The sequence below is a fragment of the Vicia villosa genome, unplaced genomic scaffold (genome assembly GCF_029867415.1).
Source record: "Vicia villosa cultivar HV-30 ecotype Madison, WI unplaced genomic scaffold, Vvil1.0 ctg.002544F_1_1, whole genome shotgun sequence".
Lineage (NCBI taxonomy): Eukaryota > Viridiplantae > Streptophyta > Magnoliopsida > Fabales > Fabaceae > Vicia > Vicia villosa.
The window spans coordinates 240,378-312,466 of NW_026705963.1; the positions used below are offsets into that span (position 1 = coordinate 240,378).

The 72,089-nt window shown below is 34.1% G+C and overlaps 6 protein-coding genes and 1 pseudogene across 13 annotated transcripts; 3 read left to right on the top strand and 4 right to left on the bottom strand.

Annotated features, from left to right (window-relative positions):
- Nucleotides 1–5,396: 5,396 nt before the first annotated feature.
- Nucleotides 5,397–5,917, bottom strand: LOC131639137 (uncharacterized). The gene is made up of 3 exons (XM_058909641.1): nucleotides 5,901–5,917; nucleotides 5,728–5,818; nucleotides 5,397–5,645 (listed from the first exon to the last, which is right to left on the bottom strand). The coding sequence occupies exons 1-3, from the start codon at nucleotides 5,915–5,917 to the stop codon at nucleotides 5,397–5,399; spliced, it is 357 nt and encodes a 118-aa protein (XP_058765624.1).
- Nucleotides 5,918–13,530: 7,613 nt separating this feature from the next.
- On the bottom strand, nucleotides 13,531–16,223 carry LOC131639138 (protein FAR1-RELATED SEQUENCE 5-like). The gene is made up of 2 exons (XM_058909642.1): nucleotides 16,176–16,223; nucleotides 13,531–16,089 (listed from the first exon to the last, which is right to left on the bottom strand). The coding sequence occupies exons 1-2, from the start codon at nucleotides 16,221–16,223 to the stop codon at nucleotides 13,531–13,533; spliced, it is 2,607 nt and encodes an 868-aa protein (XP_058765625.1).
- A 1,028-nt stretch (nucleotides 16,224–17,251) lies between these two features.
- Nucleotides 17,252–26,389, top strand: LOC131639143 (LEAF RUST 10 DISEASE-RESISTANCE LOCUS RECEPTOR-LIKE PROTEIN KINASE-like 2.1; annotated as a pseudogene).
- Nucleotides 26,390–31,866: 5,477 nt separating this feature from the next.
- LOC131639131 (uncharacterized) lies at nucleotides 31,867–35,819 on the top strand. 6 transcript variants are annotated; one of them, XR_009294888.1, is made up of 9 exons: nucleotides 31,867–32,145; nucleotides 32,229–32,337; nucleotides 32,488–32,608; nucleotides 32,730–32,784; nucleotides 32,993–33,120; nucleotides 33,233–33,409; nucleotides 33,595–33,800; nucleotides 34,669–34,977; nucleotides 35,561–35,819. XR_009294888.1 is itself a non-coding variant. In XM_058909632.1 (7 exons), the coding sequence occupies exons 3-6, from the start codon at nucleotides 32,534–32,536 to the stop codon at nucleotides 33,760–33,762; spliced, it is 513 nt and encodes a 170-aa protein (XP_058765615.1). In that variant the 5' UTR covers nucleotides 31,871–32,145; nucleotides 32,229–32,337; nucleotides 32,488–32,533; the 3' UTR covers nucleotides 33,763–33,800; nucleotides 35,561–35,819. The 6 variants fall into 6 exon arrangements, 1 of the variants encoding a protein (XP_058765615.1); XR_009294887.1 differs by having other exon boundaries at nucleotides 31,868–32,145; nucleotides 32,692–32,784; XR_009294886.1 differs by lacking the exon at nucleotides 32,993–33,120 and having other exon boundaries at nucleotides 31,869–32,145.
- A 10,968-nt stretch (nucleotides 35,820–46,787) lies between these two features.
- On the bottom strand, nucleotides 46,788–48,223 carry LOC131639139 (protein MAINTENANCE OF MERISTEMS-like). The gene is made up of 3 exons (XM_058909643.1): nucleotides 48,072–48,223; nucleotides 47,348–47,987; nucleotides 46,788–46,795 (listed from the first exon to the last, which is right to left on the bottom strand). Exons 1-3 carry the CDS (start codon nucleotides 48,195–48,197, stop codon nucleotides 46,788–46,790), a joined length of 774 nt encoding a protein of 257 aa, XP_058765626.1. The 5' UTR covers nucleotides 48,198–48,223.
- Nucleotides 48,224–49,945: 1,722 nt separating this feature from the next.
- On the top strand, nucleotides 49,946–54,806 carry LOC131639140 (LEAF RUST 10 DISEASE-RESISTANCE LOCUS RECEPTOR-LIKE PROTEIN KINASE-like 2.4). Its single transcript, XM_058909644.1, has 4 exons — nucleotides 49,946–50,751; nucleotides 52,350–52,353; nucleotides 53,067–53,123; nucleotides 53,622–54,806. The coding sequence occupies exons 1-4, from the start codon at nucleotides 49,993–49,995 to the stop codon at nucleotides 54,734–54,736; spliced, it is 1,935 nt and encodes a 644-aa protein (XP_058765627.1). The 5' UTR covers nucleotides 49,946–49,992; the 3' UTR covers nucleotides 54,737–54,806.
- Nucleotides 54,807–61,687: 6,881 nt separating this feature from the next.
- Nucleotides 61,688–64,181, bottom strand: LOC131639133 (LEAF RUST 10 DISEASE-RESISTANCE LOCUS RECEPTOR-LIKE PROTEIN KINASE-like 2.4). 3 transcript variants are annotated; one of them, XM_058909638.1, is made up of 3 exons: nucleotides 63,343–64,180; nucleotides 63,178–63,228; nucleotides 61,688–62,918 (listed from the first exon to the last, which is right to left on the bottom strand). In XM_058909638.1, exons 1-3 carry the CDS (start codon nucleotides 64,121–64,123, stop codon nucleotides 61,813–61,815), a joined length of 1,938 nt encoding a protein of 645 aa, XP_058765621.1. In that variant the 5' UTR covers nucleotides 64,124–64,180; the 3' UTR covers nucleotides 61,688–61,812. The 3 variants fall into 3 exon arrangements, with proteins under 3 accessions (XP_058765621.1, XP_058765619.1, XP_058765620.1); XM_058909637.1 differs by having other exon boundaries at nucleotides 61,689–62,933; XM_058909636.1 differs by having other exon boundaries at nucleotides 61,688–62,933; nucleotides 63,178–64,181.
- Nucleotides 64,182–72,089: the final 7,908 nt, after the last annotated feature.

Sequence of the window (72,089 nt, forward strand, 5' to 3'; positions counted from 1 at the left end):
AGGTGACGAGGAATACCCGGATGATTACTGTTGGGAACGAGTGGTGAAAGACGGTCAAAGTGCGCAGAAGAATGTCCTGGTAATGTCGTAGACTGGTTATAACTATTGTTTGAATTATGATTTGAAATAGTTTTAAGTGAGTTAGCTTGGATTTTGTTTTTCATGCAGCATTTCCCTCGCTGTGTTACCAAACACTACCTGTTTTGGAACCAGAGATCTATAGAACTTATAGATGAAGACACTCGCAAGAACTATTATGTTGAAATTGGCTGCAAAACGAAGAGGAAGAAACTGTTGAAAAAGGAAAAATTCATGGGGCAAGGATGGTATCAGTTTGCGAAAAACAGGAATCTTGGAACCGGAGACATTTTGTTCTTCACAATAACATCGCCACCGAGACGTCTCTACGTTACGTTGAGAAATCCTTAGTCTTGTTTGGTTGTGGTGGCCTGTTTTTTAAGGAGCTTTAATCTCAAACATTATTAGTTTTTTGTATTATATATGGTACAATTACAATGTTGGTTTTTTGGTAGTTATTTTTAGTTGATACAAGACTTGTTTTGAAGTATATATGTTTACATCAACTGCAGTTTGTTTGTTTGGTAGTCAATGACATTGACTCTATGGTTGAATCGCAATTCCGAATGTTTTAAGAATGCTTTCTTTATCTTTGATGATTGTTTGTCATCGATAATTCTCAATGCGTTTGTTGAATTTTAGAATTGTGAAAATAAAATTGTGACATAAACTGTTTTCAACAAATATTTAACTGAAATAGCTTGGCTCGGTAACAACAAACTATGGTTTCTAAATAAACAAATTGACGAGGAAGCTACTCTGGTTTATTTGATTTGTCAATTAACAGAAGATCCGCCATAAGAACAGGTTGTTTTTAAAAAATTAAATATATTTTTCTATATGTGGCCACGATTATTTTTTCTCTCTAATCTGAAACAAATATGCAAAATAATTCTCAAATTTTAAATAAAATGTGTTTTCTTTTAGTTTTTGTTATTGTCTCGTTTTACCTCAATTTTACATGTTATGTGTAGAAATGCTACTTATTAAAAAAAGAAACTCAATTAAATATTTATATTTATTTGATTTTAATTGTTATTATTTATTATAATTTTTGGATAATAATATTAGCCTAATAAATATTTAAATCAACACCTTATTTATATTTATAAAATTATTAATAAAAATAATAATAAAGATATATATTTACTATTTATTTATTATTTTTTATGAAACATAAAATAATCATTTCATAAATTAATTTTTAAAAACAATTTTATTCTTTGACTTGATCTCTTTTATTTTAAATTTAATATTTATATTATATATAAAAATATAGTAAATAATTTTATTCTTACTTGATCTCTTTTACATTTAAACATTTGTTGAATAATTATTAATGTATTTATTTTTTTATATAATAATAAATGTTTTCACATTCACTTTTAAAAATTTATCAATATTTTTAATCTTGTTTACAACATACTAGCAAACACAATATTCCTTAAATACACTCTTTTGATTTTAGGGTTTAATGGATATGCATTGACAGTGTAAATTAGTTTTACACTGTCATCCAATAGAAAACAAACAATCTACCATATCATTAAAACTTTTTCAAAATAAAAGTGTGGTATAATTAGATGCATGGGGTGTGATTGGTTGACAGGAGCATCACCCTTTTTCTCTTATTTTATTACACATTTCCAAATCAAATTGTAACTTTAAATTTTAATGGATTTTAAAATATATGCCACCATAAAACATTTTAAACAATAAAAAATAGTGTCAACACGTGTAGAGACTAACTCATTTATACGCTTTTAGACTTTTAGTAGCCAAAATAAACGGAAGATTGAAAGAGGAATAGCAACGTCTCTTTAGTTTCCTAGTGAGAGGAGCTGCTTCTTCAACAGTAACCCCACACCACACCCCATCAACACAGCCTCCATCACCGGCGGTCTCACGGCTGAAAATGGCTAATGGAGATAAAAGACAAAGACTTTCTGGGTAAGCGTACCATGTTTAATACTCCCTTTGTGTTAATTTCATATTGTACCATGTTCCCTCATGAAACCGCTTCTGAACCGTAAAGAATCGCTGTGTTACCCATTTATGGTAGACTTACAGAGAGGCCGAACACATTTCTACCGGCATGCATGGTGTATATCTTATGTGTCTTGAAAGTTTATGTTTTATGTAGATCTGAAACCCACAATGGACGACATTTCGAAGAGCATGAACTTCGAAAGATGTACGACAACTATGTTGATCACGAGGAAGAGCGGGAGCTAAGAACAAATAAGATCAGAAAAACCATATCTTATGAAGAATTTTGTGGGATTGTGCTGCAATCTGGTGAGGCGGGAAGTAATGAAGAACTTGAAGCAGATAAGGAAATCCCTTTTCCTACTCATTTATCAATGTCACCCGAGGCGGCAAGGTATACTATTAAGCATTATATAAATGTGGTGGTTCTGTTGTTCCAATATATACATTGAGTATTGACTGATTATGACTATGTTGCTACTTATGCAAAAGTTTTGCTGAGTACAACATGTAGTGGTCGTGTTTTCGATTCAAATTTATTGTTCATGATATCTGCATGTGTCATGATAAGTAAGTACTGTCTTTTTCTTGATCATGATATATAAAGAAAGCTGTAAGATTTTATTTAATGGAAGAGGTAGAGATAAACACAATTGTTATTAACTGGAATATGCATGGTGTATAAATAATGTTTGTTACATGTGTTATTTTATGCAGATCTCGAAATCTGAAGAAGCTACACTTTGACGAAGACGTCAGGGAAAGGTTGTACAACGGTTATCTGCATTATGAGGCCGACCGATTTATGCGAACAAAAGAGACCAGGAAAACGTTGTCATATGAAGAATATTGTTTGGAGATGCTGGGAATGTGTTATGTGGAAAGTACAGATGAAGTTGAAGACAAGGAACCGGGTAAGGAGGAAGTGCTGGGATCAGGTGGAGAAGGAAGTAAAGATGAAGTTGAAGACAAGGAACCGGGTAAGGAGGAAGTGCTGGGATCGGGTGGTGAAGGAAGTAAAGATGAAGTTGAAGACAAGGAACCGGGTAAGGAGGAAGTGCTGGGATCGGGTGGTGAAGGAAGTAAAGATGATGTTGAAGACAAGGAACCGGGTAAGGAGGAAGTGCTGGGATCGGGTGGTGAAGAAAGTAAAGATGATGTTGAAGACAAGGAACCGGGTAAGGAGGAAGTGCTGGGATCGGGTGGTGAAGGAAGTAAAGATGATGTTGAAACAAGCAAAACTGCTAAGGATGATACTCAACGTGCTGTTGCAGATACGACATGGTAAGCTGTTTTATTAGTCACTATTCTTACGGTGTACTGATAGTATTTTGAGGTCACGACTCACGATTATTATCACATCATGTTAACCAAAGTGGTTGTTTTATTATAAAGTGTGTTAACTTTAAGTTGACTATGTTGCGTGTAATGTGAATATAGTGATGAAGAAAGGGAGGAAAACACTGAGTTTGAAAGTAAAGAGATCACCTGGGAGCTAGTGGTGAAGCCGGGGAAGACTAAGACTATCAGGAATAATGTGCTTGTAAGTTGCATATTGACAAATTATAATGATATTGATTAGTTCTGTTATTTGATGGTAAATGATTTCATTAAATTGAATATGTGCAGCAAATTCCAAGACATGTGATAAGGACCTGTTTGTCCGCCCCCCAGGATACGATTGAACTTTTTGACACCGACACGGGAGAAACCTACCAGTGTGAAATGGGGGGACGGGACGATGAGGTGGAAAAGTATCTTTGCCGTGATTGGTACCGCTTTGCAAAAGACCGTGATCTGAGAGTAGGTGATGTTTTGTCTTTCTGCATCAGATACCCTCCAGCCACAAGGATATTGGTCTGTGTGGAGAGATGATAATTCTGGGTCGATAATGTATCCGTGCAGCAGGTGGTTGTTTTGGTTCATACTTGGTGGGTCGCAAGTGACGTTGTTGGTTCAGTTTGGTTAATAGTCTAATCAGTTTCAGTTAGATTTTGTTGGAGTATTATAAATGTTGTTGAAGACTTCATGTGTGAACTATATGTGTAATGGTCTAATGGTGTATTTTGAACTTTAGAGCTGCTGCTCTTTTATGATTGTATGAATATTACTGCATGTCTACTATTATGTAGTGGTTAAACTTTGTAGTGTTGATTTTGCATGGGATGGAGCTCTAACCATTTTCATTTTAGTGGACGTATGTGGCAAGGGTTAACACATGCAAACTGGAATTTTGGGCTTAGTAAAATAAGTATTCTACAAAAGTAACATAAAGGTTGGAAATATAAAGCATAGTATAGTTAAAATTCTTTATATAAAATTGATTTAATTTGTAAAAATAATATAATTCGTACAAACTTTTATTCTAACTTTTATCAATTTTAATTACAAATTATTATAGGAGTTATACATAGTAATTATATGTAATAATTATTATTTTAATTTTGTCATTATTATAATTGTATAACGTTTAATATTTATTTGTTTTTTTAGTATAAATTTTAGTTCTTAATATTTTTTTAATTTTGAAAATTTACTCTTAACATAGGGAGTTTATAAGAAACCCTAATTTTGGCTTTTACTAATTTAACCCTATATTAAAAATAAATATAATAATCATAATAATAATATAATATTCATCCACAACTATTAATAATAATTATATAAATAATATATAAAGATGTAATATTTAGGTAATCATAATAATAAAAGAAAATATTAATGATAATATAATGTCCGAATATATAAAAATAAATATAAATAAATTTATACAAATAATTTATAAAGAATAAAAAAAATTAAAAATATAACTTAAATGTAAAAATTTATAAATATTAAAATATAAGTTAAATATCTCTATCTTTTACGATTCAGATTTAAAGTTAAATAATAATAATAATAAAAATTTTAAATCCAACTTATAACTTAAATATTAAACTTAAAATAGCTAAAGTATTTATATTTTTATAGTTATACATTTATGTGTTAAAATTCTTTTTATAAAAAATAGTTTAAACAAAACAAAGTAAAAACAATTCAATATGCTATTCAACAAAGTAAAAATCAATGCTCCAATACACAAAATAAAATATTGCTCATTCATCACTAATATTTAAGAACATAAAACACATTTGGGATCACGACAACGTCAAAACCAACACCCAGCACTGGCCGCCGCCGCGACACAACGCGGATTTGCGTTACATATAACACGACTATTGTGACTGCTACATAACACTACAGTTCACATTATTACATACTTAGATACGGCGACCCATAAAAATTAAGTTTTCCAGCCTTTTGATTTTACACCGCGAAACATGTCACCTTCAACGATTCAACAATTTCACGTACAACCTATTAGGAACCAGTGAAACGGTAAAACCTACCCGATCACCTCTCCTGAATACTTTCTTCCTTGCAAATTGGTACCACCCCTCCCCTATATACAGATACTCTACACCGTCAAGAGTTTCACTCTGGATGATGCAATCATGTGTAAGTCCTGTATCATAATCACACAATTCTATCATTGAAGAGAAAAAGCTACAGGACCTACAGACTCTCCTTGGAATATGCTGCAGAATATATGATTACAACACCTGAGTTAGTGTTAATGAAACATGGAAGCAGCATATTGAATAACATGTATATACTTACAAGAACATTTCGGCTTGCAGTGTAGCCTGATGTAATGGTTTCCTCCCAGTAGTATCCATCAGCTCCACCATCATCTGATGATTCATTTGAACTGCAATATGTAACATATTACAACAGATGCATTTCAAAAACATTTGTATAACAAACAACCAAACTATTTTATAACTTATTACCTGCTTCCGTGATTCATTTCTCCTTCTTCAGCAAACCTTCGCAGATATAAAATGAAACACTCAGCTGGCTTGACATTTATACACACACGGTTAGGGAACAGTTTCAAACAGGTGCAGTTGAGTTGTTCATTCAAAAGAATAATATAACTACTGCAACACTCAATATAGTGAAACAGTCAATGCAGTGAGGTCGACATGTAGTATTGGAATAAAATTGTTCATTCACGGGTGTCTTTTTCACTTTTATACAGGGATGGAGCTAGGTGCACTGAAACTCTCTCCCTAATTTGCACCCACTATGTTTTCTAAAAAATATATGAGTGCTATATATATATATATATATATATATATATATATATATATATATATATATATATATATATATATATATATATATATATATATATATATATATATGGAAAATACTAAAACTTACGAAGAAAAACTTGCAAGAAAGTGAAGAAAATGAGGTGTCTTCATGTAATTGGATGATCCATTTTAAAAACCATCCACCCATGTTTCTTACTGACATATAACCATCCAACCCATGTTTTGTTATCAATATTTTACTGCCACATCTATTAGAGCATCCACACCAATTATACTCATATGAGTTCTTTAAATGGGTCCTACATAATTTTTTATATTATTTCACTTTTTCCAATTTTTTAAACAACTCAACTATATTTTTCAAATATCCATATGCTTCTTCAAAAACTTTAAAATGAGTCCTACTAAATTATATAATATATTGACATTTGGATTAATTTGGACACTTTTAATAAAAATTTAAAAGAAAAAGAAGAAAATAATTGAAAAGGAAGTGTAGAAGCGTTCTTTACTGTAACAACTTTGTTAAACTAAAGAACCTTGATTCCATTCAATTATCCAATAACTCCTGACACGGTAGCATAAAAAACTGTGTAGAAACCTTGTAATTTTACCGATAATCATGCTCTTAGTAATAGTTTGCCACATGTATTCTTGCGTTTTGTTTAGAAGTTTATCGTAAGAAATAGCAATGCTCACTAATTATTTAACCATTGATAAGAAATATTTAATTAAAATTGAATAACGCATTAACTAATCAAAAAAGTATTTTTGTTATAAATATGAATTCACATGGTATATGAATAATTATTTAAGGTTTCATTATAAATGATAGTAAGTTTTTTATTATAAAAATCATATATGTCCTACTAAATTAGAGACAAGTTGGTTTTATGCTTAAATTTAAAATAATTCTTAATTAAATTTTCAAAAATAAGATTATGTTGTATATTTTTATTTTAACATTACAACATTATCATCAAAGATGGCAAACAAACAACTATTCATATCATTATTATTTATATTTATATATAAAAAGAGATGGATAGATAAATAATTTTGTTTATAATAACATTGAGAAAATTATACAAATAAAAATTACAAAATTATTAAATATTTTTCAAAATTAAATCTCATAATAAAATATATGTATGATATATATTTAATATACGTATGATGTATATTTAAGCTTAGAAAATAAAAACTCTTTTATTACACTACATGAATATATTGCTCTCACAAAATATCGGACTCCGTCACTGATTTTATATATATCAAAATTAATCTCAATTGGGTCTTCCAATTTAGGACCGTTTTAGGGGGGGTCAACTCTCTAAAATGGCTTTTATTTTTAGATCCTCTTCATTTTATTTTATGCTTATATTATGATTAATTAGTATTACTTAATTACTAACATATATTTTTCAATCTAACTATACTTATTTTGTGACATATTATTCATTAATACAAAAGAGTACAAAACTTTATTTATTTAATTTTATTCATATTATTATTCATAGTTTCATGTTATTCAAATAATGCTATAATAACTATTAAATAAAATAAAAAAGCAAACCGTATCAAAATAGTGTGTAATTGTCAAATTTGGGTGTAATAATGTCATTCCTCAATATTAAACTATCATATCAATTACTACCATACTCAACCGCTCAAGTAATTAACCCATGGCCAACTACTACCACCCTACCTCAGTTATTGCTCTCATTTACTCAACTTCATCTACTTAAACTTGAAAGCTGGTAAACTTCATCCACTCAAAACAGACAAGGGATCTACTGTGACCTGGGTGATAATGGAGAAAGTATACGTAGTTTTTGAAGGTCGTAACCCAGGTATATATTTGTCGTGGCCTGAATGTTTTGCTCAAGTTAACAAATGGAGTAACAACGCACATGGCAAATATTACAGCCTTGAGCAAGCTGAAAGGGCATACACGGAATATTGCAAACAAGTAGGCCGTGTCTATGAACAACATCACAACATCAACTCGTGCGAATCTGAAGAGTGTTCGTATGCAGACGACAAAGTTCAGCCTTCTCAAGATCTGTCGTGTAAGTTGATACAATACAACCTTATGTTATGTAGTATATATACGTTGCTTATAATATTAAACGATAACCATGATATGTAACTATGTATGGCCTTTATTAACCTTTATGAACCTTTTTTATTTGTATTACAAGCTACGGTTTTGTCGAACTTGGCCGAGGAGACAGACGCGGAGGATATCGTTCTACAAAATAGCATACAAAAACAGGTAGAGGTAGTTTGCAACCGTATGAGAATCCTTGTACCGGTATACAATCTACACGAAGTCAAGGTTGAACATGGTTTCCAATTTTTAAGGTATCATGCTTGTTTGTGTAGTCCTTTGTTTTCCAAATCTATGGTTTCAGTTGGCCGTTTTGCAAAGACCGACTATGACGCGAAGGAAGATGTTGCGGTGCTGTTAATGCGTCGTTTGCTTTGCGCAACAGGTAGAAGGATTCGTGATTACAACTACTATAACGTCCAAATACTATCGGAAGAACTTCAAAATGCGAGGGATGCAAACTTTGAACTGAACATGGAGATTGCTACTTTGAAAGCAGAAAACAGGCTCCTCAGTAACCAAGTTTTAGCTAATGAACATGTTAAGTGAATGTATATAATAACAATGTGGACGGTGTTCCATTTTTTAGATTGATTCAGGTCTCAATGTAGTGACTACGGTCTTAATCGTTGTTGTGTTTTTAGCTTAGTTGCATGGCGTTGCATGTGTATAAGTTCCATTTTATGAAACTCGTTTGTCGTTTGTAGTACCTTTCATTTGATCCCTATATGTGTATGGGATATTTGATTATGGATGGAGTGGTGTGCACCTCATTATATATATATATATATATATATATATATATATATATATATATATATATATATATATATATATATATATATATATATATATATATATATATATATATATATATAATGTATCATTAGTTTCAACCTTATGGTATGTATGTGATTACAATATTAATATCTCATGTGCAAGTAGCATATCAAACAGGTCTTAATATTATATTAAGATATCAACTGATTTACTTTATGCAATTGTGATAGCTTGGGTCAATTCCACATTAAATGGTAATTAAGTGATTTGATGGAATAGGTATCGAGATTAGTCTCTACATCATTACTCTACGTTTCTCCTTATTTTCTTTATATTAGCAACATCAACAACAAGCAAGTTCTATAAAAAAAAAACAACAAGCAAGAGAGCACTCATTATCAATGGAACCAACAAGATGCAACGACTTTGTGTTGATCCCTGGCCATTCAAAAGACAACGGAATGCAAGTTTTCCTTCTTAATAATATTTATTAGTATGTCTTTATGTGTTACATTTTTATATGTTCATGTACATAAGTAATAAAGGTTGTGGTGTTTATGTAGGGATGGTGACAAAAACTCCTCAAAGATGGGCGAGAGGATTTGTTCATCAACCATTCCAAGGGTTGGACAAGATGTAGATCACGACTCATTTAAACCTGATGTAAGCTCCAAAGAAGTCACGTTAGCTGATGTGTTGGATGCCGTGGAGGTAAACATTTTTGAAACCAACATGCTTTTAAAATATAAGTATATAACTATATAAGAGTTGTAATATTCATACAACTCTGTAATGTGGAAATGCACTACTGGTGCTGAGTAATAAAATCCATTGCTTATAAAAAAAGAGATATAAGAGTTGTGTTGAAACGTTTTATGTTGAACTTTTGTGTTATATAACTACTGATATGGTTCAACCATTGTGTATGATGCAGAAACTAAGTTTCAGGATAGATATTCTGGAGATTTCTCACAACGACATGATGACCAAACTTGTGTTCAATCAAAAAGAGATACTAAAAAAAGTAGGTGGGGAAATGCGTAGCCCAAGGTTCAAAGACAAAGTTGTCCATGCTAGCTCTGGATATTCCCCTGATGCAGAAGATGATGGAAATGATCGGGGCAAAGAAAAGATGATGGACAGAGGGATGGAGAAGCTGAAGAACTTTGGTACAATAAACATATCTGACTACGACTCCGAGGAAAGAATGAATGCTAAAAAAAGAACAGTCTCCCATAACAACTACGTACGTACCGATACTGTTTGCAAACGGCAAAACACAAGCTATGGGAAACTTCCATACATTGATGCCGATTCAAACAGGGGTGGGAAAGAAGTTGCCGACAACACCAACAAGCCATTCAGTAGTGATTATAGCCGAAGGTTTAATGCAAAGGTGACATGCCTTCCACTCATATATTTGCATGGTTTTACGTTAATGTTGTTTAAACTTTAAACACTTGATTTACCATGTTATTCAAATTATTTGTTCTAATATTTATTTCAATAAACAAGGAGCTGATGACGACATCAACATTTCCCAAGGGTCGAAAGCTCTCATTCACACCATCACCAGGAGAGGGGTCGAGGCCTACAGGTAATGCTATTGGCAACTTGCAGAGAAAAGATGCAACCACTCCCAGATCACTCGGTGTCAAACGACAATCTCCGGGCGGTAGAGCTAAAAAAGCTGTTGCTATTGGGAGGACTAATGCATTCAGAAACAGTACTGGTTTAATGGTCCCGAAGGTAATCAAAATTCATTAAGCAGTACTTATGAAAGAACAATGTTTATGTCGATTGTGTATGATATTCTTAACAAGTCCTATATTAAGCAGCATTTCAGATGCGCGGTTAAGACCTCCCCTGATATGAAACTGGATCAAACGGAAATCAGGGTGTGTGCGTATGTCTTCCAAGAAGACTTTGACTCATCGTACGTGGACATGAATTTTATTACCTTATTATGAAATCTCTTTAACAATGACTAACAACCGTTGTTGTATTTCAGTGATACAATATTCAGGGTTGGTAGGACAGCGTACACCAGAGCTGATTTTGAGTGTATGTGTCCAGGAATGTTGGTTTCAAGTGAGGTACATTTCTAACCTATACACATACCCATCATTTTACGTATTATGTTTGTTGGCTAACTGGTTACTGGTGTAAATGAATTCCAACCTTGGAACAGATTATACTGATGATGGCGTTGAAGGTGATGTGGTCACAACACCAAAACGTATGCAAAAATTTATGGTGCCTGCCTCCGTAGTTCGCGGTAATTACCATAAACTCCAAATTATTCATGATGCTTATTTTACATGAGTCTTTACTAATAAGTGATAATCACATGCTAATGTATTAAACTATCTGTTGGTTGTAGGAAGATGTTGTTAAAAATAATGGTCATGAGGAATTACACATGTTTTACAAAGATGACTGGGCTGTTCGTTTTGATCACCTGAGATTGGTAGAATGTTTCATTTAATTGTCTCTAATCGTTAGATGTTGTATGCACTGCCTCCTTTTTTACATAAGCCAATTAACGGATTTGTTCAAAAATTTGATATACGTTATAGATTTATGTCCCAGTAGAAGACCAGCGTGGACACTGGTACCTCATGGTCATTTCATTAGATGATCGCAAGATCTATCATTTGGACTCGCATCTGACCGAGGACGTGGTCGCAGAAAGAAGGTCCACCATCAGAAACATCGTGAGTATAAGTGAATTTTATAATCACATGTTTGAGAAAAGAAGCTATAATAAGCTATATCTTCTTAATTTATCAGGGAGCTGCGCTAAATAAGCTGGTGGAAACGGTGTATGAAAGTTCATTCTCACTCCACGTGATGACGGACTTTGAATACTGGGATATTGTGGAGGCAAGGGGGATCCCAAACTGTGGAACCAGGTATCAAATTTCTTCCAATCGACAATCACTTTCCATATACAATTGGTCAAACTGAACCTGTTGTGTTGTATTGGCAGCGACAGCTCTGCACTATGGGTGGTAGAGTGGATGAACATGCAGAACAACTTCACAAGCAACACTCTTGGTGTGGTATGATTATATGGCAATTCTGATGTGTTGTGTTTACAATAAATTATCACCATTTAACCCCAAAAATAATCTTTGTTAACTATTTCACATTTCACTTCCAGATGAATGAGATTGTCACAAGGATGGCCGTAACTATGCGTTTGCTTATGGGAAACCATAACGACTGCAACAACGAGCTCATTCGGAAGTCGAAGGAATACTGGAAAGTTATGACAACCGCGACTTAGACAATGAGAATGTGCGGTGGCCATTTGTTTGGATATTTGGATGGCTGCGTGGACCATGTTTTGTTGATTGAAACTACTACTATGATTGTCTGTAATATATTTTTAGGATAATTTGCTTGCTGCTTTATGCAGTTTTGTGTAATTTGGACCGCCCTTTGCTGCTTTCTGTTGCTTACATTGTTATGTGCTAGTTGTTGTGTCCTTGGGTGTGGATATATTGATGATGGCAAATAACAACAACGCATTATGTGAAGTAATTGGCAGTGGATTGAACTGTAGGCTGCAGCGAATGCTGTTGAAGGAGCGGTTTGAATGGTTGCACCTAAGGCTTCTGTGCTTGCACCAAAGCATTTGATTAGAGGAAAGTGATGATATAATAGTAGCTGCCACTGAAACTATGTTGATGCACCTGATATTGGAAAATAGAAATGTAACATGAAGAATATTTAAATTATGTTGATGCACCTTTAATTGTTATGTTCCATTGAATTGAAAAATTATGCTATTTATTTTTGCATTTTCATATTGCACCAAAGGTACCAAAGTTTTGAAATAGTACAGGTAAGCAATCCTATTTATTTGTACTGCTTTAGAAATTTTGGTGCTGTTCTATTTTAATTTAATTTGGCTGGTTTCATAATCAAAATTGTGCATTGTATTTTTATCACAAATAATACAGTATGAATTTACTCTATCTAAGTAATATTTAGAACATTGTTGATTAATTTATGAAATATATTATGTTGAATTAGGGAAATTACAATACAACAATAGATGAATTTCAATGTGCTTTAGGATAAAATTACAGCAATTCACTTCTTCAGTTACATCAACTTCCAGCCTTGGATATATTAAAACTAACAAGACACAATGTCTGTTACAGTAAGCATACCAAATGCCTATTACAAAACAAATCCCACATTTGCAACACAGCACCCAAAATTACAAAATCAGTATAACTGCCAATTATATTATCCAATACAATAGACTACGAATACCACCTCTTACTTCACCACATTCCCATTCTTAACCCATTCTTAACAGAAACAGACACCTTCCTTGCCAAACAAGCAGCATAACATCATTTTGGCATTGCTTCATCACTTCACTGAATTTCAAACTGAAAATCCATAGTCATTACTTAACCTTACAGATACTGATTGTAAAGAACTATCTGCAGGAGGCTCTCCATCTGCTCCAAGAGTAGGGCAGCATCTTCTGTTGTGACCAGCTGCACCGCATATCCCACACGTCTGTGTCCGCCTGGGTCTCTCTGATGTACCAACAGTACCTGGTCCACAACCCTTGCTTCTTGAACATGAAGGGTTAAGTATATTCACCAACTCCTCTTCAACATGTATGTTATCTGGAACATCTTCATTGTTGTACTTCGATTTAAGCCTACAAAGTTCATTAGTCAGATATTCTAAATATTTTTTGTAATCATCAACATCCATATATGACAAGTCAGCGACCTCCTTACTAAGATTCACCAAAGTAGCGTGTCTAGCAACCAAATGTGAATCCCAGTAGTGGGAACCATCTTCATAACTTCCACTAATAGACTCCTTCGCATATAATGACCAACGATTCAGCACAAGATTCTCAGGAAATTCTACAATATTAAGATAAACCATCACAGCAACAATGTGCTCACAAGGAATCCCAATGGATTCCATTCTAAGACACGAGCATCTGAAATCGTTATTCGATGGACAGTGGGAAACACGCCATCCATGCCCTTCGTCTTTGTATTTTGTCACCGCATAAATGGTAACTGATGCCATATCTTGAATATCTAATACAGATGTTAAGGTTACCTTTTTCATAACAGATCGTACCATTTCAAATATCTCTTTTGTCCAGTGCTTTGATGCTGACCTCTCAAGCGCCCTAAGATTGGTATGCAACACTGCCTGTCCATATTGGGATTCAAAATCAGCTTGAACCTCTCTAAATCGAAAATATGCCACACACCTATGGAACTGCTTAACAAAATCAGTCATATTCATCCTCCAGTGTACAAACTGTCCCATATGACTATGAAATGCTTCGCACCGCGATGGCGTTCTTATTCCTGCAAAGAAATTTCCCCTAATATGAGCTGTTGCCCACATCTTCCTTTTCTGGTACAATTCATTGATCCAATTATTATCTTCTAACCCAAACCTATCTAACATTTCATTCCACAGACTCTCAAATTTCCAAACATCGTGATCACCAAGCATTAATTTTTTGAAAACAGGGATGAAATTGGGATTGCTAATGTTGGAAATTGCATTTCGTAGGAGATGCCATGCACATAACCTGTGGTAACTGTTGGGAAAGACTTTCCTGATTGCATTTCTCATAGCAACATCACCGTCCGTTATTACAGATAAAGGTGTCTTACCTTTCATTGCAACCAAAAACTGCTCCAGCAACCATACATATGTCCCTTCAACCTCATTTGAAACTATGGCAGTAGCAAATATAATCGTCTGGTTATGGTGATTAACACCAGAAAAAACAACAAATGGGCACCTGTACTTATTTTTCTTGTAGGTAGCATCAAAAGCAAGCACATCACCAAACAGTTCATAATTCTTTTGACTCTCACCGTCGCTCCAAAATAGGTTTTGCAACGTTCCATCCGCACCCACCGTGTGTGCAACAAGCATCAATGGATCTATTACACGAAGATCAATAAGATACCTGACAGCACCTTTAGCATCAGAAGACATCTCTTTCCTTTGTCTTGCAATTTGATTATGTACATCCTTCTTCAAAAATCCTACCTTATCATACCCCCCGGTAGCATTAGCGAATGAACCAATCATTTGAGTTACTTTGATTCCGGCATTCCCAAAATTCTTAATTTGCATCTTATCTGACTTACTAAGCTTCCTATTACCTGCCAACAACCTGCAGTGCTTCTCCTTTAACATTGCATGATTGTGCTCAAAGGTAAAAACTGTGACATACCAACGGTGTGAAATTATATCAATATGAACCCGAAATTTTGCTTCACATCCACACCGGGTTTCGTGCCTCGGACCACGTTTGCGATTATCTACTTTGTTTTGCCTAAATCCTGCAAGGTTACAAAGAAATGTTTGTTGAGTAACATCTCCACTCTTTTTTTTAATAACTTGACCTTTACGGACTGCAAAACCGTTCATCTTTGCAAACCAACAGTACCATGTGTAAGCTATTTCCAGACTTCCAAATTGCAGCTTCGAAACATCATCACATTGCAAGTTAAACATGTCCATATTTGCAATGTCGTCAAACTCGTCAACAACAAATGATTCGTCTGGAAGTTGATCTGAAGATATCGATTCATTCAATCTGTCCGAACCCCATTCCGATCCTTCCCCAGAAATTCCACTGCCGTTTGAATCTGTATTCCAATATTCGTGTCCACTAACATAACCGGAACCTATCTCGTCATCATAATCATCACCATCTAATTCGCCATCATCATCTCCATCTTCATCATCGTATTCACATCCGTAAAATTCATTATCTTCTTCCGCATCTTCATCATAGTATTCAACTTCTTCAAACTCAGAATCTTCATCAACAACTCTGTTGTCATATTCAACATTATCCAAGCATCCATCACTAACAAAATCCAGTTCACCGTCATCGTTAACACGACCATTCTCATGAAAAATCCCATCGTGTGCTTCCTAAAAAAATATAAATAACTAAATAGTAAATCAACCATCAATTAGGGTTACAACCACAAGATAAGATTGTTTGAAAATTGACTTACAGAGTTAACTTGCATTACTCCATGGCCAATAACGTCACCACCATCCATCTTTAACTCAATATCTGTTACTTTTACTAAGCACAAAAACTTGCTTCAGACACAAATCGTTAATGGAAGAGGATCGAAAATGGAAGAAATGAAGAAGAAATCAGAAGGGAGCGCAAAAGAAGAAATCAGAAGGGAGCGCAAAAAGAAGAAATCAGAAGGGAGCACAAAAGAAAATGAAGAAGAAAATGGTTTCAGAAAAATAAAACGCAGAAGAGTAATGGCTGCAGAAAAAGAAATGAAGAAGGACAATGGAAGAAGGACACAGTGGAAGAAGGACGGTGAAGAAAGGTGTGTTGTACGTTTGCAAAAGGTGTAAGGGATGGTGGTGATATGGTGTGTGTTAGTGAAGTGAGTGACCATTAGGGACAGCTAATCTAACGGCTCTTGTTCATTTGAAAAAAAAAAAAGGAAAAAATGGTCTCTCACGGTGAGAGACCTATCCACCTTGCGCACCTTAGACGGCGCCCAAACATAGTACAATACAAAAAGTTGTCTTGTACTGTTCTGTACTGTCTAGTACTGTTCTGTCCAATACTTCATATTTTGCAAATCAAATGCACCCTTAGAAGAGATTGTAACGAACACAGAAACAATTGAATTCAATTATAGCTTTATTAATTCCAACAAGTACCAAGGAAATGTCTATTGATTAAGTCATTCCATTTCTTTTTAGAAAATGAAAACAATATAGAATTAATGGTAAACGAAAAGAAATCATTTAGAAGGAATGCCACTACAGGAGGAGAGAATGTAGAGTATCACTTGCTGCCTCCTTCTCATTGCACCGTGTCTTATTATATATGCTGACCCATAAAATATTTTCTGTTAGCACCATCTTACCTCTCTTTGGTTCCACAATACTAAGATCATTTGCCATCTGTCCTTGATTGCTTCAAATTTCTTATTTTCCTCCAACAATATTATTTTGCCAGCTCATAACATCAACCAATTATCAATTTAGTAAAAAAAGCTGTATCTAATCTAACAAGACCATTCTCCTCTGTTGCTCTCCATGCTGCTTCCTTAACTAATTTAGATAAATCATATTCAATTGAGACACTCTTACATACTCGCACACCATGGCCTCACAGCAAAGCCACTTCTTGTTTTCATTCTTCCTTATAATTCAACTGCTACTAGCATCAGCTAACTGTCCCCCTTCAATTAACTGCGGACATCTTGGACAAATCCAGTTTCCTTTTACAACCACACAACACCCAAACTGTGGCATGTTAACCATACACGGTTGCGATGACCCCGAACCACAATCCACAAAAAGCATTCAAAATAACAATAGATGGTTCGATATTCTCGAAATCGAACCCTTCACAATAACAATTCGAGACGACCAACTCCACGATTTATTGCAACAGAAAAGCTGCAACATTCTTAACTTCAATTCTATGTTTACTGTCAACACGCCTTTGGTTTCATCTCGTTTACAAAATTATGTAACCGTTTTCGGATGTAGCAACATCAACAACACAACTGATCTTCAACAGTACTATTCTTCTGTTTCTAATAATACTTCTATTTGTGTAAACCCGTATGCCAGTAATGAAACTATTGTGGTTGTAACTGATTCCACCACTTTCAACTCTAGTCATCTCAAAGGATGTTCAAAGGTGGAGCTTCCAACTAAATATGAAGTTCCACGTGTTGATCCAGAAGATCTTTTTTACTTCTTAATTGCTGATGTTGCAATCAAATTACAAGTTTCTCAAGATTGTTCTACTTGTCATGATCTTGATGGAGGTCAATGTCGTCTTGATACCAAAGGACAGTTTTATTGTCACCAAGGTACCGCCGCAATTTACAAATTTAAGATCTATCCTATGAGTCCATATTTCAAATTATCAACACTTATATGTTGTTTTATTTGGCAGGGAAATCTAATAAGACCCTTCTAATAGTCACAACAGGTATGTAGAAATTAAATATAATTTGCAATTTTTTCTTTAATAATAATCTATGATCATTAATGGTAGTGTCCAATAGACACATCTTATATTCAATTTCTCTCTTCCTTTGCTATGTGTGTTAATGTAGTTCTTGCAAGTATTGTCTAGAGAGTCAAGCTTTTGGGTTTTTAAGGTGTTTAAAATTTTGTGTTCATTCTACTTGTTTATTGAGTGACCATGAAAAACATTTTAGAGAATTTTTGAAGCGAATTTAGTGGAAAGGTCCCAGTTCCTTGCAACAATAATTAGGATAGATGGAGCAAGCGATCTTTAGATTCCACTATGTGATGGAAAAATTGCTAAGAGAATGCAAGATTTTGTCTGTAATGCATCAGATATACAAATCACGACACATAAATGTATTGAAGAAGAAAATTGAGCAGGATACTTCATCTAAGGATCCTTGATACATTCGAGAAATGCCGTGTTGGTGATGACAAACTCAAAAATGTTTGTTTACAAACAAACTTTAAAAGAAAATTTGTAGATGAAGAACGATGAGAAAGTTGATGGATATTTCTATATGATTATACATATCACTGATCAAATGAAAAGCTCTTCCAAATTATTTTTTATCAAACCAAAGTGAACAAGATGATGTAGACTCTCTCCTCCAAATTTTATTCTATTGCAATGTAAACTAAAAAAATCAAAAGATTTATCAATCATGAAGGTTGAGGAATTGCAGTGTTTTTGGAAGCACACAAACAAAGAGTGCTTGAAAGAATAAAAGAATATGTGACTGAGTAGGATATGAAGGCTCAAACAACTAAGAATGTTGGTGGTTAAAAGTTGGAGGGAAATGGAATATCCAAGAGAGGAGGATCTCAAGAACAAAATACTCCAAGAAAAATGATTAACCTAGATCTTATTCAAGAAACCATAGTGCTCATCAAGAGATAAATAAGAAGAAACCAATGAATAAAAATAGTACTCAATGCTATAATTTTCAAAGATTTGGATACTTTGTAAGGAGTGTTAGGGAAAGTGTGTCCCACAAAATAAGGAAAATGCAGACAGGCACCCATGGGTTAGGGTGAGAGTAACTCACAATCAGACCTTATCCTCTTGATGTAAACATTAAATGATTAACTTAGAAGTATAGATGGTTGGTACTTAGACACAAACCATTCAAATCGTAAGATGAGTCATCGAGAATGGCTTGTCATTTTGATAATTCAACAAAGTCAAAAATATAAGATATGATAATAACATAAAATTTCCATTTGAAGGGGTTTGCGATGTGTTGATCAAAGACAAGCAAGGAAGTCAATCACTCATCTCTGGTATGTTGTATGTTCTCAACATGAATAACATGTTGGCCACGTAACTAAAAACACATGAGAGTGAAATTGTGATATCACGATTTTAAAAATCAGTTTATAAAAACACTTAAATTTAAAATGAGTTATGTTGAAGATAAAAATAAACAGAGAGGAGGCAACAAAATAATAGAAAATAGAAGAGACAGAGAAATAAGTAATGGATTAAAAATAAGTAACTAAAATAAAAGAGACAGGGGTAAAAAAGTCACTTCACAAAACTATCCTGGTTCAGCCTACTCTAATCTCTAAGAGTTTTTCCTTGATATTTTTACTAAAAAAGCATTGATATTTTTCATAGGATCATCCCAAAAAAACCTTTAAAAACAACTTAAGGTTTTGCATAGGGTGAGACCAAAAGTCTTTCACAGATAATCAATAGCTTTTACACAGACTCAACTCAGTAACCTTCAACAAATAACTAGAATTTTTTCACAGGCTCAACTCAATAACATTAAACTAAATTTTTTACAAGTTTAGCTCGCAAACTTCAAATATATTAAAAAGTATCACAAGAGAACTACGCTCTTGAATAAATAATTATATGACAACACCAATACAACACAACTCTCATATGAGAAATTTCACTCCCTTGACACTAAGGTAACTAGCTCTAGTGAAAAATAGCTTTATAAAAGAATGAGAGATAGAAAAATGAGAGATTTTTTATTCATAAAACTAGTGTATTTTAAAATGAGGAAAAAACTCCTTTTTGTAGAAAAAAATCTAGCTAAAAAAAGGCAACAATCCACAATTTTTTTTCCAATATTTTAATAGATTCAAACCATGTATGAATCGATTAGCTTTGCTCAAAAAGGAAAATTATAATTTCGGCATCACTTAATAGGTTAAAAGCCTTCTTAATTGATTATTTGATGTTTCACATTATTTTAATCGATTAGAAGCAAGGCTTAATTGATTAAACAATGTGTTTTTTCGTTCCTATTTGATAAAAAAAAATCTTGATCGTTTAAGCACTTTCCCATATTGGTTTTAAGAAGTTTTGTCAAAAAGAAGAGAGGTTTGAAATGATTTTGTGTATGTGTGTGCATTGTATTAGTACGTCAAGACATACTCTTGCTTCATTTATAATAAACTGATAAAAAACAAGATAAAATGCTAAGTGCAAGATTAGACGAGCTTTCATAACTTTCACATCTTCAAGTTCGTAGTGTCAAGATCACAACTTCATATCTTTCAATATCTTTTCTCGATTAAAATTTGTCTATCACTTTCAACTCTAACTTGAAACATTTTTCTTAATGAGACTTGTGATTTATCTTTCTTGTTCAAATGTCATCATTAAGAATCCTTTGAAGAGTTGTCACATCTCAAGAATGTATGCTTTAATGAGAGTATGATCTACCCCCGAGAGTATACTTCTCCCCTTTTGTTATTATCAAAAAGGCGGAAAACCAGGAGAGGAATAAAAATAAGTAACATAAAGAATCCAACATTAACTCATATAAAAGGAGTCAGTTACTTAATAAAGGTGGAGATATAAGCACATAAATACACATATAAGCAGCACATAGGGCCATACTTCTCCCCCAGTTGATAGAATTCAACTCTAACCAAAATTATTTTCTGACCTTCTTCATCTTTGTTGATATTGAGTTTTAGATTTATTTTTCTGTTTCACGTTCCTAAAGTTATGTGCTTAAGGATGACTTCTTTTGATTGCTGAATTTGTAATATAAGAAAGTAGCAAAGCTCCTCATCATATACATTTTTGAATTCATTTTGCATCATATCTTAAAAATTACAATGTCCTCCCATTTCATATTCATCAGAGGAGTCCATGTCGTTGTTGTACCATGCAATGTAAGCTCTCTATGAGTGTTTTGTGGTGATTTATATATTCTAAATTTTCTTTGATTCTTTGAACATTATGGCTTTATGTGAATTTTCTTTTCGCATTTGAAGTAAGTTGAAATTAAGGTTGATCTTTCTTTACTTTGCTTTTGAAAATTTGAAATTTGTTTTTCGTGCCTTATGAATTTTTTGAATTTTTTAAATTTTCATTTTGGAAATATTTATCTTCTGACTCCATGTCTTTGTCCCATATAACTTTTACTGCGAGACTTTATTTTGTCACCTTATTCATTCTCAATTTTCCTTTGGTTACATTTAATGTTCTGTCAATTTTCTAAACAAGGTAGTCAAATATATAGAAGACATATCTTAATATTCATAAAACGCAATGACTTTAGGTCACCAATTACAATTTAAACATATAAGAAATTTTAAAATTAAATCTTCATTTTAAATTTTTTTACACATAGTTGTCATATGATTTATAATGTAAATAAAATGAATTTCAATATCCTAAATGTTTTCTATGGTTTTCATTTTGAAAATTTTATACTCATTGGTCAATGTGTTCATCCTAACCCTTTTATCTTTGTAGTATCTTCATGGATAACTTGGACGATGTCCCACATTTTTTGTAGATTGACACTAAGAAACACACATGAACTCATCAATACTCAAAGCGATAGTTATGCTTTTGCTTTCAAACTATTATACATTTTTTCCTTTTCCTTTTAGGTCTAAATATCTTTATCTTTGTTTTCCACTGCACCGTCAATTAGATGTGTGGGACAAAAGAACCATTATTTATAGAAGTTCAGATATGATAATTAGGGGTGGAAATATGGAAGACCAACTAACAGGGGTCTATGCCCTAGCCTACACAGGCTCGGACTAGACCATGCTTTTTTATAAATCTATTTAGCTAAAAATGTTATGCCACACCAGAAAAAAATACATTTTAAGTCTATCAGGACGACCTATTTAAATAAATTTGGATAACTTTACTATTATTAAATTGTATTTTGTACGTTGAATTAAAATACAAATATAAAAGCTTAGCCATCGTGAAGAACTTATGAAAATAAGTTGAAAAAACTTTATGAACAATGTCATAAGTTGTTGTCATAAGTTGTTTTCATAAGTTCTCTAAAAAAACAGTATCACAAAACTTATGCTAATAGGTAAACTCAAATGAATCAATGAAAACAAACATTTAGTCTCATTGTTCTTTTAATTCGTTAGAGTATTTAATGTTGGTTGAATTTCTCATTTACTTCAAACAAAGTAGGCTTTTAAGTAGTCTAGTAGGCCAATCAGGCCTTTGAAAAGGCTAGGCTTAGGCCTAAAATTAAGTCTATGATAGAATACATGTCAGGCTTATGCTTTGAATTTTTAGCAGGTAAGACTCAAGCTAGGAAAATCCTAATTCGGCCTAGCCTATTCTCACTCCTAATGATAATCCACCCCTTCTATAAAGATTATCATCCTCTCTTTTCACAAAGCATACCATTCTCTATTGAAGAATAATGAGAGTCTCTTTAGTGAATTGTTTGAAGTTATTCCTATTCTTTGAAATGATCAGTCTTATAACATGAGTTAGACTCTGATACCACTTTTTGACCAAGTGACTTCAAACACAAGAGAGGTGTGAATTGTGATATTCAGGTTTCACAAACTGGTTTATAAAAATGCTTAAACTTAAAATAATTTATGATAGAAGATAGAAATAAAATGAGATGAAACACGAGAATAATAAAAAATAAAAGAGACGTAAAAATAAGAGTCTCAATTTCAGCATGATCACTAAATTCGATATGATTGAATTTGAAGACTGAATTTACTTTCTTGGATTTGAACTTATTGTAATCATAAAAGTCTTGCTAATGCACCAAATAAAGTACATAATTGATATCTTGAACAGATTTAATTTGATGAAGTTGAACTCAAACAACTAATCCTATGGAAGCAAATTCTGAATTAAGTAGAAATGAAAATTGAAAGACAATGGTGAGATGTTTGAGGCATGCTTATAATTCCAAGCATGATATATAATATAGTTTGATTGTGGTGGTGAGAGGATTTATGTAGGAACCTAAACTATCAAATATGTTAGTAGTCATGACCATCATGAGATATCTTATGGCTCAATAGACCAAAGCATCTTATTTTTTATTCCTAATAGACAAAGGGATAAGTTTCTAGTTGTTTGTGACTCGAATTGGTGTGAAAACAAAGTTGAAATAAGAAGGACAATGGAATATATGTTCAAGTTGTTTAAGTTTCCATTTTTATGGTGCTCCAAGAAGCAAACAACGGTGACCCCATCATCTTGGGAAGTTCAATGTATTTCATCCTGTAATGCATCTTGTGAAAGAGCATGACTCCAATCTTTGTTGTTTGTAATGGAGATAGGAAAAGAGGAAGAAGTTGAACTAATGGTAAATAACAAATCAACAATTAACCTTGCAAAGGATCTCATAGCTCATGAAAGAAGCAATACATTGAGTTCATGTTTCACTTTATTAGAGATCAAGTAAGAAAGGGAAAAATCACTTGAACATACTGCAAAACAAATGATTAGGTAGTAGATGTTCTAACCAAACTGTTAAAGATTGAAAAATTCAAAGAGATTAGAAGCATGCTCAATGTAATAAGTGTAATAAGTGTAGAGATTTTGAATTAAAGGAGAGTGTTGAATTACTATTCAAGTCTAGAAGGATTTAATGAGTTACTTGTCATGTAAATAACTAAGTGGTTAAGTTAGTTAGATTACTTGTTTGACTAGTAACTAATTAACTAAGTTGATAATGTTCTTTTAGGTATGATTAGTGAGTTGTAAACACAACTAGTGGTCTATAAAGAACCATCTTTGATCATTAATGATAGTGTGTGCAATACACAAAACTGACATTTGATTTGTCTCTTTCTTTTCAATGTGTGTATTAATATAGTTCTAATAATACTAACTAGTAACTTGCAGGTCTAATGATTTAATAATAGAGGATTATGATCTGGTTTAGCTTTGTAACATTTTGTCTTAACTTAATTACGATCTGGTTTAGTGTGTAGTACTAAACCACCTTGAATTTAATAACTTTGCTTCTAATTACAGTCAGAAAAGAAAAAGTGGTGTGATGATAATAGGTGTGAAATGTTCATTTTCCATAAATACTCAATATACTAGTCTATAACAACACTTTTCTGCACTAGATTTTTAATTACTTGATAAATTATGCAGTTGCATCTTCTACTGGAGTACTTGGAGTTCTAGCTTTGTTGGCTTGGTTCTTGAGAAGGCGTTTTATCAGCAACAAAAACTCACCATACCAAATAATTGAGTTGTTTCTGAAAAACCATGGTCATCTAGCAGCTAAAAGATACACTTATACAGATATAAAAAAAGCAACAAATTCATTCAAAAACTAACTAGGTCACGGAGGATACGGAAGTGTATACAAAGGAAAATTACAAGATGGGAGTCTCGTGGCAGTAAAGGTATTAAGTGAATCCAATGGTAACGGTGAAGAATTCATTAACGAGGTTGCTAGTATTAGTGTCACATCTCATGTTAATATCGTTAGTTTATTGGGATTCTGTTTAGAAGGGTCGAAAAGAGCTTTGATATATGACTACATGCCTAACGGATCACTAGAAAAGTTTATAAATGAAGACAAAGATCCACTAAAGCTAAGTTTTCCATTGAGTTGCAATACTATCTACAATATTGCAATAGGCGTTGCTCGAGGATTAGAGTATTTGCACAAGGGTTGCAATACTAAAATCTTGCATTTTGATATAAAACCTCATAATATATTGCTAGATGGTGATTTTTGTCCTAAAATTTCAGATTTTGGACTTGCAAAAGTATGTGCAAGAAAAGAAAGTAATATATCTTTATTCGGTGCTAGAGGGACTGCAGGATACATTGCTCCCGAAGTGTTCTCTAGAAATTTCGGTTCTGTTTCTCACAAGTCTGATGTATATAGCTATGGAATGATGGTTTTAGAAATGGTTGGTGGAAAACACAATAACAGTACGGTTGATGTTGAACGGTCGAGTGAAATTTATTTTCCACATTGGATTTACAAGCGCCTTGAACAAAATCAAGTACCTGGACTGCGGAGCTTTAATAATGAATTTGATAAAGAGATTGTTCGAAAGATGATTATAGTAAGCTTATGGTGCATCCAAACTGATCCATCCCATAGGCCTGAAATGAGTAAAGTGGTAGAAATGATGGAAGGTAGCTTGGAATCTTTGCAAATACCACCAAAACCTTTCCTGTCTTCACCTCCTAGGCCTCCCTCAGAATCATCGGATTGTAACATTTACACATCTCATGATTCGTATACTTCAGGTATATAAATGACTGCAATAAGTTTCTAAGGCAAATAAATATATAGTTCAAAAACAGGTTTGTTAGCACTATTATTAACATTCCTATTTACCAACTACACTGCTAATTTGCAATTGCAGGCACACTCCATAGTCCATACCACTGATTGCCAACCTCTCTAGTGATCCTGCCTTGGTAGAGCTAGTGCTGAGACCAACATTCCAAGAAGATAATAAATCAAAACTGTTGTCAAATGCAAGACTTGAGCACAAAAAACTAAAGGCTATGTTGAAATTTAATTAGTATTTTTTGGTTTGAATCAATCCAAATTTTTAGGGAGTTGTTATTTGAATTGTTGACTGGTATTTGGTTTCAGTTAAGTAACATGTTTTATGATGCCCCAAATGCAACATTCTCAGAATTGTTCATCTGTTCTTCAATACGAACAATTTCACATCGCATCTGAATCGTCAATCTTCATCAACAATCAATCTTCTCCGATCTCTCTCCTCTCACTCGCGATCGCACCTCCGGCCAAGTCCCTTCCGCCTTCAACCTCCGCTGGCAACCGAGCCGCCCTCCGACGACCTCCGGCCACCGCGCGCTCTGCCGAGGATTCCTCCGTTTCCGATCGCGATTCCGACGATCTCTTCCCTTGCTCCTAGTGATAAAATTTTATTGGTTACCTGTACATGTGTGACATATATAATTTGGACAGGTACACTTGTACAAAACAGCCCTAACATATGTGATGGTTTATTGGGTTTTTTTCCCTTAAACTAAAAAAAAATCGGATACTCCTTCTGGACGATGTATTGCGGCTTATCAGTACAAATCATGTGCAATTCAATAGAGATTTTAATGTATTTGTGCTTCTTTGTGTGTGGTAATAAAAGTTAGATTTCCTATTTTAGAAGTTGCTTATTCGGAGCATATGTTGTTTCTGTTACTTTGAGATCAAACGGTTTAGATTTAAATGTACCAAACTTGAAATCATTTCAAAACTACACAAACTGTTCCAGTTGTAAAATCTATTATGACCTTCTACGTTCTGTGAGGCCTAGTGGTATCAAAGTACCAAGGTCTGTAGCAGAGTGTACACAGTGCCAGGTTGCAACAAGAGACATAACTATTAACTACCAATGAATGACCCTTTTGATTTTATATCACCTATAATCAAGGGGATGTGCTAATGTGCATAAGGTATATCCTTATGCACGGTGCATAAATACTGAAATATTGTTTATATTATTCAAAGTATTATATTTATTACTCAAAATAATATACAGACTAGTAAAGGACCCGTGCGTTCGCACGGGTCACGCAAAGTTGATATAAATAATAAATAAATATATAAAGATAGTTAATAAATATATACAAAAGATACACAAATTAAAAAGAAAAAAAATTGAAATTATAATTGTTATATAAATATTAATTTAATTTATTTAGAAATATATACTTTAGTAGAAAAAATAAATGAAATCATTGTAGTCATCTACCCATGCATTTATACGGATCGCGCAATATCATTATAAATAATAAATAAATATAGTATAGTGATGGTTAAGAAAGTATATAAAAGATATATAAATTAAGTAATCTCGACCCGTAAAAAAATGTATAGTTTAGTTTAAAAATAAATAAAATAATTAATTAGTCATCTACACGTGTGTTCGTACAGGTCGCACAATATTGTCAGAAATATTAAATAAATATAGTGCTTTGATGGTTAAAAAAATATAATATTTGAAATTCTAAATGTCATAGAAACATAACATTAATTTTAAAGTGTTTAAAAAAATTTCACTTTGATTTCATATTCTTGTATTTTATTTTATAAGTTAGTTGTTTAAAAAATTTTGATTTTTAATTATAAACAGATTGAGTTAAATGTTTTAAAAAATTCAAAAAAATTAATATATGGATTAAAAACCTATATTTTGTCGGCCCGTTACAACATATGATATATAATATTTGTTCAATTTAAGTCAATATTTTGTCGGCCCGTTAGAAAAATAGGTTCGGCCCGTCGGACATGCCTATAATTTTTAAATTTTTCTGAATTGTAAATTTATGGATTCTATTGATATTATATGATTTTATGATCATATATTAATTAAATATTTAATGATATGTTTTAAAAATAATTATAATGATTATGACAATGAATTTAATTTATAAATAATAAATAAATATATACCGATGGTTAATAAATATATATAAAAGATACGCAAATTAAAAAGAAAAAATATTTGAAATTATAATTTTCATATAAATATTAATTTAATCTACTTAGAAATATATACTGTAGAAAAAATAAATAAAATAATTAAGCAGTCATTTACCCGTGCGTTCGCATGAATCATTTTTTTTGAAGAAGCTAAAAAATATATTACCAACAACCGAAAATTCCTTCAAGCACAAGACGTTCGCATGAATCATTCACCATCGTTATAAATCTACCATGATGAATCATCTACCAGTGTATTCACATGGATTGTACAATGTTATAACTAATAAATAAATATAATGTATCTGATTATATTTATTTGATTTGGTAACATATATTAAATGATCTAATTTTTTAAATATAAAAACAAATTGTCATCGTTAAAAATAAATATATTATCTTTCCCAAAATAAATATATTATACTTATAATTATTAAAAGTCAAAATATTTTAAATCATAGGCTAGTTTATATATTAATAAGTGTAAATATGATTTGCATATTGTTAAGACCAAATCAAAATATAAAATTAAATATTAAAAAGTAATTTGAATAAAACAATTTGATTAAAGTAATTGAAATAAATTAATTTGAATAAAATAACTTATACTACATATTTTATCGTTATTTTATTCGTCAGAAGAAGCATTTGGGACTGTAATTAATGATGGTTAAAAAAATTTAAAATATTCAAAACATTCAAATTTTTGTTTTTGCAGAAAGAATAATAAATGTTTGTTTTTGCACTTTTTAACATTTAAGATCACTATAAATACAACAAATACACCATTTCTATATATATAAAAAAACTCATTGTAAAAATGTTCAAATATTACAGTACTAAATCAATTAATTTCTTATTTTTTTCAAATATTTCTTAATGATTTACTATTCTTGTATCGGGTGGTCGAAAATGTATATTTTAGTAGAACAAATAAATGATATAATTAAGTAATTATTTATCCGTCGTTCGAACGGGTCACATAATGTCGCTATAAATAGTAAATAAATATAGTATAGTGATGGTTAAGAAATGTATATACAATATTTAAAAATTAAGTAGTTTCGGCCCGTAGAAAATGTATATTTTTGTAGAAAAAATAAATGAAATAATAAAGTATTCACCTATTCGTACGTTCAGACGGTTAGCGTAATATCGTTATAAATAGTAAATAAATATGGTATAGTGATGATTAAGAAATACATATAAAATATATATAAATTAAGTAATCTCGACTCGTCGAAAAATTTATATTTTAATATAAAAAATAAAGAAAATAAAGATATATGCCACTTTCAAATCAAAGTCAACATTAAAAAATTGAACACCTTTTTAAACAAATATGCATTAAAACTAATATGAATTAAAGTTTATAGGAATCAATTTAAATAAATTGTAATAAAAGAAAATACATCAAAATAGTCTGGAAAACAAAATCAAATTCATGAATGCATTTATGTAATTGAAATGAATATTATAATTTAAAAATTATATTAAATAAATCACTTATCTTAATCTTTATTAAAAATAAGATAATTATTTTATAATAAAAAGTATATATTTTTTCATTTCTTTAAAAATAGTTGAAAAATAGTAGTACTAATGAATAGTCTAATCTAATTTTTAGATTAAAAATTATATAATAACACATAAAATTAACTCTCTTAAAGCATAGTTTTTTTAGATAAATAAAACTTTGTAAAATTATTTTTATGTTATTGAAATAATTTTCTTGTTTTTTGTTGAATAGTATTTTATTTTTTGAAGAATATAAAAAATAAATTTACCTAATAATTTTATAATTTTTTATATATAATGTATATTGTTTTGTCAATAAATCAATCATTTTATTAAAATGTTAAGTTGTAAATAAAAATTCAAAGCGCATGGTGACTTTTCCTTTTCCTCCATCTGACCTTTTCTTGACTTTTTCTTTTCCTCCATCTTATCTTTTCTTGACTTTTCCTTTTCCCCGCGTGACTTTTCCTTATCTATCTCATTTTCTCCTAATCTCCTTGTACGTTTGATATTATGATCCATTGTACAATAATTATAAAAATATGTTAGAATACACTTTAATGTGTGAAGAAATTTCAAAAGTCATAAAATATTGTTGGAATCAATGAATACTTTGGTTAATGTGCGAAAGAAATATGAAAAGGCATAGAAATGGTTGGAACCACAAAAATTTAATCGTGGAAATTGGTTAAAAGTTAAGTCTCTACGTTTTCCACTGCAATAATGATTAATTATGCATGTGGGAAAATGTAAAGATCAATATGGCTTAACAGTATTTGTCCAATAAATTCGTGTACCTGCATTGGTAACATTACAAAAATCTGAATTTATTTGCACTATTAATTAGCCTGCCATTTTAATAATGATCATAGCAGATTTTTTAAATTAATTTAATCTTTAACGTAAAATGACATTTAAGGGTACTAAATGAGGCTATTAAACTATATTAATTAAGTTAATTACGTAAATTGGTAGTATACTATTTTATTATTAAATTTGAAGATTTGATATAATAATAAAATATTAATTATTAGTTTTTCATAAATATTAAGTACATAATAAAATATAGAATATAATTTATGCAATTTAAATGAATCATTATTGTTGTGTAAATAAAAATGATATAGTTAATGAAAATTAGGATAAATCATTATGCAATTCAAATGAATCATTATTGCATTATAAACCAAATATATATTAGGCGGGTATAGGAAACATCTGAAAAATTGGGCAAGTCTAGCCATAAAATTATGAAATTGTGTTTTAGAAAATCATGTTTTTCTATTTATAAAACATATATTTATTTACAACACATATTCTAGGAAATCACATTTAAAAACATATCTTTATTAAAAAAACATTTTTTTAATTATAAACAACATATCATAACCAAAACATTTTTTTAATCATAATTTCATCATTTAAAAATAATAAGTGAAATGTAGTTAATTCGAATTTGTACTTTTTCAATCACATCCTCAAATAGCTATAACTTATCTAATTTAACATGCACTAATCAAAATATTATATTCTATATTATATACAAAGAAACAATTAAAATTTAAAAATGACATAATATTAAAAATGACATATTAAAAATGAAAAACTAATTCATTAATAATTCGTCTTAGACATGAAATAGTCTTAAAACCCCTAATATTTAATTTTGGATATTAAAATCGCAAGATATTCACAATTATACATGAAAATTATTATCTGATAATTTATTATCATTTAAAACTCACAAATTTGGAAAAAGTGTTGGCTCTTGTTGTGTTACTGGTATTGTTGAAATATCTTGGAGCGTATTGTTGAAATATCTTGGAGCATACAAACTGTACATATTAATAATCTTATACACATACAAAAATTTGTTAGGTTCTACATCCAACATAACTATTCAGTAACAATTCATGACCACCACCAATATAACTTGGCATTCTTACCAATTCCACCTCTTTGAAGTGAGTTGAGAAAAATATGTTGCAATCAATTACTCATTAAATTAGATGCAGTAATCAATTCCATATTGACATCATTTTCTGCAGTCAAAGTTTAATATTTTACAAAACCTATCATCACTACTAGAAATTTGGCCTACGGCCACGCTAAAATTGTCCACAGCTCAGAAACTGTGGCCACATATATGATTTGGCCATGGTTATCAAAGCGTAGACGTATGTTATAGAATATTGAATTCGGAGTATGAAACTGTGGCCTTTACTTCAATTGCCACGGTTATAGAACTGCGGATATTTTAAGCCGCAAAGAAAAACCGCGACCTTATAATTTTGACTAAAAATGGTGGCTCAAATTCAAAAATTTAGTGCCCGCCATGTTTTCCCTCTTTTCTTTTCGCTTCCCTCTTTCGCTTGTTTTATATTTAATTTTTTTTTAAGATAAGATTAAAAAGAAAAAAACTAAAACAAATAAACATAAAAGGGGATTAGGGTTATGTGACCTTTAGATTCTTCTCTTCTCCCTCTCACGGTCGTGAAGCAGCAACAACGCCGGGGAAAGCCTTTCTCCTCCAACGAAACCGACATCATCGCACAGCCACCGTGAACATACGAATTATCACCTCTCATCTCGACTCTCTTCTATCTCTGGTCTCCACGCGTTCTCAATCTCTCTCTCTCTCTTCTCAAATCCCAGGTTCTCTCTCGATTCTCTCCGATGAATTGAAATCACGCCTCAACAAGAACAGAACACGCTAAAAAAGAAGGTCACCACTCAGGTACGTCTTCGACTTTTACGCTTCGTTTTCTCCATATCAAATTTTCTCCTCTTTTGCTTCTGTGTTTTTCGTCTTTGTTTCAGTTGTTGATACGTGGATGGAGTTGATGCGGGTTGAAGGTTCCTTCTGAGTTTGTGAAGACTTGAAGGATCGATCGAAGAAGATGAAGAGGGGATGCCGTTTTCTTTGAAGGTTTTGTTGAGTTCTTTGATTCTGCAATGAGTATAACATTGCCTCTTCCTGATATCTATATCAATTGCATTTCATTGAGTTCTTTGATTGTGGTAAACCTTTGGGATGTTTTTTGGTTGATTCATTATGTGTTTTCGATCTATCCAACAGGTCTGAGATTGATCATTTGACAGCCTTATGCAGTCAAGGACTGTAGATGCACCTATTAGGGGAGAAGAGGGAGATACTTCAAAGCACTGTTGATCTTGTTCAAAATAACTTGAACTTAGAGGTTATTTCTATTATGTATATGAAATGAATAATTTGATTTGACTGGTTGTTGTATTAGCTCTTAATTATTGTACTGACTTATAGGTGATCTATGGGGATACTGATTCAATAATGATTTACAGTGGGCTAGATGATATTGCAAAAGCAACTTCAATAGCTAAGAAAGTTATTCAAGAGGTAAGGTTTGACTATTACTATTAACTATGCGAAGATCCTTTGAAACCTGTATGATGAACTCATGATGGGGTTGATGTTTATGTCACCTTTCTGCTTATCTTTTGCAACATGGTATTTTAGAAAAAATTTCCAGGCTTGTTATCCCTCCCGTGATATTGAAGTGATTTTTTATATACTTCAAATTTGAAAGGGCATTTGCTCTCTGCAGCTAGATCTTCTATGGTGTCAGTCTGGCTCAGGCCAGCTGTGGTGGTTGAATGTGAAGTTATTGGTGATTCCACCAATAATTATCCGAGCAGAGTTTAAAAAATGGGCATTGAACTGCTACAATATAATGTTGTGTTTCAATTTCTTTAAACATAAAAAGTTTCTACCTGAATACAACCTGTTTCAATTTCTTTAAACATAAAAAGTTTTTTTGTAAAGTTTCTTTACTGCTTGATTATAGGCTCTGGTCAATGTCTGTGGTGCCGTAGTCTGCAAGGAAGAATGCGATCCATTTGTATCTGTGACTCTTGTGAGGCAGGGTGCTAAACATAATGAAGTGAGAAAGACAATTAGCTTGACCTCTGAGAGTAGTGAACTTCTGTTTTCTGATGTTATTCCTGGAAAATACAGGCTTGAGGTTTGCCTTCTTTTGCATATTCCCATTTTGTTTGTGGTTTAGCTGAGTGGAATTTCTTTAGTTTTATGTTTTGATGCTTGAATACTTTCCTCTCAAATATTTACTGCTTTTTGTTCAGTATTAGTCGTTTGCTCGGATGTTCTAATTCATTTTAGTTTTTAACTGTTCTATAAAATTTCTTTTAGGTGAAACATAGTTCCCCTGAATCAGTGGCCAAGGAAGATAATTGGTGCTGGGAGAAGAGCTTCATAGATGTAAATATTAGAGCTGAGGACTTGGAAGGAATTGTTTTTGTTCAAAAAGGTTACTGGGTCAATGTGATCTCCACTCATGAAGTTAGGGGGGTTACATAACTCAACCTGATGGATCAACTGTGAATTTAAAGATTCAGGTATTTGTTCATTAGTCTGTTTAACTATGTTAGGAAATTGCAATTTAAAGATCAAATATCTATCTTTGAATATTCTCTTTGGGCCAATCCAGGAGAAAAGCTTACCTTTGTTCCTCGGGGCATTTAAGTGATCTTATACTAACTGTCTTAACTCTTATACTTGTACCATTTTGAATTTATATTTACAAGGCTTTTGTGGAGAGAGCTAGGATCAAGAAACGAAAAATCACTTATTAGTAGTCACTACCTGTTTACATGATTGTCAATTTATCCCACAAGGATAGACTGTGCACAGACTGTAATAATTAACTATAGTATGTATAGGGCATTTATACCATCTCATTCTAATTGTTCTAATTCCATTCCAACTCTTTTAAGTGCCTCATTTGTACCATTTTAAATTTTTAGTTACATTTTCCAAATCTAATTTCTGTTTAATCCAGTCACTGAACTCAATAATGTATTTATGTTTGCAATTTTCCTTCAAGGCTGAATGTTTAAATAACATTTTTTTTGTCCCTATGTTGCCTATAGTAATGAAATATAAGTGTATTATTCATATACTGCACAGAGTTTGTGATTCTGGGAGGTTTCTATAAGGAACTATCTTATAGAATGTGATAAACTAAACTTAAAAATAAGAAATATTATTAAGAGGATTAAGAAAAAAATGAGAATTTATTCTTAAGATGATACATAAGAAAAGAAAAAAATAGAATGCTTCTTAGTTTCCTTTACTACTACATATTGATCTTCTCATATTAAGCTCTTTTCAAAACTATACTCAAACTACACCTTCCTTACTACTTTAAATAAATTGAAAGAGAATCAATAACTGTGTTTGTTTGTTCATTTATTTTCCAAATAGGGTCTTGAAGTTTTTAGGAAGAAGCATGTATTGGTGTTCATTTCGAGTCTTGATAGCATTGAAGATGAGATTTCACTTTTGAATTCAATCTATGAAAGATTGCAAGAAAACTCAAAAGAATCAATAGAAGGTTTCAAGAAAGAAGACTTCAAGATTTTGTGGATCCCCATTAAATGTATGTGTTAGGAGGTTCATGATTCTATCCTTGCTGCAGATCCACCCTCATGCTTCAAAACAAGTCTTGGATGAACTTTCTGAAAACCTTCAAATTCCTATTGTGGTTCAACCACCACAGATGCAGAGCTGCAGGTGATTAATAGAGTTTTCAAACAAGTCTTGGATGAACTTTTTGAAAACCTTGAAATATTGTCATATTGTCTTTGCTTCTTTAAAGGTGTTGTTCAAAGTCCATAAGTTTTTCCTCATGTTTATTTATAGCTAAAAGTTCAGCCATAAGTTTTTTGTGGTCTTGTTTAGATTTCATTAAATTTTCTATATACTTTTTTATAAGCATTTTTATAAGTTCATGTTCAGCCATAAGTTCTTGTGTGATCTTGTGTGGTCTTGTTCAGCCATAAGTTCATGTTCTATATGCTTTTTTATAAGCATTTTCTTCTACATGCTTTAAAACATGTCAGACTAAAATATATTTCATATGTACTAGTAACATTCTCCCCCGCCTATTAGTTACCCAAGTGTTCCTTTGTGCAAATGGGGTTTCATATGGATTTGTTTCAACATTTGAAAACTCTTGATCAACTCTTGTTTCAACTCTTGATCAACATTTGAAAACCACCTTGGTTTCTAAAATACATATAAAAAACATAAGCTTATAAATGAGCCTCTAAAGTTGTAATATGCTGAATGATGTTTGGAATGATGTTTATTGCAGATTGGAGACGAAGAAGATTGTGATGAAGATATGGAAGAAGCTTGTGATCATGAAGATGTGAAAGAAGGTTGTCCTGAAGATGTGGAAGAAGAACAAGGAGATGATCAAGAAGAATTTTAAGAAGTTGTGTTTTATATTATCTAGCTAACTAGTTCTTAGAAGTTGTGTTTTAAGAAGTTGTGTTTTATATTATCCAACTTATTAGTGACACTACAAAAAAAATTACTTTTGACGTTAATGTTAATTTGCTTGTAATTAATTAGATTCTAATCATCAATATTATTGTTAATTATATATATATATATATATATATATATATATATATATATATATATGATACAGAAATAAACCGTGGCAAGATTACTGGTTTAGAATGCATAACATATAACAACGGTTTTAAATAGGTGGTCATAACAAAACCGTGGCTATATCTTGAACTAATACTGTGTCGTAAACGTTAAAATGAAGCCGTGGCTTTACCATATAGCCACAGTTTTTAAGTCATGGCAAGTACAAACCGCGGCCTTAATCAAGCTACCTAAACCGTGGCCTAAAAAAGCCGCGGTTGTAAAAAAGGCGTGGTCTATACCAAAAAACCGTGGACTTTACTTTAGGCCACGACCGTATACTCCACAGTTGGATTTCCGTGGCCAAACCGTGGCCTAAGCGTTACGCCACGGTTATTTTGCATATAGCCTCGGTTTTCTGGGGGTGGCAGGAGGCCTTTTTTCCTGTAGTGCATATATTTGATGAGAAAATTAGAAACCGTAAGTTAATGTTACAATGATAAAAGTAGAAAGATTCCCATGTTTCAAATCATTCCACCTTCTTCTTCCTTCGTAACCAATTAACTTCATCAATTACAATAACAACTCTTCACCATTAACAATACTAACACCATCATTCATATACCAACAACTCTTTAATAATTTTAATACAACAACAATACGAAAGAAGCAAAGAGGAAAATATATATCAGAAAGTGGAAGAATATAGAGGCACAAAAACGACTTAGAGAAGAGTCTAAAACCATCGCCGCCAACGCTGTTTCATCTTCTAGACACATACCATCGCGCTCTTCTGCCGTTCACAAACAATAGCCACATAGAAACTCCTAATGAATTTTGAAATCAGTAGAGCACATCAAATCGAAAACAATTGAGATCTTTTCAATGTTATGGGATATATAACACAAAAATTACATGGGTTGAGAAGGATCGATGAATCAGAGAAATTAGTTTACACAAACACCCAATCAAAATCTTGTCAGTTTCATACAATTGCAAAACCACTGTAACAACCGCAGCACCGACACTGTAAACTCTGGTCAACAGCGAAGACACCGTTAATTTCTTAGGTTCTACTACTGTAACCAAAATCAAATCATGGAAAACTAAAAGAAAATAAACCGACATAGAGTGTTGCAGCGGCGGCGACAAATTTTACCTCGAGCATAATTCTCCAACAGATCTGAAACAGAGAGAAAAAATCATCACCATCATCAGATGCTTTGGAAAAGAATGGACATAAAAAAATTCAATAAAACAGTAAACAATGAAGAAGAATATAAAAAAACTAAATTAACATGAAAAATAGAACCAACAAACAGAAAAAAATGCTTAAGCCATAAAACTTACTGGTATGAAATTATAAAATAGAAAGAACAATGAAGATGAATGTACAAACAACAATATTAACACAAATCATCAAAGAACTATTCATCGGTTAAAAGCTTATGAACTGAAGCTTGACCAAATGTTGGTTGAACCTTTACTGTAAATGCCATCCTCTTGCTCAACAGTGAATCAAGCTCATCAGGATACACCATTGTATCATCCGCACCCTCCTATGAAAATTGGTGCAAATTAAATATTGTGTCTAATTTTGATTAGAAAACGATTTAAGGGCGATATAGTCTGCACCATATAACGAAAACAAATTAAACTTTTTAGGGCATGTGATTTGTTTTTCGATTGAAAAGGATGGCGGCATTAGGAAGAAGAAAAAAAGTGAAACCTTGACAAATGTTAGTGATGGATGAATGATATAGGAATACGTTATGCAAGGTATGGTAGGGTTTATATAGGAAGAAGGTAGAACCCAAAAATTTGGTGTTTTAATGTATGAGGAAAAACCAAAGGTCATTGCAATGGTTAGAAAAATAAAAAAAAGTTAAGAAAATCAAAGGGCATCGTAAAAATGGATTCATTAGATGCATGTAATTATTGCAGCATCCACTCATATTTGTAGAAAATTGATTTGGGAAGTTGGAAAGGATCAGAATAGGCACATGAGATATTGGACCAAATGGTTGAGTATTGGAGGAAGCTTATGTGATGATTGTGTCTGCAACATAAAATACGTAAAAACATAAAAAATAATTAATTAAAATAATTAATACATTAATGACAGATGCAATTAAATAGTAATGACAGTTTTATCCTTAAAATGAAAGTAATCTATGGATTAATATGGGATTAGGATGTAATTAACAGAGGCATTACTTTTCTTAGTATAGTATTGATTACTCAAAATAATATAAATATTACTCAGAACAATAAATATATTACTCAAAATAGTTAAAATTCGATATTACTCAAAATTGTGTAAGTATTACTCAGAATAGTGTACTCATTACTCACAATTAATAATTACTCATAATTAATAGAAGTGGACAAATAATGCATATATTATTCATGGATTATGATATTATTACTCGTTTCTATACTAAAATGTTACTCGAAACAATTTAAATATTACCCATACGAGACTTATGCACCGTACATAAAGATATACCTTATGCACATCAACCTGACCCTATAATCACCGTCCAAGTACAATTATCTGATGATTGCAATAAATGTTTTCGCCTCCAAGGAGGCCAGTGTCAACTTGACATTCATAGAAAATTCCATTGTATCAAAGGTATGTACTAAAATTAACCCAATTCATTATAGTCATTTGGTCTTTTTTTTGTTTTTGTTTTAGTGACTAATATATATTATAGTTAATGTTGCTATGATTGATACACATACACACACACACACACATATATATATATATATATATATATATATATATATATATATATATATATATATATATATATATATATATATATATATATATATATATATATATTTAAAATACTCTATTGAAGATTACGTGAGCACAATTTCTCTTTACACGTGCCTATTTCCTTTTTCAATCTTCTTCATCTGAGTAAAATTTTTAATGTCTTTTTTTTAATGTTATTGATATGGCTTATAATGGTTTATTGACAATGGCTTATAATGTCTTTTTGTAATGTTATTGATATGCCTTATAATGACTTATTGTCAATGGCTTATAATGCCTTTTTGTAATATTATTAATATACTTTATAATGGCTTACGGCTCACTGACATTGACTTATAATGCCTTTTTGTATCACCTTTTTTAATGTCACAGATATGTCTTATATGGCCTTCTGTTATTGTATCACCTTTTTGTATCACCTTTTTTAATCTGATCTATTCTGATATACTACAATTTCGTCCTTTATCTTTCTATAAGATTTCCATTAAGTCCCTTAACTTTATAATTTATTGCGTATTGGTCTATTAATTATTTTGATTTGTAACAATAAGGTTCATTTAGCTGCTTGTTTCTCAGGTTACATTTTGCTCCAACATGTATATCAATTATGTATCAGTGTTAAAACAGAGAATAATGAACAAACATTGCTATTATATTACATCAGACAATATCATTCTTCATTAAGCTAACAGAAGAGTACATTCATAATTTGATAACAAAACACTGAATTAACCTAATCCTAATTGAAATACATTGTTACAAACACAAGGTTCAACCCTAAGCTTAACATGCCAACCACAAAGGACATTTTCAACCATCTTCATGTGTAGACAACCTCATCCTTCAATTTCAAAATTTTCTTCTTTTGCCTTTCAATCTTCAAGTCCCTTTCATCAACAAATTCATCACCTAACCACTTGATGAAATTACAGCCCTTATCCATGTGATATTTGTAATTTCTACAACCCCAAAATTTTCTCTCATAGTTGACACTGTTCACATCACTAACAGTACGAAGAACACTTTCAACTTAGCAAAAACACTTCATTCTCTTGTTTCTATGGAGCACAAATCCAAATGTACCAAAGCTTTGGTTGTTTGACATTGAAGCACTAATGGAAGATGGAAGATGGTGATTTAAGCGTAATTTGGAGCATAAGATGAACCACGATGGAAGATGGAAAAACACGAAGTCGCAAACTAAGAAGGAAGATGGATGAATAGTGAAAAACAAAGAAGGAAGATGAAGAATAGGAAGCCACGAACCTTAGACCGGTTTATAACACAACATCTGATTGTTTGTTGCACTGTTTGCAAACTTGGCATGCCACTACAAAAAAAAGCTCATTAGTGACGTGAAATTCACGCCACTAAAAGCAAAAGCACGTCACAAATGGATTTTAGCGACTTGAATAATTACGCCGCAGGAGAGCGGGTGACAACTCAGTAGTGATGTGATTTTCATGTCACAAATTAGTGACATGAAAATCACGCCGCAAATGTTTGTATAGATATTCTCCACATTTAAGTTAGAGCAGGCGCAGAGCAGGCGTAGCAGTTAGTTCAGATAAAGTAGCTTTATTTGCGACGTGAATTTAATGTCACTAATTAGTGACATGAAAATCACGTCACTAACTTGGCTATTTTGAATTTAAACGTTTGGAATTAATTGGAGGTTGCGACGTGATTTCCATGTAATTAAATAGTGACATGAAATCATGTCACAATTTTTAAAAAAATAAAAAATACTGAAACCAATTAATAAATTGTATATATAATTTAAACTAATAAATTAAATATAATAAAATATAATTTAAATTAATAAATTAAATATAATAAAATATATAAATTAAATTAATAAACTAAATTTACTAAAATATATAAATTAAATTAATAAACTAAATTTACTAAAAAAATAAAATAAATTAAAACTAAATTTACTAAAATATATAAATTAATAAACTAAAATTATAAATCAAATATTATTAAATATAATGTAATTATAAATTAATTAATATCTTAAACAAATTCAAAATCAAAAGTAACAATAAAATAAAAATAAAATTAAATCAACGATCAGTATAGGTCGAAAAAGTCTTCATCATTTTCCTTTTCCTGATCCGTCGGCGCATAACCACCCACGTTTTGGTTTCCACCAAACGATTGCATAAATTGCCGCATTTGCGCCTCCATATCAGATTGTCTCTATTTGGGCCTTCAAAGCCACCTCATGTTTCTCCACCTCGCGTCTCGTCTCATTTATCGCCAATTGTCTTACTGTTTCTCGCTGTTCCGATGTCAAATTTAATGGACGTGACCCTCCTTCCCCGTCAAGAACTCTTTGATATAGAGTTCTATCGTCAGGTCTCAAGGTGCCTGCCAAATTTCCACCACAAAAAAAAACACCCGTTAGGCCCCTTTCTGTTAATGGCTTCACTCCAAATATAAAAATCCACATCTTGATGAAGCGGCTCTCCCGGGCTCGGAGTATACTGAAGATCAATATTTAGAAATCGTACAAGAAATGTCTGATAATCATCCTACACATACAATAAAAAATGAAGTTAAATATAATTTAAATTAAATTAAATTTACTTAAATTAAATATGAAATATAGCTATGTGATTTTCACGCCGCAACTTCCAAGTTGCCACATGATTTTCACGTCACATCATCTCACATGCCACGTGAAAATCACGCCACCAAGTTGACAATAAATTAAAAAAATATGAACAAAGCTTTTTGTGTACGATCGTCAACAAAACCCCCAATTTTCTTTGTCCGAGTCTTTATAACCAGCTCAGTCATTTGGGGTGGTCTATTCAATTCCTTAGCCTAAATAATAAGATTAAACATAATTAGTAACTTTGGCATTATAAATCAAATTATAACTTTAAAAATGGTAATAATTATTACCAAGAGTCGAAGTTGCTCAGCAGTGCTATACTTCCAACAACATTAACACAACCCCCAATTTTCTTTTGCCCTCATCTTGTTTGCATTTTCAGATTTAGCCTGGAATTCATCACTTTCCCAATATTTATAAAGTTCCTAAAAGATTTCTTCGCCTATTCAACTGGGACAGATTCCATGAATTTCCCAACGCTTTCTAGCACGTCGTAGCAGGTCAGAAAGTCGTCTTGCAGTTCTGTCATAATTATTGGGACAGATGCCATGAAAAATAATGATGTGTGGGACAAAGAACAACGAAAAGCAAAATAAATGGCCTTAAGCATAAAGTTAACTTGCCAAACATTGTAAACAAATTCATAACAATCAAAAGGAAGATAAAAGACAAATATACAAAGAGTCTATTTAGCTAGTTCGATCAAACTAATTTACTTTAAAGTGAGAGAAACTTTTTAATTCATTATACTTCTAAAAATTGTAACAAGAGATTAAAAATAAAATAAGTTACAAATCAAATTCTAAGAATACAAGCCAAATCAAATTACAAGAAGATGAAGAGGAGAAAGGAGATTTTCGAGGTTCGGCGTTCATGGGGAATGACGAGAGGGAGTGGTCACATCATAGTAGGCAAAATGATGGATTTGCAGATAAAATTGAAAAGTTGAGGCTTGAGAAAATGGGGAGTGGTGAGGGCATTAATTGCTCTTACGTAAAAGAGGATAAAGTTCATGCTAGGGCAGATTATATCAACTCTGAAGACAGTATTTCATCTAACACATGTAGTAAGGTAGTTTGTAGCTTTGAGAAAGAATTTTCTCTTTCGGACGAGGATGACGTGGTAAATCAAGTGGGTCCCGCGGGTCTTTTTATCAATCCTCCAGGTGGGCTTTTCAGATATTGGGCCAAACTTTATCTCTTTGGATGTTAAACCAAAAGGCCCACTTGCTCTAATTGTTTCCGGGCTGGAGAAGTCTAAAACGGATACTTTGGTTTTAGAGGAACAAAATTCCAATTGGAAAGAAGCTACCTGTACGATTGAGAAGGAGCCGTCAAAAGTAAATCAGGATAAGGAGGAGGATATTAGCAACAAGATCAAGAACTCAAAAAAGGTTAGAAAGAAGATGAGGGAAATTCTCCATCTAGGTTCGAAGTTGGAAAATTTCTGTTACCCAGCAGAAGTTTGCGGACCAACAAGACAGGACCTCCCTTCTCCTCGTACAGGTTCCACTTCTAATTTTGTTAAAAAGAACTTTTTGTCTGGCGGTTTTCCTTTGTCATGTGAGTCTTTAACTCACTCTGATGTGAGAAATTGTAATTCGAGGATAGCAAATGGAGTCTTGAGCAAGGCTACGATTGGTCTATGGAATTCTATTAACAAACTGGGCATCATAAATATCTCTAATGATTTTGATCCTATTGGCAATCTGGAGGAGATGGAAATCCGTGATAAAAAAAGGGAGGCTTGTTTGAAGGGGGACAATCTTGCATAGTGATCAATGATTGTTTTATCTCTAAATATGAGAGGGGGAGGGATTAGAGCAAAGAGGAAGAGAGTGGGTTTTCTTATTCAAAAAGGGGAAGTTGATGTCTGTTTTTTACAAGAGACTAAACTGAGTTGCTTGGATAGTAGTGTGATTAGGGAAATGTAGGGTGATGACAAAGTAGAGTGGTCTTTCTTGGATTCGGCCGAGGCGTCGGGAGGTATCTTAACTATGTGGAAAAAGGATTATTTCGATCTTATCTATAGTTTTCGTGGTGAAGGCTTCCTTGGTCTTTGCGTAGAAAAATTGGGCAAACTAATATACTTTGTTAACGTCTATGCATCTTACGATAGAATTGTTAGAAGGAGGACGTGGAAGAGGATCATAGAGATCAAAAATAACAGCAAGGCATGATCCTGGTGTTTAGGAGGGGATTTCAATTCTGTTTCCTCAAGTGAGTAAAGGGTCGACATATCTAACAGAAGTAATTGTAAAGAGATGGATGTCTTTAAGAGTTTCATTGAGGATATGGAGGTGGTGGATGTTCCTACTATAGGTGACAAATTTACTTGGTTCAATAGCAATGGCAAGTCAATGAGTCGGATTGATAGATTTTTGCTGTCATATAACTTCATTGAAGATTGGAAAGTGGATGGTCAAAAGATTGGAGAGAGGGACATATTCGATCACACCCCGATTTGGTTAAAAGACAATAGGAAAGATTGGGGACCAAAGCAGTTTAGATTCAATAACTTGTGGATCAAACATGAATATTTCTCTTCTTTTGTGATCAAAGAATGAGCTAATATTCATTTCAAGGGGAGAGGTGATTTTTGCTTGGTTGAGAAGTTGAAGGTTCTTAAGGGCCGAATCTCTGGGTGGAACAAAACCGTCTATGGGTGGATTGACCTTAACATTGTGAAAGCCGAAGAGGAGATGTGTCATTTAGATAACATGTTTGTTCATTCTGCAGGTAACGTTCTGGAGGAGGTGGTTTCGAAGAGAACAAAAGCGGTGGCGTACTTTTGGGATAACCTTAGTAAGAAGGAAGGTTTACTTCGCTTAAAGTCTAGACAACTTTGGCTATCCGAAGGAGACAACAACATCCGTTTTTTCCATAATTCATTAAGGGATAGAAGAAGGAGAAACTTGATGTGCTCTCTTGAATCTAATAGAGGTAGGTTGGAAGAACCACACGACATTAAAGATTACGTCTTTAATCATTTTAAAAGGTTTTTCAAGGAGGAAGTGGCATGTCGTCCGGAGCCTAGAGGAATTAGCTTTAATTCTTTGTCGAGTGAAGATTCCATGGAGTTAGAGAAGCCTTTCACGGAAGAGGAAGTTAAGGAGGCTATTTGGTCGTGTGATGGAAACAAAAGCCCCAGTGCGGACGGGTTCTCTTTAGAATTCTTCAAGAGGTTTTGACTTTTGCTAAAAGGTGATGTGATGTCCTTTGCAACGATTTTCATTCCAAGGGTGTCTTAGTGAAATCCACTATTTGTTTGGTAGGAAGTATTTATAAAATTCTTGCGAAGCTTTTAACCACTAGAATCAAAAGGGTTATTGGTAAATTGGTGTCTCCGAACCAAACCGCTTTTTTCCCGGGTAGAAATATGATGGATGGCGTTTTGATGGTGAATGAGATTCTTGATTGGGCAAAGAGGAAGAAAAGAAGTTGTCTTTTGCTTAAAGTGGACTTTGAAAAGGCCTATGACTCCGTTTCTTGGAACTTCATTAGGTTTGTTTTGGAGAGAATAGGATCTGGCAAGAAGTGGTTGAAATGGATGGAAGCGTGTGTTTTTACTAGTCATATGTCCGTTTTGGTGAACGGAAGTGCCACGAAAGATTTTCCGGCTAAAAAAGGCTTACGTCAAGGTGATCCGTTGTCTCCATTCATTTTTGTTCTTGTCATGGAGGGTCTAACCGCTTTGGTGAAAAAGGCGGTGGAGGTGGGGGAGTTCAAACCGTTTATGTTCGGCGAAGAGGATCATGTAGACATCTTTCAATTTGCGGACGACACCGTTATCCTAGGAGAGCCTTCTTGTGATAATCTTTGGAACTTGAAAGTGATTTTGAGAGGATTTGAGCTTGTTTCGGGTTTGAAAATCAATTTTTCGAAAAGTAATATTCTAGGAGTGCACGTTGGTGAGTGGCTTATGAATACGGCTTCATCGTTTCTATCTTGCAAGAAAGGAACGATTCCTTTCAAATTCTTAGGTGTCATGGTGGGTATTTGTCCTAGAAAGAAGAAGGCTTGGAATGAGGTTTTAAAAAACATAAAGGATAGACTATCGGCGTGGAAAGGTAGGAATATTTCTTTTAGGGGGAGGGTAACTCTTATTAATGTGGTTCTCAACGCAATTCCGACGTTTACTTTTTCCTTCTACAAAGCCCCATTAAAGATTATTCAAGAGATAAGAGGTCTTCAAAGCAACTTCTTGTGGAGCGGAAACGTGAATAAAAGGAGCATTCATTGGGTGAAGTGGGAGATAGTGTGTAAACCCAAAGAGAAGGGAGGCTTGGGGATTAGGGACGTTCGAGAAATGAATAGAGCTCTCCTCCTCAAGTGGAAATGGAGAATCTTAACGGAGAAAATTGCTATTTGGAGTAGATTTATCGAATTGAGATATTTAAATCCTAAGCTTAAGGTTCAAGTGTCGGGAGAGGAAATAATAAATTCGGATGATTCAATTTGGTGGAGGGACGTCATCAACAATGACTTGAACTTGGATTCTTTCGAGCAAGGATTCTCCGGATGTGTAAAGTGCAACTTCAAAAACGGTAAAAACATTATGTTTTGGCATAGTAATTGGTTGGGAAATCAATTAATCTGTGTTTTATTCCCGGATCTGTATGATCTTTCTATAAATAATTTGTGCTCGATCGAGGATGTTGTCACTTGGCATGATGGTGTGGCTGTGTGGAGTCAAACCCGCCTGTTTGGAGCCTGTTTTTTTGCAGATTCGGAAACTGCAACCGCAGCCCCAGATTCAGCCTTTGTTGCTGCCGCAGCTAGGTGGCTTTCTCTTTGGTCCAGTCTGCGAGCGTTAGATCAGGGTAGCAGGGAGGAGGATAGCTTCGATTGGAGCCTGAATCCAAATGGGATTTTCTCGGTAGATAGCGTCTCAAAGTTGGAGGCGGAGAGCAAAGACATGGCTTGGCCGATCGCAACGGTAACAAATATGAATGTTGTCTGGAAATTAAGTATTCCCCTTAGAATAAAAGTGTTTGTTTGGAGGTTCTTCTCTAACAAACTTCCTTTAAAAGATCTTCTGTTTCATATGAGTGTCCCTAATATAAGCTCTTTTGAATGCTTGTTTTGCTTGGCTCACCAGGAGAATTTAAATCATTTGTTTTTTGAATGTTCTGTTTCAAGAGGGATTTGGAGTAGTATCTTTTGTTGGATAGGGGATGATTTAGCAATGTCTTTAGTTGAGTTTTTGAACTTTGGTAATATCCAAGACAAGGTGAAGAATGCTAATCTCAAGATCAAGATTAACATCATTTGGATAGCAACCATTTGGAGTATTTGGCTCATAAGAAATGCTATCATTTTTTAGAATAAGTCTTATAGCTATGATGTGGTGTTTTCTAATGTAATTTTTCTTTCCTGGAGCCACCCTTTGTATCATAATAGCTTCTATGATTAGTAGAAGTTACCGATGTCCTATTTCAACTCTATTTAGAGTTTTTGGCTATATATCATCAAAATTGGCTGCTATAGACTTTTGTGGTTGAACAAGTCATTAAGTCTCAAGTTAACCATCTACATATTCAAAGATATTGAAAATTTCTTTAGCCACCTCCCTATGGGGGTCACCCCCAGCGAAAATCCCAAAATACCCCTGCTTCGGAAATGAACTTCCGAAGCGCTTTTTTTTTTAAAAAAAAATTTCCATAATTCGGAAGTTCATCTCCGGAAACACCTCATGGGGGGTGTCTTCGGAGATGAACTTCCGAAAACACCTCATGGATGAATTCGGAAGTTCATTTTCGAATTATGCAGAAAATGTGTTTTTTTTTTATGTTTTTTCTTAAACAGTCTCGCATTTTAATTAAACGCAAACGCCAAATAAAATAAGCAACAGATAAACTGAAAATACTAATACGATAAATAAAATCCAAATAATATATACAAGCCGAACCAAATAGTAATAGTGTGCGCAATATACAATCCGAAAACAAAAAATAAATAAACCCGACCACTACTGGGTGTGCCTAACCCTCTCACCCTGGGCCCTCCTCTGCCGCCTGTACCTCGCCGCACGGCCCACATCAGTGACGATCGCCTCCATCACGGCGACTGCGTCTGGACCGCCCTGAAGAACGACACCCCGATCCAAGGCGTCCCGCCCAAGCATCTCTATCCGCTGGCAGATCGGCAGGAGATCAATGGCGTGGTCATCCTCGGCCTGCTGGTTCTCCAGGATCTCCTCATGTGCTGGCCTAGGAGCGCCGGGAACGTCGGGTCTCAGTAGAGGATGGGACACCCGGTAGAACCATGTGACGTACCCCTCCTCACTGTGCCAGTCCTGTGTGACCCGAGTGAGACGGTACTCCTGCGGTACCACATGCTGCTGCCACTCCGCCCATATGGCAGTGAGCTGCACTCGGGTCACTGTGTCGGGAGCAGCCTCAAACGGTGACCTGGGTATCCGCTGCACGAATCCAAACTGACGCATGCACCGCTCTGGGAGATACCGGACCATGATGCCGGTCCCGCATGCCAACCAGCCTGAATATAGAGCAATGCCGTCAAAGGGGACAATCTGAGCGTAGTCGACGAACGGCCTCCAGGTGACGTCGTCGTGCATCGTGCGGTCCAAGTACAGACGGTATGGTCCCACCGCATCGTTCCCCCTCTGGAGATCGTATCTGGCGGCCCTGGGCATGGCGTCCACGTACGCAGGATCGATGTGAAAGCCGTGGATGCGGGAGAAGTAGGAGATGATCCAGCTCTGAAACAGAAACACGATAACGTATTAAAAATAAATACGAAACATAAATAAATAAATACGATAATGTATTAAAATAAAACGTACCGTAAGCAGTGTGCAGGATCCGACCAACTGCCTCGTCCTCCAGTTGGAGGCCTCATTCAGCTTCTGGTAGAGGTATGCCAGAGTAGCTGCCCCCCAGTTCCACTGGTGAACGGTATCCAGGTCCATGAAGTAGCGGAGGTAGGTCACATCGACGTACCTGGCACTCTTGTCCACAAAGCATGCAGCGCCTACCACATGCATGTACCAGCACCGGATAGCGCAGCCGCGGTGATACTCTGTGAACAGCTCGTTACCCGCACCCTCAGCCTCGGCAGCCGCGTCCAGATGATGCTCAAAATAAGTGCTCAGTGTGGTGAACCGGACATGAGGCCCAGAAGTCGTGGCGCACTCATAGTGAGCAACCTCGTGCTCCATGCCCAAGTAGAGCATCATCCACTCAATGGCCTCCACCCTCTGGATCTTGGAGTGGGTCAACAGCGGCCCCCTAATCGGCAGGTGGAGAAGACACTGCACGTCGTGCAAGGTGATCGTCATCTCCCCAACCGGCAAGTGGAAAGAGGACGTCTCCTTGTGCCAGCGCTCCACAAATGCCCCCTGCATGCCGGTGCTGATCGTGGTGTACCCCGTCATGCAGAGCCCGTTGAGCCCTGAACCTCGCACATGGTCGTTAAACCACTCAGCTGCTGGTTTAAACAGACCGAAAATCTTGCGGGCGTGGTTGACCATTTTCAGCGGCTCTCTCTCCTGTTACAAAAAAAAAACAAATAAGCGACATATATTAAATAAGCGGACATATATTAAATAAGCGACAAATAAACGGTTAGATTATAAAAAATGGTGACAAATAAACGGTTAAATTAAAAAAATACCTCTCCCTCCCAGATCCGCCGAGCGACGTGATCGTGGTAGTGAATCAGCACGGAAGTGTCAAAGGGCCCTCCCGGATAGCCATCCTCCTGCTCATCCTCCTCCCCGGCTGAAGGGTCAACCTCCGGTACACCATCCGGCTCGTAGTATGGCACTGGCACCTCCTCCTCCTCCTCTCGCTGGCGGGAAGAAGATACCCGAGCCAGCCGACTCCTAGATCCTAAAGCAGTCTGAGACTCTCTCCCCTGTCTGATGCGTGCTGGTTGGTTGCCTGACATGTTCCTGTAAACAATTGAAATCGATTAATATGCGAGACAAAAGAAGAAACAAAAATAATTGAAATTCTGATACAGTTCGGAAGTTCATTTCCGAAAACTGGGATGGAGGTGTTTTCGGAAATGAACTTCCGAAACACCCCTGCGATGGAGTTTTCTACAACCCCCATGGCAGACCCCAAAACCAAACATCAAACCTATGTCTACACATTCTAAACATCCTAAATATCAGTATAAACCTAACCTAATACATTTTTTGCTATTTGTAAACACCCTAATATACATTTTAATCATAGATCTTAAAATCAAAATGCTTACCGATTGAATGGATTTGAGGACTTTTGAATGTAATAGAGCAAGTAGTTGGAGCCTTTGAGGTAGCTTGGAACTGGTTTGCACAAAAATCTCTTGGGGTGTGAGTTTGGAAGAAGATTAGGGTAAATGATTAGGGGGAGGGGGCTGTTTTGCTTAATCTGCAAAACGCGCAGTATTTCGGAAATGAACTTCCGAAATGGTGTTTTCGGAAGTGATTTCCGAAATAAGTCAAATTTTTTAAAAAAAAAGGCGCTTTCGGAGATGCATCTCCGAAAACACATTTTTCCTGCATTTCGGAAGTTCATTTCCGAAGTCAGGGGTATTCTGGGTTTTTCACCAGAGGTGAGCTAGAAGGTTGGGAGGTGGCCAAATAAATTCTCAAGATATTTTGTCGTAAACTATATACAAGGATATTCTAAATAGTATCGTTTCAACAAAACGTATCAAATGAGTTGGAATTTTTTGGTGAAATTCTCTTATCATCTCCATTATTGTCCTAGAGAATGAACAAAAGAATCCCTTTGTTTATGACCCTGTTTTGTTTCCTCACCACAACCACTGTATGCTATGTAGATCCAAATTTTGAAGCCTGTGAACCCAAAACATGTGGCAACCAAACTATAACTTACCCTTTCTACATCAAAGGAACACAAGAACCCTCTTGTGGCTACCCTGGTTTTGGTCTCACTTGTGACAATACTATTGGTTTTCCAATCCTTAATCTTTCTAATACCTTATACATAATCAACCAATTTTTCTATCAAAACCAATCACTACGAGTGTCCAATGCTTATTTTTCAAGATCAAACACCAAAAAGGGTTGTCTTTCACCTACCAAAAACCTCAGTATTCCCATCACAATGTTCTATCTCGCACATAACCAAAGTAAAGTGACTTTGTTTTTCGGATGCGACTCAGCATCGCTCCCCAGAGAGCTGCAAAGTAACAAAATCGGTTGCTCAGCAGGAAACGAAACGAATTCGGTTGTGGCATTATATGAGGGGGATAAAAATGAAAGCTTTGTGTCAAAAAATTGCATGGGTGGTGAGGTGGTGAAAGCGATGGTGGAAAATGTTGTGAAAGGGGGGATTGAAGAGGCGCTGAGTAAAGGATTCCGGTTGAATTGGATTGCAAGTAACTGTTCCGATTGCAGCAGCAGTGGAGGGAGGTGTGGCTTCGATTCAGATACATACAATTTCCGATGTTACTGCACCGACAGGGTTCATGCTGCAAAATGTGAAACAGGTCTGTCTTTGCAAAATGCCTTATTTTATTAAAAAAAATAAAATTATATTTAGAATATGTTAACGAGTTTATAGCTTATAACTTCTAAATTCAAATGAAAATTTACAACGGTTTTTTCATCACGAGCTTATAACTTATTTTTCGATACTACTTCAAATAGCATTTTAGCTTACTTCTTATCGTTTTTCCTTCTTTTTTATTTTTATTATTTTAATAAAAACTCACTTTTATTTTTTATAATTTATTTTAATTTAAAATAAAATAATTATGTATTAAATATTTTTTTATGTCAGTTTCTATTTATAAGTTAGTTGAACCACTAATTTTATCAAACATTTCAATTAGCTTATCAATTATGAGTTTCGGTCATATGTTATTAGCTATAAATTATCAGTCATCAATTATCAGTTATAAATTATAAACTATCAACTAACTTATGTGTCAATCGTTATTTTTACTAATCAGACCCTTAGAGTTTATAAATATATTGATTTTGTAAGTAATACAATTTATAAGATTAATAAGTGAGGTAAAGTTAGCCTGCTTGAAAAATTTAAATAGGTTTGTTATATACTATCTCCATTCTTTTTATAAACAAATTTTATTTTTTTAAGTTCATTAAATAAATTATGTATTTGGACTACATATAAATTAAATACATAAATTATTTAATAAATTTAAAAAATAAAAGTTATTTATAAAAAAGAATGGTGGGAGTATGTAATATTTTATATAACTATTATTCCTTTTGTTTCTTATCATAAATATTTTACTCCCTCCGTCTTATAATAGGTGTCCTCTTTGAGATTTAGTGGAAAAAAAATAATAAATATCACATTGATATTTTAAATTGACAAATAATTTGAGACAAATAAAAATAGGAAAGATGACACTTATTGTGAGACAGAGGGAGTATTATTTCTTAAGTTTTTATATGTTTAATAATGATAATTTTTTCATTAAATGGTAAGGTATGACTATGATTATGCATATTCTTGTTGCATACTATGTCAAATTTTAAGATAAAAAATAAGAGTATTTTTTTAATTATAAGGAGGGCCTAAACCCAAAAAACAAGAAAATTAAACCAAAACAGCTCTAGGGTAATACACATCCTCATAATCCCTCTCAAAAAATTCAAAAAGCCAAGAAGGCGTATCTCGATAAAAAACACTTCTAGTTTTAGTCTCCTTCGCATGCAAGGCCAAACGATTGGCACAACCATTAACTTCCCTAAAAACATGACAAATTTCCACCTCCAGCCGGCTAATCCAATTATGAATGTTACAAACCAAGTTGCACGTAAAAAGCTTATTAGTTTCGACCTTATTACTAATATCCACCGCTTCCTTCGAATCCGACTCTACTATAACTCTTTGATATCCATGCTCTAAAACCAATTTCAACCCCTCATGAATTCCCCATAACTCCGCCATAAGGGGGGCTACTATGTCCAATACACTTCACAAAGGCGCCACACCAATTGCCTTCTTCATTCCTAATAATTCCTCCACAACCTGAGACACCCCTCATAGAGTAATTTATGAAGTAATTTACTTTAAAATAAATTCCTAAAATAAGAGTAATTTATTTTAATCAATTCCTTTACTATCAGGATTGTAATAATATGAAGTATAAGTGACATTAAAAGTTTGTAATATATTTCTTTAAAGGAATATTTCTTTAAGCTTATCAAATCAGACTAATTTGTACCATATATTTTTTCAAAGTTTCTTATTTTGACATAGTTCTAAATTTTTTCGTTTGATAAAGAGTAGAAAACAAACATCCGACACATCAATTAATTTTCATGAACATTTATAGTGTGAACAATTGAATAAGAGAAATAATTAATTACCATTTCCTTCTCCGGAAGATATGGGAATATACCAAATTCATTTGTAAATATTTGTAGTTAAACTATTTATTGCCGAGATCCCGTGGAATTAACTCCTCTTTGCATAAAGCATGGATGACAAATTAAGAGTCACTCTTAATCCATACAATATTCCAACCTCTCATATCTACCTTCTCAATAACTAGGAAAATAGACATAAGCTCAGCTTTCAACACAGTCATCTCTCCCAAATTCAATAAGAATTTTCCTTTATTTCCACCGTGCTAACGTAGCCCTCCCCGCTGCTCTAAAATTCCTATAAGATCTGTTTGTATTTATTTTTGTTTACATTACCTTTGAATTTCTCCAAATTACTATAGTAATCTTGGCGCATTCTCTTATCATCTATTTATTTGAAGATTGTGTAGAATCAATAGTTTTTGGTTACGGTTTGCAATCCATCTTTTAAATAAAATTGCATTTTGTCCCTTGCAGTTGAACTTACAGCTCCAGTCGCTAGGAAGTCTCCTGCGGTGCATGTAATGACAATAGGTAAATTTATTAGATTTATGGAAATATAAACAATGCTAAACTGTAATAATGAAGTTTTGCATCATAATATCATAAAAGAAAATATACATTTTATCTCTAATGATTAATGGGAAATGCTAACCAGTGCCCTCAGGGCAATGGTTAAACATTTCAAAAAAAGAAAATTTATCTCGATAATCTGAATATTTAATGTCTTGAAAATCGAAATATTACATTTTTTATAAAATATTTTCTTTTTTTGGAATACTTAACCATTGACGTAAGGGCACTAGTTCGCAAGATCCATGATTAATTAATTTATGAATTCCTAATTCAGTTTATATACTAAATTTGACTGTTTATTTTATCTATTTACTTTATTATACAGACTAAGAAATTTCCATATAAAAATTCAATCTAGTTAATCATAGGGATAACCCATAAAATAGGATTTGAAATTAATAAATTGCTCATTATTTTCTTGCTTACCCTCATGTTCTATTAAACAAAATTTTCCAGTGGGCTCGGTGATTGGAGTTGCAATTGCCTTGCTGATTGTCTTAGCTTGTTGGTTTAGGAAAAGGATATTCTCTCCCACATCTCCTTTGTTCAGGAAGAAGAATTCAAGCCATCAAATTATTGAAAAGTTTTTGAAGGAACATGGACCTCTTCCCGCTACTAGGTACAATTATTCAGATATTAAGAAAATAACAAATTCTTTCAAAAACAAATTAGGCCAAGGAGGATATGGAAGCGTATATAAAGGAAAGTTACACGACGGGCGTATTGTTGCCGTGAAGATTTTAAATGAATTAAAAGGGAATGGTGAAGATTTCATGAATGAAGTTGCAAGTATGAGTAGAACTTCACATGTCAATGTTGTTAGACTTTTGGGGTTTTGTTTGGATGGTTCTAAAAAAGCGTTAATATATGAATTCATGCCTAATGGATCTCTTGAGAAGTTTATATATGAAGAGAAAATTCCACCAGATGATCGACATTTGGCTTGCAAATCATTGTATGATATTGTAGTTGGCGTTGCTCAAGGATTAGAGTATTTACACAGAGGCTGCAACACTAGAATCTTACACTTTGACATAAAACCTCATAATATATTACTAGATGATGATTTTTGTCCAAAAATTTCTGATTTTGGACTTGCGAAAGTATGTCCAAGAAAAGAAAGCATTGTATCCTTATTTGGAGCTAGGGGACCAGGATATATTGCTCCAGAGTTGTTTTCAAGAAATTTTGGCGGGGTATCACATAAGTCAGATGTCTACAGTTATGGAATGATGGTTTTAGAGATGGTTGGACAAAAAAATAACATTAAGGTTGAAGTTGATTGTTCTAGTGAGTTATATTTTCCACACTGGATTTACAAGCGTCTTGAATTGAATCAGGATCTTGGATTAAAGTGTATTAAAAATGAGAGTGATAAAGAAATGGTAAGAAAAATGACACTGGTGAGTTTATGGTGCATACAAACCAATCCTTTGAATCGACCCTCAATGCATAAAGTGGTGGAAATGTTGGAAGGGAGCCTTCAAGTGTTGGAAATGCCACCAAAACCCTTTTTGTCTTCTCCTTCACCTTTAGTATTTTCAACCGATTTGTCATCTCTAACATTGTAATGCAGAGTATGTAACACTAGAAAAAAAATGCCATGATAATTCACATATAAATACAACTATTGCAAGATTACACAGACAATAGGATTTATCTTAATCTCAATGGTTTTTAGGCCTCATTGACTGATATGCTGTTAAGACCAGTATACATAAAAACTGAATCCATGTTATTTTCTTATTTTCAAACTAGTAACTTGCAAATATGAGTAATTATTGTCCTAGTTTCTGATATGGAAAACTTGAGCAAATATTTTATAATCCTTATGCCATTAATCTTGCGTAAATGTGAGAGATTAACGACTGCAGTAATCGAAAAGAGCCTATGACTACGATGCACAACCCTTTACTAATTCAAACCTATCCTTGTTTTTAAGGATTTTTCCATGTAGACACCATACTAGTCCTTAAATATTTAAAATTGATGATGAATACGTTCTTGTCCATTTGTCCCAAATTAGTTGTGAGCATATACTATATATTGTTTTGTTTTGATGGGCAACCATGTCATGAAGTTTACTGCCAGATAGATACTAGTATTTCAGAGTAAATATTAGGTTGAAAAGTGAAAACCTGTGAAATGTGTAAAGTGTCCAAACCTAACAAACGCAAAGACTTGGTACATACCAAGTTTTGGTACACACTGATAGGGGATTGAGGGAGAATATTGAGAAAGAGAGAGAGAGAGAGAGAATAGAAAGTAGGGATAAGGAAAGAGTGTTTTATTTATTCAACAAAAGCATACATTGAATGGTTATTTTCTAACTATATATAACTGTCTAAGCAGTTATAACAACCAAATACAACTAATAACAGTTGTATACACTACTACATGCATCATATCCCTCCCCTTGAAATCTTCCTTGTCCTCAAGGAAAAGCTGTAACATCAAAATAGGGAAACTGTAGCTTGATTTTGTATAGTAGCTCCCAAGTAGCCTCTTCCATCGCCTCCCCTTTCCACTGAACCAAAACCTCAGTAACTGCCCTATTATGTCTCTGAATCGAGCGCCTCTTCAAAATCTTAAATGGTTCCTTAGGATCATCCAAACTTCCCCACTCTTCAGGAAGTGCAACCACGGGAATGTTTGCATCAGGACACGGTTTCAAGAGAGATACATGGAACGTAGGATGGATCCGCGAATTAGCTGGGAGAATCAAGGTGTATGCAACTTTTCCCACTCTATGTAGCACCTGATAAGGACCATAAAACCGAGGAGAAAGCTTTTCGGAAGCACGGTATTGATCAGAAGATTGTCTATAGGGCTGTAACTTTAGGAAAACCCAATCTCCTTCCTTGAATTCCCGATCACTGCGATGTTTATCAGCCTGCCGCTTCATACGTGCTTGAGCCCGAACCAAGTTACCTTGTAATTTCTGGATCATTTCCTCCCTTACAACGAAACTTCGATCTACCGCATCCACCTTGGTACTTTGAGGGCAATAAGGAAGATGCAGAGGAGGTGCTTGACCATACACGATCTCATAAGGGGTAGCTTGAATAGCAGAATGATAAGTGGTATTGTACCACCACTCAGCCAAAGGTAACCAATTGACCCATTCTTTAGGCCGCTGCCATGTCATAGCCCTCAAGTAATGTTCTAAGCAGCGGTTCAAGACTTCACTTTGACCATCCGATTGAGGGTGGTAGGCTGTTGTTAAGCTCTGGGAAATGCCCAATTGACCAAGGAAAGAACCCCAAAATTTACTTGTAAACAAGGGATCTCGGTCACTCACAATGTTGGCAGGTGCACCATGTAACTTGTAAATTTCAGAAATGAAAACTTCAGCCAATTTTGATGCAGTAAAAGGGTGAGCAAGAGGAATAAAATGGGCATATTTGCTCAGCCGATCAATAACTACCCAAATTGTGTCTTTACCATGAGATTTAGGAAGCTTTTCAATGAAGTCCATGGCTATACTTTGCCACACTCCCTCTGGAACTAGCAGGGGCTGAAGTAAACCAGCAACAGCTCTAGGTTCATACTTGCATCTAAGGCAAGTCTCACATTGCTGAATGAACTTTGTGACATCTTTGGCAAGGCCCTTCCAATAAAACATGCTCTTGATCCTTGCTATAGAAGCCCTGATGCCCGAATGGCCTCCTTGGTGTGAAGAATGAAGCCATTGTAGAATCACCAATCGCACTTGTCCATCATTAGGAATGACCAGCTTGTGTTTCCTATACAATAAATTGTCCAAAACAGAAAAATGGGGATGCAAGGTTGGGTTAGCGAGAACCTGCAGCCTGAGGTCATGCAACGCTGAATCTTGTTCATAGCTTTTAAGGAGAGAGTCCCATAACTCTGAAGAAATAGAAGAGACGTTCAACTGTAAAACTTCCCCATGCGAAGCTCTCGACAAGGCATCTGCAGCTACATTATCCTTACCCTTCTTATACAAAATTTTATAAGAAAGACCCATGAGTTTAGTGACCCATCTATATTGGGCTGGAGTAGATAAACGTTGCTCCAATAGGTATTTCAAACTATGTTGGTCAGTAAGAATTGTAAATGTGTTCAGGGAAAGATATTGGTGCCACTTAGACACTGCATGAATCAATGCTAATAATTCCCTGTCATAAACTGACAACAGCCTGTTTTTAGGAGACAAAACCTTGCTAATAAAAGCCACAGGGTGCCTGTCCTGCATTAACACAGCACCAATTCCCGTGCCCGAAGCATCTGTTTCAACCACAAATGACTTTTGCATATTAGGGATGGCCAACACCGGAGAATTACTCAAAGCATCTTTCAACGTAGTGAAGGCGTTGTGCGTCTCTTGTGTCCAATGGAACGAATCCCGCTTGAGTAAATCAGTAAGAGGAGAAGCAATGATGCTGTAACCTTTAATGAACCGCCTGTAGTAACCCGTCAATCCTAGAAAGCCCCTCAATTGCTTAACTGTTTGAGGCGCCGGCCAATCTCTCACAGCTTGAACTTTAATTGGGTCAGTAGTAACTCCCGTAGGTGTAATGAAATGACCCAAGTATTCGATCCGTGTCGTGAAGAATGCGCACTTACTTCTCTTAACATAGAAGGTGTGAGCTTTGAGGATCTGAAACACGTGTCGAAGATGAGCCACATGTGCCTCCAAAGATGGGCTATACACTAGTATGTCATCAAAGAAAATAAGAACACATTTTCTCAATAAACCAGAAAAAATAGTGTTCATTGTTCCTTGAAAAGTAGCTGGTGCGTTGGACAAGCCGAAAGGCATCACCACATATTCATACTGCCCCCCATGAGTTTGAAATGCTGTCTTTGGTACGTCCTCCGTTTTCATCCTTATTTGATGATATCCAGCCCTAAGATCCAATTTAGAAAACACCACTGCCCCACCTAATTCATCCAATAAATCCTCCACCAAAGGAATTGGGAATTTAGCCTTCACTGTCATGTCGTTCAACCGCCTATAATCCACACACATTCGCCAACTCCCGTCTTTCTTTTTAACTAACACAACTGGAGAAGCAAAAGGTGAAGAGCTTGGTTGAATTACTCCCAAATCCAAGAGCTCTTTAACCATGCCATCAATGACATCCTTCTGAGCTGGTGGATATCTATAAGGTCTTAAACTAACGGGGTTAGAACCCTCCTTTAGCACAATTTGATGATCATGAATACCCCTAAAGGGTGGCAGTTGAGTAGGTGTATCAAAGACCTCTTGGAACTCATGTAGAACAGATTCTCTATGGACCCTCATCACCGGATCCTCTAGCTCCTCAGTGGTCACTGAACAGCACATTGTCTCTGTGGAACAAGGTAGCAACTGTAGCATATAACAGAAGCTATCTTCAACCATTAACTGATGCAATTTAGCAGCTGGGACTATCCTACTTTTAATTTCTTTAACAGCCTGCAACTTCACATGCATACCATTCATAGAAAATTCCATAGCCATATTGGTAAAATCCCAGTGGATGACTCCCCATTGCCGTAACCATTGCATGCCCAATATAATATCACAACTGGACAATGGTATTGCAATAGCATCAGTGAGAAAATCATACCCTTGAAGCTTTAACCGGATGCCTTCACACCGTCCCGCACCTTGTATAAGGCCACCATCAGCTACAGTTATCCGCAAGGGATGCATGGGTTGTAGAATATTGAGCCCCTCTTTACATAATTTCTGGTTGATGAAATTATGAGTGCTGCCTGTATCTATGAGTACATGAACTCTCTTTTTGCCCATCCATCCTATCAATCTCATCATAGGATGAGAAGAGTCTCCCTGAATGGCATTAAGTGAAACAGTGGGATCAACACCTTGAGTAGGATCATTAGACACTTCCTCAGAAACAGAATCAACTTCAATTGACTCCACTTGGTTTTCCTCCCCAACCTCCATAAGGAACACTTGCATTTTCTTCCTCTGAGGACAATCATGTCCAGGAAAGAATTTGTCATGACAGAAAAAACACAAGTTTTGAGCCCTATGTTCATCCATTTCTTTAGGAGAAAGCTTCTTCTGAAACGTATATGTCGGCTTTCCCAAAATGCTCTTCTGAGAACCGTCGACAATCCCTTTCTTCTCCTGAGTCATCACTTTCTTGTCAAAGGTGTTAGAAACTGTATTCTTTTTCTCACTCCAAGAACTTTGTGTTCGGTTTGCAGGCCCCAACCGTTTCTGTAACAAATCCAAGCTTCGTTCTTGCAACTTTGCCATACGAGTGGCTTCCAACACCGTACGCGGAGCGAACATCTTCACACCATTACACAGTTCCTGTTGAAGGCCTCCTAAATAGCATTGGAGCTTTTGAGATTCCGTCAAAGCTGTTCTACCCACAAGATTGTCAAACATTTCCTGATATGCCTCCAAGGAACCAGTCTGCACCAGTTTCTTGAGTTCTTCCATAGGTGAATCGAACTCGAGGCTAAATCGCATCTTCAATGCCTCAGTGAAATTTTGCCATGTCAATCGGCCATTCGCTCCCTGTTCTAGACTTTGGAACCAACGAAAAGAATTATCATCAAGAGCGATGCTCGCAACGGAGACCTTGTCCCCTTCTTGCGTTCCGTCCAACAAAAAAAAACGTTCACATTTCGCAATCCAAGATTCGACATCGTCGCGAGTGAATTTTGGAAAATCCAAACGCGTTAATCGCGTTGCTGGTCGAGTTGCTCCGTCACCAGTACCACCATGGCGACGCGACGCCGTTAACTCCGCCATTTGCAATCCAATTCCGCGCATGGCTTCTTGCACATTGGTGAATTGAATTTCGAAACGATTCTCCAATTCACGAATTTGCCTCGTGATACATGGCTCCACCGCCGCCATTATGCGTTCCTCCGCCTCACGAATGGCGTTCTGCATTCGCGTCGCTTCTGCCATGAAGGATGTGGCCGAGGTCGACAGGCTCTAGATACCAATGATAGGGGATTGAGGGAGAATATTGAGAAAGAGAGAGAGAGAGAGAGAATAGAAAGTAGGGATAAGGAAAGAGTGTTTTATTTATTCAACAAAAGCATACATTGAATGGTTATTTTCTAACTATATATAACTGTCTAAGCAGTTATAACAACCAAATACAACTAATAACAGTTGTATACACTACTACATGCATCACACACCAACTTGGTATCGTATGTACTTAAGTTGAGAAAATGAATTGTTTCATGGAAGATGTTCAACTTCTTTTAATTGTGGATATCTTGGCCAGGTTACCTTCCCTTTCACAGTTCCACAACGCCCTCATGTGGGATATTGCTGATAGAATCGGTAGAAACTATAAGTGATAGAAAGTGTAAATGACCAATAACTTTTATTATTCAATATGGAACTACTGCCTTGATAGTTCAAGAACAATTACAGACTTCGGAATACAAAAAACTGTTAGAACATACAATCACATAATTGTTGAACTATGGAGTATGTGGAGAAAAAGGTAGTGAGAGAGAAGAGAATTAGAGAGAGATAATTGAGGGTGAGAATGATAATTTGCATTAACCAATGATGAGGATGCCTCCAAGGCATTTATACAAGTGTTACAAAATGATTGAGACCTAAAACACTTAAACAAAATACAAGAAAAAGCCAAAACTCGAGGCTGTAACCGGTTAACACAAACTGCTAACCAGTTACAGCAGACAAAACACAAAAATACATAAACAGTTGTAACCGGTTAACGTATTTGGTTAAGTGGTTAACGCAACTCCAAAACGATTTTTTTCTTGTCCATAAGTGCTTTTCTATCGGCTGTAACCGGTTACACCCTCGTATTAACCAGTTACAACACTTGAATTACACGTTTTCACTCAACACACCACCTTAATTTAAGTGCTCTAAATCCTCATTCCCATGCTCATCTTCAACCTTAATTCAAGTTCTACAAGGAAAAAGACTTTATATTTTATTACTACTGTATAGATTAAAATCTAATTTTTTAATTTGATGGAGTTTTTCTTATAATTTATCATGAATGAAATATGAATTATGTAACTGTCAAATTATGCATCATTGAATAGCAATTCTTCTTCTCCACTAAAACAGAAATAAGGTAACAAATTATTAAAACAACACCCCAAAAGCACAAAAAGTTACAACAGGGTAAAGATACTAATTAAAAGTAAATATATATTAACAAGCATGCAGTTCATTTTCAGAAGCTAAAAAATTATAGAATGAATATGGAGATCTTATTTACTTCAAGGACTTCCACTATCATTAATTTTAAGCAGCACGATCCAATCAATTCTCAACTCTAGGTGCTTATCCTTATCTTAGCACTTGTTCTCTATTCTTTCATAACAGTCTTTATCCCCCTCTCATCTAAACTACACTCTTGCAATTTCTACTCATACTAAACCTTAAACATACCCCTAAGTGTAAAAGATTAAAACTATGAAGGATGAACTATGCTCAACATTGGCATTTGAAGCAACTTGATGTTGCCATTGATTTCATATAAGGCGATTTTAATGAATAGACTTATCCGTCTACCATAAATGTCCACCATAAACTATAAGTTGCAGAACTAGAAAATCAACACATTAGATAATATTTTATTGATATGTGAATTATCATGACATTCTTTTTTAGTGTTACATACTGTGCATTGCATCTTAATACCCACAAAAATTACAATATTTCAGATGATAAATGGGTTGGAGATGTTGAAGGAGAAGACAAAAAGGGTTTGGGTGGTATATCAAGCACTTGAAGGTTCCCTTCCAACATTTCCACCACTTTATGCATTGATGGTCGATTCAAAGGGTTCGTTTGTATGCACCATAAACTCACCACTGTCATTTTTCTTACCATTTCTTCATCAATCTCATTTTTAATACACCCAAGTCCAAGATCCTGATTCAATTCAAGACGCTTGTAAATCCAATGTGGAAAGTATAGCTCGCTAGAACAATCAACTTCAACCTTAATATTCTTTCTTCGACCAACCATCTCTAAAACCATCATTCCATAACTGTAGACGTCTGACTTATGTGACACGCCACCAAAATTTCTGGAAAACAACTCTGGAGCAATATATCCCGGTGTTCCCCTTGCACCAATTATTGATACAATGCTTTCTTTTTTTGGACATATTTTAGCAAGTCCAAAATCTGAAATTTTAGGACAAAATTCATCATCTAGCAATATATTATGAGGCTTTATGTCAAAATGCAAGATTCTTGTGTTGCAACCTCGGTGCAAGTACTCTAATCCGCGAGCAACGCCAACTACAATATGATACAAAGTGTTGCAATCCAACTGATGATCATCCTGCACTGGATTTTTGTCTTCATATATGAACTTTTCAAGAGATCCATTAGGCATGAATTCGTATATTAGCGCTTTTTTAGAACCATCCAAACAGAACCCCAAAAGTCTAACAACATTGACATGTGATGTTCTACTAATACTTGCAACTTCGTTAATGAAATCTTCACCTTCACCTTTTGATTCACTTAAAATCTTCACTGCAACATTGCGCTCATCATGTAACTTCCCTTTGTATACACTTCCATATCCTCCTTGGCCTAATTTGTTTTTGAAAGAGTTTGTTATTTTCTTGATATCTGAATAATTATACCTAGCAGCTGGAAGAGGTCCATGTTCTTTCAAAAACTCCTCAATAATATGATTAGTTGAATTTTTTCTCTTGAACAAAAGAATTGTTGTAGTGAAGATCTTTGTCCTTAAACAATAAGCCAACAACATCAGCACTGCAACTCCAATAATCAGCACTGCAACTCCAATTGCTGGAGAATTGTAAATTATTTGAAATACAACAAAAAGGTTTAGTGTAAGAAAGTAATGACTTTGTTTTTTTAACAAGAAAGTAAGGGCTTCCACGTACAATAAAATTTATATTTTTATGTTAGGGAAACTAAACTTTGCTTTTCTTCTACGAAATGTGCACTGTAACAAATTGATGAACTTTTCACATTAAAGATAAATGAAACTTGAAACCGTGTGATGAAATTGATGGAAACGGTACATTACCTATACCCAGTTTAACAATCCACTGCGGCCCTTTTTGCTTTGCATCCATAACTGCAAATAGAGTAAACAATTCAGATTTGACAGATGAAAATAAAGTTGTGTAGGGAAAATAGGGTGCAATGCATTTATGTGTGCGGTGTGATTTCAGGGTGTTTGTTAGAATACCGTTGGCACAATAAAACCTTCCTTTGCTGTCAACTTGACACCGTCCATTTTGGTTGTAGTGACAATTTGCACACTCCTCTGTTATGTTTACTTGAGTATAAATATCAGCTGTTACAAAAGTAAAAGGGTTGTCGGTGTCAGCAAAGTCTTTAGCCGGAAGCAGGGCCTTTGTACAAGCTGTAAAAGCACTCCGAGATGCAATATCACCACTATTGTAAGGCTGGTAGTAGAAATCATAGAGAGGGCAGTGTGTATACTTATACATAGATTTTGGAGGGTTTATACGCAGGGAACGGTTGCACATGAACAAGGTTGTATGAAATTCCATATGAAAAGAAACAAAGTGAGAGGTAGGAGGAAGAGTATAATTATGTTTGAAAGCTTCACAATTTTTGTCATGCAGCTGTTTGTAGAGATTACCGTCTCTGAAAACACAAGTACTAGTAGCATTACCACCGCGAAACTCAAGAGGATTTACAATTCCAACCTCAAACCATTTCCCCTTATCCAGAAATTGGATCATTTTGGGCTTCTTAGGATCATAACAATTATGTATTGGTAATAAGCCACAATCCTGGTGTTGTATTGTAGTAAAAGGAAAGCTGATATTGCCAAGGTATCCACAAATAAATGAAGCTGGACAATCTTCTTGGTACCCATTACCAAGTAGCATAAGTTGAGAAAACAAAAAGATAAGAAATTTGTAAACTAAGGCCATCATGAATAAATAACTAATACATTTAAGTGCTAAAACAGTTGATAATATAAGCCAAGTCTTCATTCATTCTTTACTATACAGTATACACTGCATTAGTTGACTTGGTTGCCGGCTGGGACATTGACTGCGGAAGACATGGCCCAATGACTAATCAACTATATATGCAAACAAATAAAACATTTCCCACACTTCCCTTTTCCTTACTTTTACTCTGCATTACGTCAACACACCGCGTGCGAGACCAATTCAACAGGTTTGTTATACTAGTAAAACAAACTAGACCAGTTCAACAGTTTTGTTAAATATAGTAAAACAAACTATTCTTTTTATTTTTACTTTTTCTTTCTCTTGTATTATTTTCTAACTTAAAATTAAATAAAAAATATTGGAATTCAAATGTGAGTGTGACACATCAACTAAAAATAGAGGAAAAGTTGGGTATATAAGAGAATGACTCATACACCCGATGTCTTAAGGTTTTGGATGGATATGTGGCGTCTACATCTCTTAGATCCGGAACGTCTAGCCCATTAACACTACCAGCTCTTTCTAGACTCCCTAACAAACCAAATCATAGACTCTGATATCACTTGTTGGAGAAAACGAAGGAGACGAGAGCACCAACGGACACCCTATACTCCATGACCATGAGAGAGATGCCATATATCCCCCAAAGCCTGCTTTGGATAAATATGTGGTGTCAATACCATTTGTTGGAACAATCGGGGGAGGGTCGAGTTCAGGAGCATCATTTATTTCTGGTGGGAGACACACTACTTCTCCACCTAAAACTTTAAGGTGATAGGTGAGTGAATTCTCCCACTTATATATGTTCAAGCCACCACATGCATTTCCAATGTGGAACTATTATCCACACTCACATTTGATTCTCAACAGGATCTAGATAGTGGTAATTAGTTGATTTCAATGTTATAAATATGTGATTGGTGAATGTAATTATTATAATGAAATGAATGGAAAAAATAATTTTAAGTTTGTTAGCTTCTTTTAGTGTAGTTTCTCTCTATTTCTCTTAGCCTCAAAAATCATTTTCATAACATATTGCCAAGGTATCCATAACTAAATGAAGCTGGACAGTCTCCATCTTTACCCGCAAAAACAAGAGGAAGCATGAGCGGTGAAAACAAATGGAACAGAAATTGATAATTAACTGAAGCCATCATGAATCACACACTGAATGTACTATGATCGAATTGTTTGCTTAGTTGACTTGGTCTAATGACTAATTATTCTCCTAAAAAAACAAATGATAGGAGCTGTTTGGATATTCTTGTTGACTCCAATCGGTCTTCGGCTCATTGCAGCAGCTGATACAAACAAATAAATAAACCATTTTCCACGCATTGCGCCATCTTTTTTAAAATAAATATTTTAAAATTTTACATAGGTATTAAAAATGTAGTAATTAAATGAAAAAGAATAATCATTTTATCAAATTACTTATTAATGGGTACTTACAGTGTTTTGAAAACTGGACCGGACCGGCCGGTCGAACCGGGAACCGGCCAGGTAACCGGTCTGATTCAATAGCTAGATCGGGAATGTCTTTGAACCGGTGTGAACCTGTCAAAACCGGTGTAAACCGCTAAAATCGGGAAAACCGACGGTTTTTGTGAACCGGCTGTTTAAATGCATTTTTTTAAAAAAATTATTTTTTTTATTTTAAAAATTAAAACAATGTCATTTTTGACTATTTTAATGAAAAATTAAAATTAAAAAAAAATAAAATAAAAAATAAAAAAATTGTTCCAAATGCGGTTGATTTTGTTACCGGTAATTTTAATATTGAAGAAGGAGATCCCAACATTGAAACAATTTTTTTATTGAAATTAAATTTAATAGACAATGAAATTATTTTGTTATAAATTATTCAATTAGATTATATTACGATTAAACTTTCGTTTCTAATTATATTTTATAATTATGTTCTATTTTATTGTATGTGATACCTATGTGTAAAATTTGAATTTAAACTATAAATTTGTGAATTTATTTATAGTATGATATTTCAAAAAATTTAAGTGTTAGTTATATTTTGTAGAGACTAAATCATCCGGTTCGACAAATTTTATACCTATAATATTTTGTTATAACGACCGGTTTATTCAACCGAGTTATCAGGTTTAACCCGATTTAGTCATGCGATTCGACCAGTGACTCGGTGGTTCGACCAATAAACCAGTGACCCAGTACTCTCGCCGGTTTGATGTCCGGTCCAGTTTTTAAAACACTGGATAATCATGAGACGAGAAATAGAAAGTGCATAGAAATGAATTCTTTTGGTACAGAGGAGAAAACTTCAAACATGGTAGAAAGGGGTGGAATGCTAAGGTTAATACTTCAACATTCAACTCAATCAACAACATTCAAGTCAATCAATTATAGAGAAGTAATTTGAAATTGAAAATGAGATCATATCTGCTGATGAAATATTATTCTATTATTATTCAATATCCATTGCTTTTATTAATAATATCAATTAGAATATTATTGTATCAAATCTTTCCGTAATTAGTTACATTGATTATGCGGCTAAGATATATATATATATATATATATATATATATATATATATATATATATATATATATATATATATATATATATATATATATATATATATATATATATATATATATATATATATATATATATGGGAGCATATCAAGTGAGAGCATTTTTAAATAAGAGATGAGAGGAATAAATATCAACCTTTAGATTCATCAAGAGAGAAAATGTTAACACATTAATGTGGCTATTAATTTCTCTCTCTTGATGAATCCAAAGGTTGATATTTATTCCTCTCATCCTCTCATTGCTCTCACTTGATATGCTCACATATATATATATATATATATATATATATATATATATATATATATATATATATATATATATATATATATATATATATATATATATATATATATATATATATATATATATATATATATATATATATATATAGTAAGAATAGATAAGTTATATGAGAATGTGATAATGAATAAGAATCATTATATTAAAAAAGGAATTATTGAGATTACATTGTGATATTTTATAAATCATGTGTCATTAAGAGAAAAGAGAAATTATTAATCAAATTTTTAAAAATATCTTTTAATCTCAACCATTAAATATAAATTCAATGGTTGTTATTACATTCTCATATAACTTACTCATTCTCATATGATATGTTTTATATATATATATATATATATATATATATATATATATATATATATATATATATATATATATATATATATATATATATATATATATATATATATATATATATATATATATATTATTTTTTCTTCAAAATAAAATAAAAAGTACAGTTTCAACACGGTATCTAAAACTAGGTCTTAAACCCTATTTTTTTCAATTTTATTTCTCTTGAGTGTGTAAATTGTATTCTTCGAATCTGCCGTTGTCTCCAAACAAGTCACGCAGCCACTTGCGGTGGTCGGGATCTACCACCCATCGAAGTTGCACCGCCAAAAGACCCACAACGCGCCACCCTACGATCGTCCGTTTCCGGCGGCACTTGATGCATCCGACTCGGTTTGTCTTCTAATTCTAGTGGGACCATTTTTAGTTTGTGTGTCTCACGTTTAAGGTACGTGTCAGCTGGTTCTTTGCCTCCGGCGTATTGGTGCATTGTTATTTTTCTTTTTTTGCATACAACCTGTCGATTGTGTGTTATTTTTGCAATCCATAGTTATTTATTTATTGGTGTTGAAATCATGACTGAAATTGTTAAGCAGAATCCTCCTAAAAATGGACTTATTTCGTTTGCGTTTCAAGGAACACCAGTTATTATTACGACTAAATTTAATGGTAATAAGAACTATTTGAATTAGTATGCTTCGGTTGAGTTATGTTTTTAGGAAAATGTCTGTCAGACCATCTCACTAAAAAGGTTTCAGAAATTTATGAGGTCAAAGATGATTGAGAAGCCGCTGATTTTTAACTTGTATCATTGTTGTGGAATTCTATTGAACCCAATTTTGATGGCACATTTCTGTGTGTATAGGTCATGTAATGAGGTTTGGTATAAGGCTAAAAACCTTTATGCCAACGATATTCAAAGAATATATGTGTCGGTCTACAACTTGGCTACTCTTCAGATGAATGATCAAGACTTATCCAAATATCTCGCCCGTGCTTAGGGGTGGGAATAGGTCAGGTCGGCTTATAGGGGCCTATAGCCTAGCCTACTTAAGATCAGACCTATTTAATAAAGAGGTCAGGCTTAGGCTTTTTTAAAAGCCTATTTTATTAAATAGGCCATGCTTAGGCTATTAAAAAAGTCTATAAAGCCTTATAGGCCGACCTATATATATATATATTAGAGATATGCTAAATAGGTTGGCCCATGTAGGCATATATATTAGAAAAAGGGATAAATAGGCTAGCATATGTATGCATATATATTAGAAAAAGACTAAATAGGTTGACTTATATATGCATATGTAGGCCGACCTATAAGGCTTTTTAAGTAATATGGATTAATTGAAAATTTTAATGAGATACAAACTTTTAAATAGGCTTTCAGGTCAGACCAGTCTTTTAAAAATGTCATGTCAGGCCAAAAAACCGAGTCTATGATAGGCAATAGGCCAGACTTAGGCCTTTAAGTTTATCGTAGGTCAGACTCAGGGCTTTTAAAGCCTAGCCTAGCCTATTTCCACCCCCTACCCGTGTCGTGCTCAGTCTACTATTAATGGCCTTAAACTTATGTTGGTTAGTGATGGTATTACGAAGGTCTTGGGCAAGCTTGACAGTATGTTCATGATGTTTGTTCTTCATGGCCTCTCTAAATAAAATAGTTTGGTAAAAAATCAGGCGTTAACAAATACACCATCCCTATAATAGAATAACTAATAGATCATCTCGTCTGAGTATTTGTACCAAATGATGACACTCATTCTACTCCTGAGTCATCTGCTTTTGTTTCCAACTTTAATAATGGAGGACGTGGTAGACGTTGTCGTGGTAGAGGAGGTAGAGATAACTTCTATTGCACTCATTGTAAGAAATATTGTCAAACTCAAGATCGGTGCTTTGACTTACATTACTACCCAAACAAAATGGCTAATGTTGCTCAGAACGGTATTATGTTACTTTTATTGGTGATTTCTCAAGATGTACTAGGATGTTTTTAATGAAATGTCATTCTAAGTTGTTCAAAAAATTTAGGAATTTTTGTTCTGAAATCTCGATATCGTTTGACAAAACAAGTCGCATTTTACACAGTGACAATACAAAAGAATATTTTTATGATCATTTTAACTCTTTCATGCACTCCAAAGGAACTGTTCATCAATCGAGTTATCCCTATACGCCCTAACAAAATGGTATTGCTGAAAGAAAACATAGACACATTGTTAATACTTCTCGTACCCTTTTGCTAAATGCTAATGTACCTCTAAAGTTTTTGGGTGATGTTGTTCTTAGTTTCGAGTATTCAATTAACTGGATGTTTTCCCCTGTGTTGAATGATTAGGTTCCTCACTCCCTAGTGCACCCTACAGATCCCTTATATGTTATTCCCCCCCTGTGTATTTAGATGTACTTGTTTTGTTCATGATAAAATGTCTGCTCGTGCTATCAAATGTGTTTTCTTGGGCTACTCCCGTGTCCAATAGGGATATCAATGATACTCTCCTTCTACACATCGTTTCTAGACGTCTGCAAATGTTACATTCTCTTGAGGATGTATCATACTTTTTGAACTCATGTGTCCTTGAAACTAATTTAGATCAAGTTTTTCCTATTCCCCATTTTGAGTCGAGTGAGTCCATACCTTTATTGTCTAGTCCTCCTGTTGTGATCGATGAGTCTCCACCACCGTTGAATTGATATGCCATTACCTATGAAGGAAGGTTGAGACCACATGATTCAACTCCTATTCCAAGCGCCTTTACCCCTGCTCCGACTCCGTCTCCTGACTTTCCCATTCACATCCGTAAAGGTAATCATTCAACCCGTAACCCTTATCCTATTTATAATTAGGTGTCTTATCATTGGTTATCTTCTACCTATTATGCTTTTGTTACTTCACTTACATCTATTTCTATTCTTAAAACTATTCATGAAGCTTTATCCCATCCAGGGTGGAGACAAGTAATACTTAATGAAATGTCAGCTTTAGAATCTAATCATACACAGAAGCTTGTTCCTCTCCCACCTGGAAAATCCGTTGTTGGTTGTAGATGGATATTTAATGTTAAGGTAGGATCCAATGGGCAGATAGATCAAAGGAAAGCTCGCTTAGTAGAAAAAGGATACACTCAAGTCCTTGGTCAAGATTATAGTGATACTTTCTCTCCTGTTGCGAATATGGCATTTGTTCGCCTCTTTCTAGCCATGGCTGCCATGAAACAATAGCCTCTATTTCAATTGGATATCAAGAATGCATTCTTGCATGGTGACTTAGAAGATGAGATTTACATGGAACAACCTCATGGGTTTATTGCTCAGGGGGGGTATAATTGGGTATGTAATTTACACAAGTCTTTGTATGGGTTGAAACAATCACCTCCGACATGGTTTAGAAAATTTAGTAAAGTGTTGCAACAATTTGGGATGAACCGGTGTGAATCAGATCACTCTGTTTTCACCAAATGATCCTCTATTAAATATATTTATCTAATGGTTTATATTGACGACATTGTAATTACAGGTGATGATTTTGAGGGTATCGAGGCTTTAAAACAAAACTTATTTCACAATTTTAAGACTAAGGATTTAGGTCCTCCTTGTTACTTTTTAGGAATTTAGGTAGCTCAATCAAAGTCAGGTATTGTTATCAATCAAAGGAAATATGCTCTTGATATTTTAGATTAAAAGGGTCTTACAGATTGCAAACCAGTTGACACTCCTATAGATCCTAATGTACAACTTCTTCCTAATCAGGGGGAGTCATACACTGATCCAGGAAGATATCAGAGACTTGTAGGAAAGTTGAATTATCTTACCTTGAGTAGACCTGGTATATCTTTTCTAGGTACTAGTAAGTCAGTTCTTGAATTCTCCTTGTGACAACCATTGGGAAGCAGTTATTCGAATCCTTAAGTATATCAAAGGATCACCTGCAAAATGGTTTTTTTATAGAGACAATACTGATATCATTAGACATTCAGATACTAATTGGGCAGGAGATGCAAGTGATAGACGCTTTACATCGAGTTATTGTGTTTTTATTGGTGGAAATCTGATATCATGGAAAAGCAAAAAAGCAAATGGTCGTTGCTCGATCAAGTATCAACTGACCGACCTTTTTACCACCAAGACCATCAGAACCTCATTTGTTAATTCCAAGAATCAACTGGCTGACCTTTTTACAAATTCTCTTCAAAGACCTCAAATTACATACATATGTGACAAGTGGGATGCTTATGAGTTATGATGTATATACACACCACCTTCAGGAGTGTTGAGATATTATCTTATTATTATTCAGTATTAATTTTTTTATTAGTAGTATTAATTAGGATATTATTGTATCAAATCTTTCTGTAATTAATGAGATTGATTAGGAGGCTGAGACTTATATATATATATATATATATATATATATATATATATATATATATATATATATATGTGTGTGTGTGTGTGTGTGTGTGTGTGTGTGTGTGTGCGGGTGTGTGTGTATGTGTGTGTGTGTTTCTATTTTTCTCTTCATAATAATATAGGAAATAAAGTTTCAACACCTACAAATGGCGTGCGATGAAGCTTATACATGGGAGATGGTTAAAACTGCCTCCGTATAACTAGAGGATGCATGGAACCGTCTGATCAAATCCGACTACATGTGATGTTTGGGCAGATGGAATCAGGTGTTCGACTCTGGTGTGGTTCTATACTATGAAGCATGGACATTTCAAATTTGACCCCGACACTGACACGACGACACCAAAGTCCATAGACACGGACTACACCAATGAATAAATTAAATATAATCATAAGCGTCGATGCAAGTATCTGATATCGAGAT

Coding starts and splice junctions, on each gene's coding strand:
- LOC131639137 (XM_058909641.1), bottom strand. Junction 5,646..5,727: donor CTGCAAGCCGAAATGTTCTT/GTAAGTATATAC, acceptor TATATTCTGCAG/CATATTCCAAGGAGAGTCTG.
- LOC131639138 (XM_058909642.1), bottom strand. CDS start 16,223: ATGGATGGTGGTGACGTTATTGGCCATGGAGTAATGCAAGTTAACTCT. Junction 16,090..16,175: donor GAGTAATGCAAGTTAACTCT/GTAAGTCAATTT, acceptor ATATTTTTTTAG/GAAGCACACGATGGGATTTT.
- LOC131639131 (XM_058909632.1), top strand. CDS start 32,534: ATGCACCTATTAGGGGAGAAGAGGGAGATACTTCAAAGCACTGTTGAT. Junction 32,785..33,232: donor CTAAGAAAGTTATTCAAGAG/GTAAGGTTTGAC, acceptor GCTTGATTATAG/GCTCTGGTCAATGTCTGTGG. Junction 33,410..33,594: donor CTGGAAAATACAGGCTTGAG/GTTTGCCTTCTT, acceptor AATTTCTTTTAG/GTGAAACATAGTTCCCCTGA.
- LOC131639139 (XM_058909643.1), bottom strand. CDS start 48,197: ATGGACCTGGATACCGTTCACCAGTGGAACTGGGGGGCAGCTACTCTG. Junction 47,988..48,071: donor GATCCTGCACACTGCTTACG/GTACGTTTTATT, acceptor TTTCTGTTTCAG/AGCTGGATCATCTCCTACTT.
- LOC131639140 (XM_058909644.1), top strand. CDS start 49,993: ATGAACAAAAGAATCCCTTTGTTTATGACCCTGTTTTGTTTCCTCACC. Junction 53,124..53,621: donor GGTGCATGTAATGACAATAG/GTAAATTTATTA, acceptor AAAATTTTCCAG/TGGGCTCGGTGATTGGAGTT.
- LOC131639133 (XM_058909636.1), bottom strand. CDS start 64,123: ATGAAGACTTGGCTTATATTATCAACTGTTTTAGCACTTAAATGTATT. Junction 62,934..63,177: donor GATTGTTAAACTGGGTATAG/GTAATGTACCGT, acceptor ACAATTCTCCAG/CAATTGGAGTTGCAGTGCTG.